Source organism: Callithrix jacchus, chromosome 21, assembly GCF_049354715.1.
Source record: "Callithrix jacchus isolate 240 chromosome 21, calJac240_pri, whole genome shotgun sequence".
Lineage (NCBI taxonomy): Eukaryota > Metazoa > Chordata > Mammalia > Primates > Cebidae > Callithrix > Callithrix jacchus.
Window position 1 is genome coordinate 39028262 of NC_133522.1, and position 72089 is coordinate 39100350.

The 72089-nt window shown below is 47.2% G+C and overlaps 1 protein-coding gene across 2 annotated transcripts; it reads left to right on the top strand.

Moving 5' to 3' along the window:
* The first annotated feature begins 50768 nt into the window (after positions 1–50768).
* On the top strand, positions 50769–54045 carry OLIG2 (oligodendrocyte transcription factor 2). Of its 2 annotated transcripts, none has more exons than XM_035283055.3 (2): positions 50769–51093; positions 51668–54045. In XM_035283055.3, the coding sequence occupies exon 2, from the start codon at positions 51730–51732 to the stop codon at positions 52699–52701; it is 972 nt and encodes a 323-aa protein (XP_035138946.1). In that variant the 5' UTR covers positions 50769–51093; positions 51668–51729; the 3' UTR covers positions 52702–54045. The 2 variants fall into 2 exon arrangements, with proteins under 2 accessions (XP_035138946.1, XP_003735437.3); XM_003735389.6 differs by having other exon boundaries at positions 50769–50860.
* The last annotated feature ends 18044 nt before the right edge of the window (positions 54046–72089 follow it).

The following is a 72089-nucleotide window of genomic DNA, read 5'->3' on the forward strand; positions in this document are numbered from 1 at the left end:
AACTAAAAATCTCTCCTCTCCTACATATTCCAGAAAGCAGCTCTATGGGCAGAGGCTTCAGGAGGCCTCGGCCACATCTGAATGGCTTTCTCTGGACTCTGATTTATTGATGAAGCTGAAGAGACTAGCTGGAGAAAGGTCTGGGGGCTTCTTTGTCTCCGAGATGAAGTACAATAGGCCACAGGGCGGAGATCTCTTGGGATGCTCTCGGGTCCTGCCTTTCTCTTGCCCTCTCCTCCGTGCAAATACCAGCAGCTGTAACAAATGATTGGTGGCGTGCCTGGGAGAGCCGGTGACAAGGCTGGACCACTTGAGGTCCCCTTAAGAGGGTATTATGGTCAGGGCGACGTTTGTGCTGTGAAGATGGCACACTCCATTTTGTTAATGGCTCTCATCGGTGCAGATCATCACCCCCCTGCCTGGCTGTTCAGAGACGCAACCAGCCAATTCATGGCGCCCTTGGAGAAAGTATCCTTTCCCTGGCGACCAAGATGGAGACATTGTGTTCACCTCCTTGAGCAGAGGGGAAGGTGACCACCAGGGCAGCTTGCCTTGTAAATTACCATGAACACAACAACATACAGCCCCTTCTCGGCCTGGGACCCTCACCAATAAATTATGGCCAGGCTGGGGAGCAGAGCTCAGGAGAGACTGGGTGCTGGAGAGTTCCTCCCCCAAACCCCGCGAACAACAGAGAGCCCTCTGGGCCTGGGAATGGGCTGCAGAGGTAGCTGGCATCCTGAGTAGATGGGAACCTCGAGTATCCCAGAGGGTCCCTGCTGTGTTTTCAGGGAGAGTCCAGAGCCAGACCCTCTTGCCTCACAAATTCACCAGGAGATTTTACCCAGGTCTTCTGTGGCTTAATACCCACCTCTTCCTGCACTTTTCTGTCTGCCAGCCTCCAGCCTTAGACACCATCAGTGAGAAAACAGAAAAGAGGAGAAATGAAAAGGATGGAGGTAGGGAGGGAAGGAGAGAGAGAAAGGAGGAAAGAAGGAGCAAGGAAGATGAGGAGAGGGAGCAAGGGGAAGGAAGAAGTAAAAGAAAGAGGAAAAAAGGAAGAAAGAATGGAAGAGAGAGAAAGGGAAAGAAGGAAGGAAGGAAAAGGAAAGAAACATAAAGATGGATGAGGGAGGGAGGGAAAGAGAGAGAAGGAAAGAGGGAAGGAAGGAGAGAGAGAAAGAAAGGGAAGGAAAGAAAGGAAGGAAGGAACCAAGGGAGGGAGGGAGAGAGAAAGGGAAAAGAAGGAGGAAAGGAGGCAAGGAAGGAAAGAAGGAAGGAAACCGCTATGATTCATGGCTAAGAATGAGGGAGGGGTGAGAGTGACTTTACTAAAAATGAGTTTCCCATCTTTGATTTAAAGTCTGAAGAAGCTCACTTTATATATAACATATATAATACCCAATATAATAACACCTCACTGCTGCTGGCCTCCATCCAGGAAGGACATCTCTTTATACCTGTCAGGTACCTTGTAACCTGGAGTATCAAGTTATTTACTTAACTTATTGTTCCAAGTAATAAATACCTTTCCCACTCTTTTAAAGCCACAAGTTTTGAAAAATATCCCTCGTTAATGCTCCAAGTAATAAATATAATATCTTTCCCACTCCTTTAAAGTCACAAGTTTTCAAAAATATCAGTCATGCTTCCTCGAATGCATCACACACATCCTCTATTTTAAACAGAAGATACCAAATTGAATTGCCTTTTTTTTTTTTTTGAGATGGAGTTTCGCTCTTGTTACCCAGGCTGGAGTGCAATGGCGTGATCTCGGCTCACCACAACCTCCACCTCCTGGGTTTAGGCAATTCTCCTGCCTCAGCCTCCCGAGTAGCTGGGATTACAGGCACGTGCCACCATGCCCAGCTAATTTTTTGTATTTTTAGTAGAGACAGGGTTTCACCATGGTGACCAGGATGGTCCCGATCTCTTGACCTCGTGATCCACCCGCCTTGGCCTCCCAAAGTGGTGGGATTACAGGCTTGAGCCACCACGCCCGGCCCGAATTGCATTTTTTTAAATTGACTCAGGTTCAAATAAAACATAATGTGTGAAAGTGCTCTGTAAACCCTAAAGCACAATGCGCCGGCGGGCTATTCTTCTTCCTCTCAATGACTGCACTCTCCCGCCTCTCGACTCTGAGGATGATGGTCCGGGAGGTTTGGTGCCTGCTTTTATAGCTTCTCTGTGTCCTTCAGCTGTCACTTTGCTTGTGAGGGCACCTTGTCTTCATTCTATTCCATTGTTTCTATTGGCTCGTGAAGCCTGTTAACAAGGTGTAACAAGAACAAGTGTCAAAACTCTGGCTTTGTGATTCTGGGCAAATTACTTAACCTCTGTGTGCCTGTAAATGGAAATGGAAATAATACTTACCCCAGGATATTACCGAGAAGGTTAAATGAAATAATACGCATCGAGCATCCAGTGGGTATTGGAGTAAATATGCAATAAATATGAGTGATTATTAAAATGATAGTATTGTTAGGAATGAAATGTTTTTCCTGTGACAGGTGTGAATTTCAGTGCTTGCACTCGGTAATATAGGCAGATCTTTAACTTTCGTTTGCTTCTTTCTGGTTTCTTGGCTTGATCCTGTATCAGAAGGTGGCTAGACAGTGGGCTTCTAGAAACTGAAGGGTCACGTGATTATGAAGCCAGTTCAGAAGGGAGCAGACATTTGCCAAAGAAAACTGAAGTTCTCACCAAACCCTCGCCAATGCATCTCATTATCGTTCTTTGCCATCTTTGGCAGTCTGAAATGAAAAATAAAAGAGAAATCTCATTTTGATTGGCATGCAGTTGATTAAAAGTTCTGAGTCTAATCCACGCAGGGATTGGAGTAAGTTTATCAGCTGAGAACATTTCTGGAAGTGGACAAACCACAGGTCTGTAGCCCTCCTGTGGTCCATCTGTTCTCATCCTCACATCTGCATTTCATCGAGAAGTAAGAATCACAATGACGACACAATAGCTCTCACTCCTGGAGCACCTGTCACGCAACAGGCCTGATGCTCAGAGCTTTATTTACATGCTGCTTTTTGTAGCCTCACCAGTGAGGTGTCTTTTTTTTTCTTTCTGAAGGTCCATAATATTCTGGAGGCTCATTCATTTTCCTATAAGGGGCTGACTCCCAGGGAGGTAAAAGGATGTGCCTGGCGTCACCCAGCTGGCTAAAAGGGTCCACGCTGCTGAACTCCGAATTCGGTGCTTTTGCCACTACCCTGTGTCATATTCTTCTTGGTCCAGCCTCCTGGATTCACCATTAGTCTCACCGGACACCTGTCGTTTCTGCATCTTGGTGAAGGAAAAGTTGGCACATGGGGGTGGGGGCCAGGGTCAGACCTGCCTCTGTTACAGCACCCAAAAGATAAGCCTTAGGTGAGGAGAGGGCAGGGGGCCGAGCAATTCTCACACTTACCCAGGTTGCACTTTATTTTCCCATTGGCCGCATAATTTTGTTTTATGGATAATACATGATTGGTGTAAACGAATCTCCACTTCTTGAAAGAACCACTGTTGAAACTTCATCCTGTATATTTTTATCAAAATAAACACACACAGATATGAATGAGATCATAAACTTGAAAACATTTGTCTGTCTGTTTTTTCATGAGCAGGAGAGTGCAGTGTTTAATGATTTGGAGCGTTGTATGTTCCTACCCCACAGGCCTGCTGAGGAGCACATGAGTTAATATCTGTGATATATTTACAACAGCAGCTGGCACATGAATAGTATTAGACAGGTGGAGTAAAAAATAAAACAAAATATGGTTTTACATAGCAATACACACAACTTTATGTATTAACACAAAAAATCAACCTTGCTTTCTCAAAGACTATATTATATTCCATTTTATCATTGTTGACTGAATTAATTTTCTAATAATGGGCATTTAGTTTTTTCTAACTTTTGGTATGTAAACAATGATGCAACAAACATCCTTATGTATATTATTAATAATATATGCTGCATTTTATCATGCGTAAATACATATCTATATCTTAACATGGATCCTTATATGTATGATTAATAATGTACATATTTTAATGTCTGTCTTCTTATTTCCTGTGAATAAATTCCTAAGAAACAGAGGTACTGGATTAAAAGATGGTATAACTAGTCTGTGCTCCAGGAAGGTGAGATGAAATGGTGTTCTCACCAAACCCTCGCCAAGGCATCTCGTTAATCGTTCTTTGCCATCTTTGGCAGTCTGAAAAGAAAAATAAAAGACAGGCCTCATTTGGATTTGTATACAGTTGACTAAAAGCGAGGCTGAGCATCTTTCTGTGTGCTTTATTCACATCCTCTTCCCCTTAGTCTCCCAAGGCCATTATTAAAATTATTATCACTTTGTCTGTCCCGATGCTGAAAATATTTGTGCCAGTTTGTGGTTTGTCTTTTAACCTTGTTTCTGGCACCTTGTGACATGTAAAGCAAGGGCGGAGGGAACAACTTGGAGAAAGCACCATTTCAGCAGAGACAGGGAAGCTGAGTCTTTTTTATATTTGTTTATTTAAAATTTTTTATTTATTTGTTTGTTTTTGTAGAGATGGGGGTCTCACTCTATTTCCCAGGCTGGTCTTGAACTCCTGGCCTCAAGCAATCCTCCCTCCTCAGTCTCCCAAAGTGCTGGGATTACAGGTGTCTTAATTCATGGCTAGGGGTCCACCAGGATCCCTAGCATAGGAGCATACAGGGAGAGATGTCATTTCAAGTAAACAGACAACCTGAGTGCATCCAAAGGCCTATAAAATACCTAAAGCCATCAACTTCCTTCTGTCAATGAAAGCGAGATGGAATGTATCAAGTCCTATACAAGGATATAAGTCCCATCTGTTCCTCCCCTTCCCTCCCCTCTTCTCCTCTTCTCTTCCCTCCTAGCATGAAGGCAGCTGTAACAGTATGTCTGGTGTCCAGGATACAGGGTATGGAGATAGGGGACAAAGAAAGTAACTCTTTGGAGGCTGGTTACAGTAAACAAGCCAATCGCAAATAAGCAAATGTACCAAGGCTGTTGAGAGGCAGGTTGCTCACTGTCAGAGAACGGATTTACAAAGACGTTAAGAGAGAAGGCTGGAAAGAACCCCAAAGTGTTGGATGAGAATTAGAACTATTATCAAATAATAATTTAAAAATACATATTTGAGTATTTTGTGTGTATATATAAAACAGACATACAACATACATATAGCAATTTCTATATATGTATATGTAATGCACATACACACAGGTAGATATAGAAATTGTTATAGATGGGTACATGTATCTGTAAAGGGACAATTACACATTCACATATGTATTTGCTCTGTCCCTGAGACCAAGACTCCTCAGCAACAATGAACCAACTAAGCACTGAAACCTTGGTTTCTAAATACCCACACCAAAAGCATAACACGCTCTATGGAGAAGGAGTGATTCAGGGTTGGAGAGAATGAGTGATACCGGTGTCTTGGTCCATTTGCATTGCTATAAAGGAATGCTGGGTAATTTATAAAGAACATAGCTCTATTTGGCTCAAGGTTCTGCAGGCTGTACAGGAAGCATGGTGCCGTCATCTGCTTCTCATGGGGACTTCAGGGAGCTTCTACTCACAGTGGAAGGCAAAGGGTGCCGGCATCACATGGTGAGAGAGAAGAGAGGAGAGGGGAGGAGACACTAGGATCTTTATAACTGTCAGATTCACAGCAACTAAGAATGGGAACTCACTCTGTCCTGTGACAGTGGCACCAAGCCATTCATGAGGGATCTGCCCCCATGACCCAAACACCTCCCATAGGACCTCACCTCCAACACGGGGTATCAAAGTTCAACGTGAGACTTACAGTTCAACAGGGCCAGTCAAACCATATTCAAACCATAGTAGCAGGGTGCATATAAAACTAGCCTGGGACACATAATTGTGCCACAGAGGAATGAAAGGCTCAAAGAACAATAGAGACATGCCCACAGGATGCAGAAACCAGCTTGAACAAGCACCCACTGGCCAGAGCTAGGATAACTTGGGAAACAAATTAAATAATCATATCAGATTACAATACATCGACTAAAGTTGGAGTCCAAGTGTCTGTTCTGATATAAATGAATGAATAAATAAATGGGGAAGAAAAAAAAATTTGTTGCTAATAGTAGAATGCATTAACAAATGTAAAAGGAACCTACCATGCCTGGCTAATTTTTGCCTTTTTTTTTAGTAGAGACAATGTTTTGCCATGTTGGCCAGGATGGTCTTGAACTCCTGACCACAAATAATCGTCCCAGCCTCCCAAAGTGCTAGGATCACAGGCATGAGCCACCATGCCCAGCTCAATTTCTGTTGTTTTAAGTGACACAGTTTGTAGTACTTTATTACAGTAGCCCTAGGCAACAAATCCAATGTTTTTCTAAAATATGCAAATGGCCAGTAAGCACACGAAGATGCCCAGCATCATCAGCCATCAGGGTGAATCAAACCAAAGCCACCGTGAGTGAGCACTCACCCCGCCATGACTGCTAAAACCAAGCAGGCAGGGAATAACAAGTGCCAGTGAGAATGTGGAGCAACTGGAACCCTTGTGCGTTGCTGTGGGAATGAAAATGGTGCCACTTGGGAAATAGTGGCTAAACACAGAGTCACCATATGACCCACCAATTCCGCTCCTGGGTGTACACCCAAGGGGAATGAACATACGTGTCCACACAATGACTTGTACATGAATGTTCATAGCAGCATTCTCCATAGCAGTCAGAAAACAAAAGCAATCCAAATGTCCATCACTTGATGAATGAATAAATAAAATTGGTACACCCATACAACGGGATGTTATTTGGCAATAAATTAACTAGTAACGTGAACTCTAAACTATGATGTGGATGAACCTTGAAAACATCATGCTAAGTGAAAGAAGCCACTCACAAAGGATCACATATTATATGATTCCATGTATATGAAACATCCAGAATGGGCAAATACGTAGAGACAGAAAGTAGGTTAATACCTAAGGCTGCATCGGTTGAAGATACTGGGGGTGACAGATAAGGGGTGTGGGGTTTCTTTGGGAGGCAATAAAAATGTTCTAAAATTGTAGTGATGGAGGCATGATGCTGTGAATATAAAAAACTATTGAATTGTATACTTAAATGAGTGAATTATATGGTATGTGAACTATATCTCAGTAAAGCTGTTGACGGTGTAGATGGAATTATGAACATAGATCATCACCATTTGGCAGTCATCATAGCTGCAATTAATAGGAGAGGAAGTAGAATAAGACAATGGTATAATCTCATACCATCTTCCCACAAAATGCGAATTACATGCATGTACAAAGGTGAAAATAATGCCTTCACAGTAAAGCTGGTAGATGTAGGTTGGCCAGGTCATCAAGGGTCACAGTGTGGGGAGAGGTGGGCATCAGGAGCCTCCTGCTGTGGCACAAGGAACGATGGCCTGATTCTGGTCACAAGGAAACACTACCAGACCTAGGTTAAGGGTCACCCTATAGAATAAAAGATCTGTACTCCTCAGAATTAATCAGGACATGAGAGGCAGGGCAAGACAGGCTGAAAGAGACTCATGAAACCTGAAGACTCTATGCAGCACGGGCCCCTGGATGGGATTCTGAACCAGAAAGGAATGAGAGATGTTGTGGGGATAGTTTGGCTAAATTGAAGTGGGGTCTGTGGGGTGGAGGATGAGGTTGTATCATTGATGACTTCTTACATGGGAAAGCTGTATGGCAGAAAAGGATTCTTGTTTGGGAAAGGTACACGCTGGAGAATTCAGGAGTGTTTGGTGTATGGCTTGCTTTCATATTGTTCAGAAAAAGACTAATGGCAGCATGTGTGTGTGTGTGAGTGTGTGTGTGTGTGCATGTGCACGCGTACCTGGGAAGAGAAAGGTGACAAGATAAAGAAAGTAGAATGCTAACAGCAGAGAATTGTGCATGAAATAGATACACGTCCTCTTTGTACTGTTCTTCTAACTTTTCTGTATGTTGTAATTATGACCAAATAAATAGTTTTAAAGGGCTATCAGGTTATAGAATGAACTACCTCAGCACCAATATATATCTAGAAAGATTATTTAAATGAATTTTTTGCACCACCTCTACAAAAAATTATTACAGATGTGTGTGTGTGAGAGAGAGAGGGGGAGAGAGAGAGAGAAGAAAATGGACAAAAAATAAAAAAAGAGCAGCAGTGACCATGAAAAAAGGAGGTCTGCTTTGAAATCCTCTCAAAACACAATGTTTATCCAAAAAAAATGTTGGGGCCTCGAGAATAAGAGCAGAGCCCCTCAAGCTCTCAAATACTCCTTAGGTGTCACCTACAGCTGTGTTCACTAGTCGTGCTGCACACTCACTTCATGGTTAGAGATGAGACTCAGACACAGACTCCCTTCACCCCAAATGAGGGAAGGATCGTGTTCCCAGCATCCATAGGCTCACCACGCACTCCAATCCCGTTTGGAATCTGTAGAGTTCTTAGGCTGCAGGGATGTGATTTTCATAAAGTGGTTGAGTTTGTGGCACTGATAAGACATAAGCTTGGTTTTTAAGTCCTCTCCACCAATGTCGTATGATGGAGTGGAACCTTCCTGGAACAGATGGACAATTGGAAGAGCCTCCTGGGATGCGGAGGTGGTTTGGCAGGAAAGTAGAAGGGGTAATTCCAGGCCTGAGGGTGCAGTACAGAGCAGGGAAGAGAAGAGGTGCTACAAGAGCAAAGCAAAGAGGGAGGCCTGCTGCGGAGGCTGGTGAACTACGAGGGAATGGGGGAAGGAGACTCTGAAGCTTCCAAGAGTAAAGGCACGGTTTTGGGGATACAGCCAGTGTTGGCAAAGTATAGGTACTGGAAAGCCTTCTTGGGGCAACATGCAAGAGAGGAGGTGGGAACATAAAGAAAGTGTCCTGGCAGAGAGGTCATGGTCAGTAAAGCACACACTGGAGGATCCTGGGTGTTTAAATTCATTATGATGCTGTTACAAAGGACTGCTTGAGACTGGATAGTTTATAAAGGAAAGAGGTTTAATTGACTCACAGTTCCGCATGGCTGGGGAGACCTCAGGAAACTTACAATAATGGAGGAAGGGGAAACAAACATGTCCTTCACATGATGACGGGAAGGAGAAGTGCTGAGCAAAAGGGGGAAAAGTCCCTTATAAAACCATCAGATCTCATGAGAACTCACTATTATGAGAACAGCATGAGGGTAACTACCCCCATGATTCAATTACCTCCCACTGGGTCTGTCTCATGACACATGGGGATTAACAGAACTACAATTCAGGATGATATTTAGGTGGGGCTGCAGCTAAGTCTTATCACCGGGTTTCTAAATGAGCCGCCAAATGTAATTCTCAGAGTCTTCCCTTCAAAGACGAGGTCATTAAGACATGTGCTTTTGACACCTCATTCCTGCCTCTGGTTCATGACATACAATTGGTTTTAGCTCCATTTACTCATTTCTCCCTGTCTAATCCTCCCTATCGTAGCTCAGGCTACTATAACAAAGTACCGTAGACTAGTGACTTAGAAACAATAGACACTTATTTCTCACAGTTGTGGAGGCTGGAAGGCTGACACCATGGTGCCAGCATGATCGAGTTATGGGGAGGACCCACTGCCAAGTTGCAGACCATTAACTTCTTGTATCCTCACATAGTGGAAAGTGGGTGAGAGAGCTCTCAGGGTCCCTTTTAAAAGGGCACTAATCTCATTCAAGAGGGATCCAACCTCATGACCTCATCACCTCCCAAAGGCCCCGCCTCCTAATATCATCCCATTGGGCATTAGATTTCAACATATGAATTTTTGGAGGACACAAGCATTCAGTATATAGCACTCCTCCAATGTGAATAATAATATTGGAGATACTGGTTCACTGTTTCCTGACACACATTGCTGCAAATGTGACGTCTGTTCTCAGTCTAAGTTTCATTTGTATTTGTCTTCTTTCTAAAATCTCGTAAGACTGTTCTGTTTATCTCTGCATTTAATTACATTATGAATAAGCGAAGATTCATTTGTCGTGGTGCAGCATTTATTTTATACATGGTAACAGAACTGACTTTAATTCTGTGTCTTTCTTTAATTCTAAAAGTTATCACCTGGGTTTTCCACCTATTTCCACCTGAAACACTTAGGAGTGTATGTTGGAGCCTCTCAGCCAGTGTTCTAAGTCACCTAACTGCTCCCGCATATTTTATTCTCTTTATCTCTCTGAGATGTATCCTGGGTGAATTCTTTTTTTTTTTTGAGATGGAGTTTTGCTCTTGTTACCCAGGCTGGAGTGCAATGGCACCATCTCGGCTCACCGCAACTTCCGCCTCCTGGGTTCAGGCAATTCTCCTGCCTCAGCCTCCTGAGTAGCTGGGATTACAGGCACGTGCCACCATGCCCAGCTAATTTTTTGTATTTTTAGTAGAGACGGGGTTTCACCATGTGGACCAGAATGGTCTCGATCTCTTGACCTTGTGATCCACCCACCTCAGCCTCCCAAAGTGCTGGGATTACAGGCGTGAGCCACCATGCCCCGTCCCCTGGGTGAATTCTTAAGCATTGTTAACCAATTCCCTTCTCAGCTGCATCAAGTATGGAGCTTGATTTTATGTCTTCAGTCTTGTATTTCAATAACCATATTTTTCATTCCAAGGATTTTTTATTTTGTTTATGTTCACCTGTAGTTCTTTTATTTATTAGAAAGTCATTTTCCTATTTTGCTGTTATTTTCATTTCTTTAGGAATTCATTCTCCAGGTTGTTGATTTTTTAAAACTTGTTGCTCTTTCTTAACATTTGCTTTCTTCATTCCTTTTGAAATCTTCATTTGCAGAGTCCCCCTCCTTGCTTTTTACCCCCCATGCCTATGGTCTCCTCATGGTCCCTAGACCAGAACCAGAGGTTACATGGCAGCTGGGGCTATGGGGATATTTAAGTTCCAGCTGATAGCTTGGCCTAGGGCATGTTTATGAGGCCCCTCTGCCTCCTCCCACCTCCCCTGGTACACAGTTACCTAGCAGCTATAGTCTCAGATGGTGCTGCATTCTTCAGTCTCAAGCGTTCTAAAGTCTCAGTCTTTAGTTTCAAGCCTGTCTCTGGTTACCTGCCACACCTGGGGCACCTGTAGTGCTTTTTATCCCACAGGAGTTGAGCTTGTAACTGCTTTTTCTGTATCCAGACCCAGCGGCCAGCACACCTGTGGATTCGGCCTCACCTCCAGGTTGAGTTTCTCTCGTTTCTTGCCCAAGGACATGCTACTTACCCAATTTTGATATCAACTATGCATTTTAAGTATCATTCCTTCAGTCTTTTTCCTGTCCTACCGCTTTTTTTTTTTTTTTTTTGAGACAGAGTCTCACTCTTTTGCCAGGTGCCAGGCTGGAGTGCAGTGGCATGATCTCGGCTCACTGCAACTTCCGCCTCCTGGCTTCAAGCAATGCTCCTTCCTCAGACTCCCAAGTAGCTGGCACTACAGGCGTGTGCCACCACGTCCAGCTACTTTTTTTGCATTTTAGTAGAGACAGGGTTTCACTATGTTGGCCAGGATGGTCTCGATCTCTTGACCTCATGATCCACCCGCCTCAGCCTCCCAAAGTGCTGGAATTACAGGCATGAATCACCACGCCCCGCCTCTCACTTCTATATATTAGAATGAAATGGAGTTGAAGGGTCTTCAGTGCATGAACTTACAGTGCTATAATCCTGGGACCTGCCATTCACTTTCACCTTTAATTTCTTTATATTTAACTTTAATTGTCTTGTACTTGCTGTATTGTTTTAAACTATCTTAATCCTTCCAATAACTAGGAATAGGATATATACTGTGTCAGTCTCCTATGGCTGCCGTAAATGAGGTACTGGAAACGAGGTGGCTTAGAACAACAGAAATCTCATCCCGAAGTTCTAGAGGCCAGAGTGTGAGACGGAGGTGTCAGCAGGGCCACACTTCCTCTGAAACTGGCAGGAGAGAATGCTTCCAGGTGGACTGGTTAATTATCTCTCCTTAGAGAAAAGTAGACAGAGGCCCCAGAGGTGTGATCTTCCTAAGGTGACACAGAAGTCAACTGCAAAACAGAGATAGGATAATGTTAAGTGAAATGAATAAAATTATCAGGTGAAAAAAAGTCTATTGACTGGGCACCATGGCTCAAGCCTGTAGTTCCAGCACTGTGGGAAGCCGAGGCAGGTGGCCCACTTGAGCCCAGGAGTTCGAGACCAGCTTGGACAATACAACAAGGCCCTGTCTCCACAAGAAATACAAAAATTCACCCGGCATGGTGATTTGCACCTATAGTCCCAGATACTTGGGAGACTGAGGTGGGAGGATCACTTGAGCCCAGGAGGTCAAGGTTGCAGTGAGCCAAGGTTGTGCCACTGCCTTCCAGCCTGGGTAACAGAGTGAAACTGTCTCAAAAAAAAAAAAAAAAAAGTCTATCACTTGTAAAAGGGGGACCCATTTTGTTTAAACAATGGGGAGAAGTTAGCTCAATTTTATACAAATATATTTAATTACTTAAGGCAAACTGTCTATGTACCTACATCTATAAATATTTGTAGAAGTTTTATGCGTATTATATAGTATGATCTATGTCTATATCCATCTAGATGTATATATATTTGGATAGAGAGTATGGCCAATGTCAAACCTAAGATGAATTCATAGCTATTCAAAATAGCAGCCTTGTTTAAAATAGGGGAGAAATAAAACCACCCACAAAGTTTAGTTATTGAATTTCCTTACCAGTCTGGCTTATCTAGCAAGAAGTTCAAAACCCCTATTTCCCTGCAATCCTTCATTTTCACCTGGTGGGGCAGAAGGCAGATCTAGTCAATGACAGCCGCGAACATGTTACACAATTCACTGGGAGGCTCCTCCAGCACCTTGACCTGCAAATTTCCAAAGGAGCTGCTCTGCTGTTAGCTCTCACCTAGAGGATGCCCCAGGGGGCAGAGCACAGCACCACATCTTTGCCCTCTGGGGTTCATTTGTCCAGGGCTTGGAGCCTGCAGAGAAAAAGCCTGCGTATCCGGCAAACCCATCTCTCCCAAACTAGCATTTCAATCCCGCAGCCCTGCATGTCTGCCTCGTGACAAAGCTATTTCTATGAGCTTGTATCTCTCAAGGCACAATTTTGATTTTCAGCTTTAGAGCCCTGAGTGATGGGTTGTATCAGCTGGTCCTCAAATCCTTTTCCTTTGTTTTGTTTGCTTGTTTTAGTTTTTGTAGCTCTAGGAACCCTCTATGATTCTATTCTGTCAAAGACGCTACCAAGTCACCTCCCTTCAGTTGGGTAAAATCCAAGGACCCATTGGTACCTGATCCATCTTGGGAAGCATGAGCCCGAGGGAGACATTCGCACAGCTGTGGGGAGCACTCTCTGGGGCAGTTCACCATTTGTAGGATGGTGAGGAGAGAGGAAAGGGACAGGGTGAAGTCTTAACTCATGCTCACATCCAAACAGACTTTTTAAATCACAAGTAACATCCATTCAGTTTCTCTAATCAGCTTCGAAGGCCTCGTAAGGCTCCCATTATCCTTGTGTGACTGGTAATTCCGTGTCACAACTAATTACCGCCTAATCGCTGTCACGGATGTGGAGTCTCCAGTCTAAAAGCCAAGTCGATATCTTTCTGCATTCAGACCTCATCTGCCCCTGAATGGTGCAGATTACATGAGGTAATACGGCAGTTATTTCTACCTGCTGCAGTTCATCAGCTCCATCTCCAGCTGAGGTAGTCGCCCCTCCCCCTTGGACAAAGATTATTTGTCATTAAAATGCTCAGGCTCGCTCACACTCTCTTTTTTCAATCTGGATGTTGCCTACACTTTGAGAAAGGTTTTTGAAGAAAGATTAGCAGGATTAGGAAAGGTTCACATATGTTCAGCCTCACTCTTGGTATTCAAGACGTCACAACCCTGCACCACCCAGGAAGCACAAGAAAATGGAGTGCAGGCAGAGGCTGGCAGGGACTGGGGGTGAGAGGGAAGCTGTGTGGCTCCCCCACCAATAATACAAACCTGGAGTTAAATTCTAGCAGTTTCCTAGAATTTATTTAGTTAATTTTTTTATTTCCATAGGTTTTGGGGGAACAGGTGGTAATTGGTTACATGAGCAGGTTCGTTAGTGGTGATATGTGAGACTTTGGTGCACCCATCACCCGAGCAGTACACACTGCGCCCATGTTGTGGCCTTTTATCCCTCACCCCCTTCCCATCCTTTCCCCTGGAGTCCCCAAAGTCCACTGTGTCTTTCTTAGGCCTTTGCATCCTATTAGCTTAGCTCCCCCTTATGAGTGAGAATATACGATGTTTGGTTTTCCATTCTTGAGTTATTTTACTTAGAATAATAGCCTCCGATCTCATCCAGGTCACTGTGAATGCCATTAATTCATTTCTTTTTATGCCTGACTGGTTTTCCATCATATATATATATTTTTAACAGATGAGGAAGCTGCTGACTGTTGTCATGTGCCATGCTCAAAATCTACGTGGGTTGTTGAGCGTTGATGTAAGATTCAAATCTGCTTTTCCCAACTTGATAGTATGCACTTTTAACAGTTATGCCACCACAATTGCCGACAAAAATGAATCACATACAACGCACTTCATTTCCATTTGTTTTTTGGACAGATTTGACTATATATATTTATAAAAGTTTCTTCATTCACATGTTGACTGGTGGACATTTGTGTTGGTTCCACGATTTTGCAGTTGCGAATTGTGCTGCTATAAATATGCGTGTACAAGTATATTTTTTGTATAATGACTTCTTTTCCTCTGGGTAGATATCCAGTCGTGGGATTGCTGGATCAAATGGTAGGTCTACTTTTAGTTCTTTAAGGAATCTCCACACCGTTTTCCACAGTGGTTGTACTAGTTTACATTCCCACCGGCAGTGTAGCAGTGTTCCCTTTTCACCGCATCCATGCCAACATCTCTTGCTTTTTGGTTTTTTGATTACGGCTCTTCTTGCGGGAGTAAGGTGGTATCGTATTGCGGTTTTGATTTGCATTTCCCTGATCATCGGTGATATTGAGCATTTTTTCATATGTTTATTGGCCATTTGTATATCTTCTTTTAGAAATTGTCTGTTCACATCTTGAGCCCACTTTTTCATGGGATTGTTTGTTGTTTTCTTGCTACTTGTTTGAGTTGGTTGTAGATTGTGCATATTAGTTATTTGTTAGAGATATAGATTGTGAAGATTTTCTCCCACTCTGGGGTTGTCTGTTTACTCTGCTGACTCTTCCTTTTGCTGCAAAAGCTCTTTAGTCTAATGAAACCCCAGCTATTTACCTTTGCTTCTATTGCATTTGCTTTGGGGCTCTTGCTCACGAGACCCTTGTCTAAACCAATGACTAAAAGGATTTTTCCAATGTTATCTTCCAGAAATTTTACAGTTTCAGGTCTTAGATTTAAGTCCTTGATCCATCTTGAGTTGACTTTTGTTTAAGGTGACAGATGGAACTTCGTTTTTAGCACTGTTTTATCTTTTGTTCCTGTGTGATTATTTGTCTCCTTTTGAGAGCCTGGGCAGCAAAGGAGAAGGGAGGTGTCAGGCAGGACTCAACAACCTGGCCCGGAGGCAGGTTCTAAGAGCTATGCCCAACCCAACAGCTGACCCTTGGCATTCCTTCTGTTTACTTTTTCTTGCCTTAGTCACCTTCTCAAAAGCACCAAATGAAGGAAGGATCATGGCTCCCAGGGCCTGTGAGAAAAACTTGTTCCCAAGTTGGAATATTTCATTGAGTTAAACTTCTAACCAATCTGCACTGATCACTGGGTGTCTTGGTCCATTTGGGCTGCTCTAACCAAATACCTTAATTAGGTAATTTATAAATAATAGAAATTTATTTCTCCCAGTTCTGGAGGCTGGAAAGTAGAGGATCAAGGTGCCAGCAGATTTTATGTCTGGTGAAACCTCCATCTCGGCTCCACAGAAGGCATCTGTTGCTGTGTCCTCAGATTGCAGAAGGGCAAAAAGGAACTAACAGACTTTCAAACCTTTTTATAAGAACACTGATCCCATCCGTGAGGGTGGAGCCCTCATGACATACACCACCTCTTAAAGGCCCCATCTCTTAATACATCTCTTTTTTTTTTTTTTTTTTTTTTTGAGACGGAGTTTCGCTCTTGTTACCCAGTCTGGAGTGCAATGGCGCCATCTCGGCTCACCGCAGTCTCCGCCTCCTGGGTTCAGGCAATTCTCCTGCCTCAGCCTCCTGAGCAGCTGGGATTACAGGCACTTGCCACCATGCCCAGCTAATTTTTTGTAATTTTAGTAGAGACGGGGTTTCACCATGTTGACCAAGATGGTCTCGATCTGTTGACCTCGTGATCCACCCGCCTCGGCCTCCCAAAGTGCTGGGATTACAGGCTTGAGCCACCGCGCCCGGCCTTAATACATCTCTTAAGCGGGGATTAAGTTTCAACATGAATTTAAGGAGGGACACAAATACTCAAACTATAACACTGAGTACCAAGAAGAAGTATAAAAAGGAAAAGAAATGGCTAGGTAGTTTTAGAATCTTCCCAAATCTCCCCATAGATAGAAAGAGCAACTAGAATAGCAAAGCCCAAAGAGCCATCGCCAATATCTACAACAGAACTGGTGGTGAGGTCATCCCCCCAGACACCAAATACTAACAGGTCTGAGCAAAGCATCTAGAGTTCAAGAGCTGCATGGTGGCAGCATTAGTGCTGGAAGAAGATAAGTGATGAAAACTGTGATTCTGAAGATACTGAGAGCTTGGAAATCACACAGTCACCTGCAGGTATTCACCAGAGGGCACAGCAAGACCATCTGAGTAAAGCAGCCACAACCAGGAGCGCAAGCTAAAAACCCAATACATGGCTAATGCAAGTGGACTGTGACACAATAAGGTCTGATGATGTCTGGGTGATTTGAGCTCCATATGCTCTCAGAGTGAACAGAGTCCCTTCCAACATAAAGTCTTGTGCTGAGGAGTATCTAGGCAGAATAAAAAAGGCAAGGAAAAAAAAAATCCAGATATGTGGGGTGGGGGGTGGGCAGAGCAGAAGTGGCAGCTCTCAAAACATTTGGAGATTGTTGTTTTATTTCCTTGTGAAAGGAACAGAAGAGGGAGCTCTAGAGCCTTTGAACTAGAAAGGCCCCTCCAGCATACCCTTCACTCCTAAAAGGATAGGAAAATTCATTTCCTTTAGAAAAGAAACAACAGAAAAGCGTTGTGGTAAAAACTTATAAAATTTCAGAAGGAAAAAAAAAGAAAAGAAAGAGCAGAATAAAATTCCTACAAACAAGACAACTGTGTCTGAAAGGAACGCCCACAAAACATTTCAAATATTATGAAACAAGTTAAAGAAAATTAAGAAAATGACAGAAGCTATGAAAGAACAACATACCTCAGAATTAGAAAAAAGCCCGGAAATAAGGCGACTGGAGAAAAGAATGTTTGAAAAGAGTGATGGCACAGTTTAGAAAATAACTAGAAATAAATTTAAAAAGAAGGATTGGGGCCGGGCGCGGTGACTCAAGCCTGTAATCCCAGCACTTTGGGAGGCCGAGGCGGGTGGATCACGAGGTCAAGAGATCGAGACCATCCTGGTCAACATGGTGAAATCCAGTCTCTACTAAAAACACAAAAAATTAGCTGGGCACGGTGGCGCGTGCCTGTAATCCCAGCTACTCGGGAGGCTGAGGCAGGAGAATTGCCTGAACCCAGGAGGCGGAGGTTGCAGTGAGCCGAGATAGCGCCATTGCACTCCAGCCTGGGTAACAAGAGCGAAACTCCGTCTCAAAAAAAAGAAGGACTAGAAGAAGACATGATGTAGAAAATTGTAGAACTATAAAGAACAGAGGAACATGTTAAATGACACCATGGGATGCAATGAAATCCAGACTGCAAAAAATTCTAAGTCAAATGACTCAGTTTTTTCAACAGCAAAAATGGAGGGATTAAAAAGAAAGAAGAGGAAGCCTATAAAGAAAAGAGATTTATAAGTCATTTCAAGCAAATGCAAAGTAGGGATCTTACTTCAGTTCTGGTTCAAACAATCAGGTTTTAAAAATATAAGGCAACCAGGAAAATACAAATATGACAATATTTAATAATATTCAAGAATTAATATTTTTAAATGTAATAAAAATGTTGTATGATTTTCTTATTTTTTATTTTTGAGATGTAGTCTTGCTCTGTCACCCAGGCTGAAGTGCATGATCTCGGTTCACTGCAGCCTCTGCCTTCCGGGTTCAAGTGACTCTCCTGCTTCAGCCTCCTGAGTAGCTGGGATTACAGGCACCTGCCACCACACCCAGCTAATTTTTTTTTTTTTTTTTTTTTTTAGTGGAGATGGGGTTTTACCATGTTAGCCAGGATAGTCTCTATCTGACTTCATGATCTACCCACCTCTGCCTCTCAAAGTGCTGGGATTACAGGCATGAGCCACCAGTTTTTTTGTTTTTATTTTTTTTAATGATGATTATCTATTAGAGGTACATACTGAAATGTTTATAAATAACAGTACTTAATGTCTGGGCTCATTAGAAAATTATCCAGGAGCAATGGGACTAGAGATAGATATAGAAGAGCAAGATTATCCTGTATTGATATATATCAAAGCTGGTTGATGAATACTTCATAGTTTTTTGTATTATACTCTCTACTTTTGACTAACTGAATATCAATGTAATTCAAAGCTTAATGAACAACAAATAATAAGGGAAGTCTTAGAGCCTGGCATCCAGCAGGAAGGAATACCTTATGCTTCTTTCCTGAGAGCGCTGAGCTACCTGGGGAGGGTTTCAACAGATGCAGACGTACCTTGTAACCTATATCCTTCAGACCTTCTTCCCATTCAAGTGCTGCGGTGTATTTGTCCCTAAACTGAACTGATGGGTTACTCCATCACTTGCCAGAATATGAGATCTGTGGAGTCAAGGATTTGTCAATTGTGTTACCATTGTATCCCCAGAAACTAGAATAGTTTCTGGCACGTAATAGGCCTCTTACAAATATTTGTTGATTAATTGAGTGAATTGTCATGACTGATCCCAGCACATAATTCCAGGCTATAACCACCACTGTGTGTCTTTTCTTGGAGAGAGGAGGGAGAATTCTTTACTTTGTAATGACCTAAGCTTAGGTTAGCTGCAGAATTGGCCTCTAAAAATGTGAGATAAACAATGTCTGACCTTGTGGTAGCAATGGAGGAACTTTAGGCAGCTGCTGAGCTGCTGAAGGTGGCACCGAGTGTGAAAGGACTGAGGAATGTGACTAACGGTTGCTTCCCTTTGCAGGGTATCCAGTATCCAGTATTCAGCCAATGAACATCACTTTAGATCTAGTGTTAAATATATTGGTAATTGATGGGAATAAATAAATGTAAATTGTATATACTGTTTATTCACACATGTGATATTACAAAATATATATTTGGCCTTCCTTCTTGTATCCTGGCATATGACACTTAAAATCCTTGGACTCTTCAAAGTGGTGTGTCCTGTTAAAGCTAATGAGTTGACTGGTGGCTGGGGGCCTGTAAGTAGCTTCAGGAAGGGGGCTGGTCTCTAAAAAGACCAATGCAGGATTACAGTTGGGACTTTCAGCCCAAGCTCCAACCCCTGAGAAGGAGAGAGGGGTTGAAGGTTAAGTTGATTACCAATGGCCAGTGATTTAACCAATCATGCCTAGATACTGAATCTTCCATAAAAACCCCAAAGGACTGAGTTTGGAGAGCTTCCCAACAGCTGAACAGGTTGCAGTTCCTCAAGGGTGGAGCACCTCGGGAGGGCATGAAGCACCATGTCCCTTCCCTCTTACGGATAGGGTTTGTCTGTGTCCCCACCTGAATCTCATCTTGAATCGTAGCTCCCACACTTCCCATGTGTCATGGGAGGGACCCAGTGGGAGGTAATTGAATCTTTCCCATGTTGTTTTCGTGATAGTGAATAAGTTTCATGAGATCTGATGATTTTATAAAGAGGAGTTCCCCTGCACAAGTCCTCTTTCATTGCCTGCCACCATCCACATAAACTAACTTGCTCCTCCTTGCCTTCTGCCATGAGTGTGAGGCCTCCTAGCTATGTGGAACTGTGAGTCCCTTAAACCTCTTTCCTTTATAAATTACCCAGTCTTGGGTGTGTCTTTATTAGCAGTCTGAGAACGGACTAATACACTGTCTTGGGTGCATTAACCTGTTCTCAGACTGCTAATAAGGACATACCCGAGACTGGGTAATTTATAAAGGAAGACATACCAAGACTGAGAACAGGCTAATGCACACTTGCCCCATGCATCTCTTCATCTGTATCCTTTGTAATTCTTGTGTAATATCCTTTAATAATAAACCAATAAAGGAAGTGGTTCCCTAAGTTCTGTGAGCCACTCTAGCAAATTAATCAAATTCAAGAAAGGGTTGTGGGAACCCCCAATTTACAGCCAGTTGTGAGAGACACAGGTAAACAACTTGAGGCTTGCAACTGACATTGGAAGTAGGGAGCAGTCATATGGGGCTGAGTGCTCATCCTGTAGGATCTGACACTATTTCCAGATAGATGGTATCAGAATTGAACTGAGTTCCAGGATGACACTCAGCTGATGTCTCCTGCAGAACTGTTTGCTTGCTTGGTGTGTGAGGAGAAAGTCCCACATATTTGGTTACACAGTCTTCTGTATTGATTGTTGTGGTATGAAGTCAGAGGAAAAATAGCTTATTTTTCTCTACAGAACATTATTTGGTCTGTTAGTTTACTTCATCAGTGAGCATACTTAAAAACTAAGTGTAGCCCTTGTACCATTTTAGTTGAGAAAGAGTATGTTACAATGGAAAATGGAAAATTTTTCAAAACAAACAGACACTAGTTCAAATCCTGGCCCTGAAGTTAGCTGTTAATGTTGTAGAATGTTTATTAATCATTATGTGTCCCAATTTTCTTAATAATAAAGATTGTGATTGTTAATATTCTCTACAGACCAATATCTGTCCTGAATATAGACATAAAAATTTAAACTAAATCCAGTAACATGTAGAAAAGATAATACATTGTAACCAAGTGGGGGTTATGCCAGGAATGCAAGGTTGGTTTAAATTTTGAAAAGAAATAGGTGTAATTCATCATATTAACAGATTAGAAAGGAAAAAACATATGATCATCTTAATAAATGTTAAAAAGGCACTTGACAACATTCAACATGCATTCCTGATAGAAACCCACAAACCCTAGTAATAGAGGGGACATTCCTCAATCTGACAAAGGAAATTTATGAAAAAAAATCCCTGATCATTAACATCATATTTAATAATGAAAAATGAATACTTTCTCCCTAAGATTGGGAATCAAGCAAGCACGTCTGTTTTCACCACTCCTAATCAATATTGTGGTACAGATTCTACCCAGAGAAAAAGGCAAGAAAAAGAAATAAAAGACATTCATATAGGAAAGGAAGAAATAAATATGCTGTTTTTGTTTATTTCCTTAAAGATTATCATTAATGTAGAAAATCCTAAAGGATCTAATAAATAAGAATATTAGATCTAACAAGTGAACCTAGCAAGGTTGCAGGATAGGAGGTCAATATTTTAAAAATCAATTGTATTTCTATATACAACAAATAGTTGGGAATTGAAATAAAATACCTTCTATGATATCACAAAAATGTTTAGGTATAAATCTGATGAAAGATGTGTCAGGTCTATAGACTGAAAACTATAAAACACTTCTGAGGGAAACTAAAGAAGCCTTAAATAAATGGAGAAGTATACCATATTTATGGATCAGAAGACTCAGGGTCATTAAGATGTAAGTTCTTCCCAAATTGATCTGTAGATTCCACAAAATCCCAGCAGTTTTTCAAAAATAAAAATTGACAAGCTGATTCTCTCTCATTCTCTCTCTCTCTCTCACACACACACACACACATACACTGAGAGACACACACACCACACACCACACACATATAACCATTTTCTGTCCATCTATTGGGCCATATGCACAAAGAAAGACTTGGACTGTTCTATAGCAAATATGAACTCTGGTTATGGTGATAGCAGCATTTCATATAATTTGCTGTTTCCCTCTTACATTTCTCTCTTGCTGAAATTTTGTAAGTGATTATTTCTGATGTTAATGAATAATCACTATTCTAAGAAATGTTCATTTCACAGCTTGCCTTCTTTATCTTTGCCATAAATAATTGCTAAATCAGTCTTGAAAGGGCAGATAAGTAAATACTGAAGTGTCTCAAAGGAATCTTGCATGATATACTCTCAAAGTACTGTACAGGAGTCATTCCAACCTTAATCTCTTTCCTTACATGAAGTCATATGGGATAGGATCATCCAAGGAGTTCTCTTATTGAAGGATTAGACCACGTTGTTAATAAAGTAGCCATCTAGAAATAAAAACTAAATAAATATTATTTTGTCAGTTCCTACATAAGTGATTTCTAGTCATCTGAGAGTAGAAAATGCTCATCAATAGTTTTGCCACTCTATTTAAGCTGCCTTAAGAGTTAGGTTTATTATGTTGGACCCAGAAAACCTTACTAGTGTGGTTGAGACCTCTAAGGGGTTTATTGTCCTCACACAGCAAGAAAGCAGGAGGTAAGCAGTGTAGGGCTAGAGTGGTTGCTCGGCCAGCAGTGTCCACTAGGACTTGGACTGGCTTGCTCTTCCTGCTCTGCCGATCTTAACTTGAGGCTTTTCTCCTCTTAGTTATAAAATGGCTGACACTGCTCCATTTATGATTGCAGGCAGGAGAAGAGAAAAGAACCACAGGCTTTTCCTCTCAATCTTTTGCATTTTTGTCTCAGAATAGATGCTACTCTTTGAATTTCTACCAATAGTGCATTCTTTGAATTTCTACCAATAGTGCATTGGCTAGAATGAGTCACATGGCCACCCTTAACTGCAAGGGAGTCTGGACGATTTAATATGGCCACAATGGCACCATAAAAGATAGTAATAATAGGGCCGGGCGCGGTGGCTCAAGCCTGTAATCCCAGCACTTTGGGAGGCCGAGGCAGGTGGATCACGAGGTCAACAGATTGAGACCATCCTGGTCAACATGGTGAAACCCCGTTTCTACTAAAAATACAAAAAATTAGCTGGGCACGGTGGCGCATGCCTGTAATCCCAGCTACTCAGGAGGCTGAGGCAGGAGAATTGCCTGAACCCAGGAGGCGGAGGTTGTGGTGAGTCGAGATTGCGCCATTGCACTCCAGCCTGGGTAACAAGAGGGAAACTCCGTCTCAAAAAAAAAAAAAAAAAAAAGATAGTAATAATAATAATAAGTCTTTGTCAGAAAGGAAAAAGAAGAAATGGAATTTGGTAGGCAATCAGGAGATCTGCTACGCTGTCTAAAATGTTGCCTGTATTTTATTTTTGGTTTAAAAGTACAAACAAAAATGCCCCAAAAGAGATGTTATATGTGTGTCCTTGGGAGAACGGCATCAGGCGTGCCACACTGAAGTTAGAGCATAAGGCCATTTCCTATCAGTCCCTGGGCCAAATCTGAGCTTTATTTTCTTTACTTGATATGGGATTGATAATGCGTAACCAGTGTAAAACTCACATAATTATAAATTCCACTGGATACATGAATAGTATTATTGTCGAATATTCCTAACGCTTCCCATGAGTCATGGAATAAAAAATGGGAAAACTAAAACGTAATTGTGCTTGTTTTTTTTTTTTAATGAATCGGTTTTGTTCCTCAGCTCATTTCCTAGACAATTTGAGGCAGCCCACAATGGCAATCCATAGAGTATAGTATAGATTTTTAAGTGGAATTAAAGAATAAGTAAGATAAAATAAGAATATAAGAATTTTTAGTCTAAGCTTTCTGGCCAACAAAGTATGAAGGGAATGTAGAACAACTTAATAATAGTTGTTATCAGAGGAAAACATATCTCATCAGTAGACGCAAGTTTTCTTCATTGTGAAACAAATGCTTATGTACTTGGAAGCCTGTCTTTCAAAGGCAATCCTGGCATTTAGTTCCGTGCCTGATGAAAAGAACGCCCTGGGTAAATTATTTACTGGATGAGTAGATCCAAGATCTCTCTTCCAGCTCCTTTGAAATATACAATTTAGTGTTGCTAACTCTTGTCACCCTACTCTGCTATTGAACATTGGAATTTATCCCTTCTATCTAACTGCGTGTTTTTACCCATTGCCCAACCCATGGATGGCTGGATAGATGGAAATGTAATGAAACCTTGCAACATACATTATCTGATTTCTCCTTATTAAAAATTACTATTTTTTTTTTGCCAAACAGGAACAGCTTTCTATAGAATGCTATAAATCTCTCTCCAGAAAAAATGAATATATACACAGAAGTCTATATATCACATAAGTGGCCTCAGAGATTCCCTGAACTCATCCACAGATCACCTTGGGGGCCAGTAGGTTTCAGTTGTGCAACTGTTTTTCATCAGCACTGCAGGAAACAGGAGAGTGTAGCAAATAAAATACCTTCTGAGGCATCGCATAAACCTGCCTGAATCCATTTGCTGGCTGGGTGAGCAAAAGAAAAGTTATATAACCGCTCTGAGCTTTAGTTTTCACATCCGTAAAATGTAGATAAAATGCCTACCTCATAGACTTGTTGGGAAAATTAAAAGGCATAATGCATTTTTAGCACTTAGCATAGCACTTACATACAAAGCACTCACTAAATTAATACCAAAAATCCCATTTTACTGAGTACTGTTACAGGGCAGCAGCTTGATGTCATTCCATCTTTATGTCAGCCCTGCAAATCTGGTCATGACATCATCTCTCCAGTTTCATAGAGGAAGCTGAATCAGGGAAGTTCAGAAACTTGCTGAAGTTCACACAGCCAGTAAATTACAGAAACAGAAGATAAGCCAGCTCTTTCGGCACCAAGAATGCTAATATCAGGTTCTGTCTGTCTTTCAAGCCATTTTCCTCCACTTGTATTCTGGTAGTTTATATCTATGATCCACAAAGGACAGGAAAGAAGAGAAACATCACACAGGCCGGAAAAATGTAATACCAACTTTGAGACCTCTAGTAACTGGTCTAGACTTACGGCCAAGGAGTGGCTAACATACTGAGATACACATCTTGTATCCTTCTTAGCTGTCATTGGTTTAGTGGGGAGACTGTCAGTCGATAAACACAGGGAAAGTTGCAGTTACCTCTCCTATTAAAATAATTTGAATTCCTTTTTTTTTTTTTTTTTGAGATGGAGTTTCACTCTTGTTGCCCAGGCTGGAGTACAATGGCATGATCTTGGCTCACTGCAACCTTTACCTCCCAGGTTCAAGCGATTCTCCTGCCTCAGCCTCCCAAGTAGCTGGGGTTACAGACATGTGCCACCACACTCAGCTGATTTTGTATTTTTAGTAGAGATGGGATTTCTCCATGTTGGCCAGGGTGGTCTTGAACTCCTGACCTCATGATCCACCCACCTCAGCCTCACGCTGTGTACAGGCATGAGCCACCATGCCCAGCGTAAAATAATTTGAATGCTTTATACCAGGTTAGCAACCCATATGCTACATTGTATTGACAACTGCATCTTGCAGCCTGCCCAACAGCCATTTCCCCTTCTAGTTGCCTGCATCTCATTTTCTTTTAAATGTATTGCCTTCCCAGGAACAGCCCAAGTGCATTTGAAAAAGTGAGCTCCACCCTCCAGTCCTGAGTGGGCCCTGATTGGTGAATCCAATCAGCACATCCTATCCTCCTGGCCACAGTGACAGGCTCAATGAAAAATAACCTGAATGCAGCCAATGGGAGGTGAGGAGAGGTTTACTGGGAACTTAACAGGAATAAAAGTGCTTGCTCTCCTCATAAAACTGTCAGGAGCAGCTGTGCACAGTGGCTCACGCCTCTAATCCCAGTGCTTTGGGAGGCTGAGGCAGGAGGATTGCTTGAGCCCAGAAGTTGGAGGCTGCAGTGAGCTATGATTGTGCCACTGCACTCCAGCCTGGGTGACAGAGCGAGACCCCATCTCTTAAAAGTAAATAAACAAATACATAAAATTTCTATTATAGTATTTTTAAATCATAGCACATAGTGTACGTGTATCTATCGCAACAGTTACTGTATTTGTTCTTCTGACAATGTCCCTAAGTAGACTACTCTCTACGTCTTAACCATTTTTCTTTGCTCAGGGCCTAACACTAGTAGCATTTAACAGCTAGTGAAGAGATGGATGAACACATCCACATCCCTGCCCACACTTGTTAGTTTCTGGGGTTTTTATTAGAGTGGCCGTCCTGCTGGGTAGGGGATGATATCTCATGGCAGGTTTGCTTTACATGTCTCTGATGAGTAGTCATGTGAGGCATCTTTTTAGATGCTTGTGGGCCCTTCATATATCATCTTTGGAGAAACGTCTATTCAAGTCCTCTGTCCATTTTAAACTGCATATCCTTTATTTTTTAACTCATCTGAGTTGGGTTCTTTTTCCTCATTACTAAGAGATTCCAAATTGTCATGTTATGACGTTTTCTGTGGCAAGTAATAGAACCTTCCACTGAGGAGTCTGACTCCAAGTTGTGATTTTTCAGGCCCAGCTGTGGGCGGCTTACAAGGCTTTACCTGGCAGGCCTCATGGGGAGGCTCCCACCCCACCCCACAGCTGGCATAGCCAGGGCACTGGCAGTCCCAGGAGGGAGCTGCGATCAAGATCTCAGACCCCTGGCCAGCCATGCTGTTACACGCACCTGTGTTCCCAGCCCTGCACCTTCATTCCCAGGTCTCTGCATCCAAGGCCTTCTTCAGGCACCTCTGCCAAGGCCTCCTTATGGGGGAATGATATGGTTTGGCTGTGTCCCCACCCAAACTTCATCTTGAATTGTAGCTCCCACAATTCCTATGTGTTGTGGGAGGGACCAGGTGGAAGGTAATTGAATCATGAAGGCGGGTCTTTCCTGTGCTGTTCTCATGATAGTGAATAAGTCTCATGAGATCTGATGGTTTTATAAAGGGAAGTTTCCCTGCAGTTTCTCTTCTCTTGTCTGCTGCCATGTGAGATGTGTCTTTCACCTTCTGCCATGATTGTGAGGCCTCCCTAGCCATGTGGAACTATGAGTCCACTAAACCTTTCTTTCATGAATTGCCGAGTCTGGGGTATGTCTTTATCAGCACTGTGAAAACGGACTCACACAGGGAAGGAGGGAGAAATCTTGAAGATGCTTCCCTGTGACTCTGACTCAGCACTCAATGCTTTTTCCCTCTGAGCACTCCCTTACTCCTTACCCCCCTGGTCCATACAACTCCTGGAGCCTTCTGTTTGGGTCTCTGTCAACAGTGAGGTGACCATATCTGCATGGATCCACCTGACCCTCCACAGGTTCCTGTCCCATGGGGGAAGATGGACAGAGGAGTTGGCACTTCCTCTGGTTTTAGCCTCTTGCTTGTACCGCTGCAGTAAGCGATTAGAGGCTTAATTCTCATTTTGGGCCTGTTACTTTAATTGGCTACTCTGACACCTGACAGCTCAGCTCTTTTCCCCAGATCAGTGGAGCCCCTGACACCACTCAGCTGACTTAAACAACAAGAGGAGTCACTGGGACATGAAGTCCCTAGGCAGGGTGGACTCCAGGCATGGTACGTTAGTGCTGGGTTCGCTTTCTCCAACGTTCTCTGTGGACTCACCCCACTCTGTGAGCTGGCTTCCTGCTCAGGCAGTTAGCAGGATGACTGGCCCAGTCCTAGACCCAGTGACATCCAGAAAAAGACCTGGAACTGTCTCCTGTTCTTGGCTCTTTTTAAGAGCAAGGAAACCTTCTTCAGTGGTCCCTGGAGGTTTCTCCATGAACATGGTCCATTGACCACATGAATCACATTAACACACAAGAGAAATGGGGTGGCTATGGTTGGCTGAGATGATGCAGAATTTACCCAGTGGTGACTCATGTCACCTGAACATAGCTGAGGCTCAATTAACAAGGATGACAGAGGGAGTGGATTCGGGGTAACCGAACAGCACCAACTGCTATGACCCAAATGTTTGTGTCCCCCTAAAACATCATATGTTGAAATGCTAATCCCCAAGGGGTAGTATTAAGACATGGGACTTTGTGAAGTGTTTAGACCATGAGGGCAGGGCCCTCCTGAATGGGATTAGTGCCCTTATAAGAAGAGGCCGAGGGAGCTTGCTTGTTCCTTCCATCATGTGAGGATGTAGGATGAAGGTGCTGTTTGTGTTATGAAGAATGGGCCCTCACCAGATACGGAATATGCCAGCACTTTCATGTTGAATTTCCCAGCCTCCAGAACTGTGAGAACTAAACGTTTTTTTATGAGATGAAGTCCCGCTCTGTTGCCCAGGCTGGAGTTCAGTGGCACTATCTTAGCTCACTGCAACCTCCACCTCCCAGTCTCTAGTGATCCCCCCACATCAGCCTCCCAAGTAGCTGGGATTACAGGCACACCACCATGCCCAGCTAATTTCTTGTATTTTTAGTAGAGACAGGATTTCACCATGTTGGGCTGGCTGGTCTTGATCCTGACCTCAAGTGACCTCAGCCTCCCAAAGTGCTGGGATTACAGGTGTGAGGCACCATGCCTGGCCAGTCCTAACTCCTTAACTGGGGGGGCAGGGGTGGGAGCAATCGCCCCTCCGCCACCCTTAGTGCATTTGGGTCCAGTAAGGCTGGACTTCTATCCACCCATCCCAGGGGTTGATGTGCAGTCTGGGCCTGGCCAACCAGGCCCTCATGACTGGTCTGTGGTCTGGAACCAACGTGTGTCCTGCCATGGACCAAGAGGAGTCAACCCTGGGACCCTATGGAAGGGAAAATTCTCTTTTGCTGAGAGGCCTGGGCTGGTGGCGTGACAGCCTTATGCTGCCGGCAGAAGAAAAGCAGTATCTGGGAAAGCAGAGACAAGTCAAAGAAACAGAATCCCAGCAGCAGCCAGCGGGCATCCAGGGCTAACCAGCACTGATTCGCCCACAAACCCCTCCTTTTCCTTAAGCCGATTCAATTGGGCATCTGTCATTTACAAGAGAAGGAATTCTCTTTAATTTATGCAAGAAAGATTCATTGGGTACCAATTACGTGCCAGGAACTAGGAATATAGCAATTAACACGATGGTTGCAGCCTCTGCATCCAAAGAGCTTATGGTTATTTACTAGGAATTCTGATTAAAGCAAGCACTTTGTACATGTCAGGGGTTGAGTTTGAAAATGCATCAAGTTTTATATTATTCAGACGTTCTTAACCTCCAGAAAGACAGGGACCATGAAGCCTGTTTTGCCTGCCCTAGCAACTAGCTCAATACATGGCTGAGTAGGTGCTACACAAATATTTTTAAGTAAACAAATGGGATAAGTCCTCTGAGGTGCTTAGGTGGGATGTGAACCCAGGGCGTTTGACCCCAGAGCCATGCTCCAAAATTTCATGGGGTACTGCTTCATAGTTGTGTTGGCTGCACAGTTAAGGCATCTTCCTGTAGTCAGTTCATGAGGTTTAAATCCACTGCCCTGAGCTCACTAAGGGCACTATCACCGCTGGGCCAAAATGATTGCTGATGATAAGCCAGCCACGATTGTAGGTGGGACCTGCCATCACTGTGAAGTGGGACCTGCACTGGGACTCTGCAGGTCCATCACCTGGGATCTTTCAGTTCACTGTGTCCATTTGTCTGAGCCAGACAAACCTGCACTTGACTCCTGGTTCCTTTGCCCACTAGCTATGCTACTTTGGCCAGCTTTTTTTTTTTTTTTTTTTTTTTTTTAATAATTTTGTGCCTTGGTTTCCTCATCTGTAAAATACAGGTAATACTACTGCCCACCTTAAAGTCATATTCATTTATTCACTCAAGAAGCATTTATTGAATTCCTACCATGCCCCAGGTTATGACTGGAAGATGAGAGGCAAGGAGGTCCAGTATTTGCAAAGTGTGCAAGTCACTTGGGTGGGTTCTATACATCTGAATTTGAAAACCTCTGTGTCAGAGGCTCCAGTAGGAGGAGGGTGCAGTGAGGTTGCCCAGGCACATCTCAGGGGTCAGGGCAGTAGTGTGCTGGAAAATGTGTGACAACTGGCTCCCCAAGGGAAAAGCGTCCTGCCAGTTTCCATGGTGGAGATGCACCCATCCTGGCCAATTTCAAGTTGCTGAATGTGGAGTTGGGAAGGGATGCTTTCCACTGCTTCTCCAAGGCAGAGCCAGCCTCCTTTGGCACCAAGAGGTCCGAGAGACCTCTGAGAAGGGGGTGGCATTTTTATTGCTGGAGAGTGAACCAAAGATTCCTTCAAGAGAATAATAAATGAGGAAGAGTACAGGCTTTGCCAGGAGGTTCTGCTTAACTTGGTGCAGGCTGAGATGCTGGGACAGCTGGAAGACGTAAACTCGACGCTCCGTGGGGGCTGTTTGGCTTGGGCCTCAGTTTCTCTAGAGGGATCATCTCCACGTGGCTGCTTTATCAGAATCATGAGAAAGAAGACGTTGTTTTTGTTTTAAGCCACTAAGTCTCGGGGTAGTTTATCCCACAGCAACGTGTAACTACGATAAGGGAGTTTCCCCCGGAACTTACATTGTAACATCACAAGCACAGGTGGGCTTGTGCAAGATCAGGATGGTCTCTTACTATGTCCCAATGCTTAGACCTGTTTGCAAGACCACACTATTTGCAGAACGTGTGGCTTATTCTCAAGCACATGGTTATGATACTGCTTTCTAGAAGAAAAAAAAAGAACTGTAGTTTTTTCTAGCAACTGGCCAAATAATTGTGCAAAATTGAAAGATAGTAAATTTCTATATGTGTCTGTGTTCACACAAACTTACAACTAAGCATAAAATAAATGAAATTAGATAATAAATGTCTCAAATTTATCACAATCATACATGACGGCCTGGGCTGTATATTGGACCATCCAGTTATTTCAGAAGAGTTAGTTGAAATGTATGGGCACCATATGTTGGTGCTCAGAAGAAAGACATAATTACTATTTTCAGGTTGCCTGGTTCCCTATCCTTATAATGAGTAAGATATTTAGAGTCCCGGACTGTTTATGTGACATTTCAATAAGTAATGCAGAGATTTGACAACATTTCCATATTCCTCTTTTAAAGTCTGAATGCCTCTGCCTTAATCCAGGCTCCTTGGCATTTATTACTGTTTGTTACACTAACAAGTAAGATTATGAGAATTCTAATGAAGGCTTCCAGTGAAAAACTCTGTGATTAAAATGCCATAATAACAGTTGCATGCATTTATGTGCCTGATTACCATAATCTATTTAGCACAAGTAAACATACAAACAGAAGGAGAAAAGCAAGCCCACTGGCACTCCAGCTAGAGGAGAATTTGAAATGTGGAGGAGACAATGTAAATATGTAAATGTCTTTGTGTATTCTTTTTATCTCTCTCCTTTCTCATCCTTGCCTTTTTTTTTTTTTTTTCTGTTTGCTAATGAGAAGACTATGTCATCCCATGTGGTCTCCGCTTTACCAGGCTGAGGTGCATTTGGGGCCATCTGCTGGGCCAGCACCCTAAACAATACCACCCAGAAAGCCCTGGATATATTTGCAGCCACCTTTGACATCCTGGAGTAGAAAAAATGGTATCTCAAAGACTATAATCTTTGATGTGTTCACTCTGAACACTTAGTTCAGCTGTTACCGCATTAATGCAAGGCCTGGTTGAGCCTGGTCACGCTGTACCCTGTCCTCCCCCGACCATCTCCCTTCCCCCACAAACACCACATTGTCAACAAATTAAATGCAATCATGCCAGGTTTCTAAATTAGTCTCTCTCTATATCTCTACCGGCTTCATTATTTTTAATTCTTAATAAAATGTCAGGTAGGAGACTGGCATCGTCCACTTGGTATGAGATTTTAAAGAACTTTTTAAAATGTGGAACTGAAGACGGGAGTTTTAAAGTAGGATAATGGTGACCACTCATATGGGAAGTAACTTAAAGAAATTGCTGGAATCCCAACCGTGTTGTAGTAAGGACACAGCATAGGCACGTTCTTTTTCAAAGAGGAAATAATTTCTCCAAACAGAAGGAGGCAGGTAGCTGATCTAGCCTTAATGCCTAGAGATGGACTGAGGAAATGTACATGAAACAAGCATGGGAAAGTTTACAGGATATTAGAGAAATACTAAGCCCTTGGTTAAATCCAAGGCCTGAAGATAGACATTTTGGTTCTTGTTTATTATGCTTTTTTTTTATTTTCCAAAAATAATCTTGAGGCATGTAAAAGAAAATCCTGAAGTACTCATATATAGGGAGCCCTTATAGCGAAATTCACTGAGCTTTTACTATGTATCAGTCACTGTTCTACATGCTTTCCCCATATTATTAAATTTGACACTCAACAATAAATTGTGACAAAGCTGCTGTTACAGATGAGGAAACTGAGATACAGATGTTAAGTAGGTCACAGAAAACGGCATTAGTTTAATAAGTGAGGAAATCAGAATTCTAACTCAGGCAACCTCAATCCAGAGCCTGCACTCTTAAACAGAAAACTAATTTTCAATTTTGTATTCTCCAGAGTTTAAGAATCGTATGTCTTCATGGAAAATACGTATCCTAAGAGAAACGATACAGCATAGTGCCTGATACACAGTAATCCTGCAAGAGATGCTGGTATTAACATGATAATAACAAAAATCACATTATTATTCACATCATTAGGAGAGACTATTGTTTCCATTCCCATGCATTTCTAACACACATGGATATGCATTTTTCCAATTAAAATACTTTTAAAGAAAGGAGGCCAGAGGGGTACAAAAAAGTAAGAACGTGTATTGCTGAAAGCGAACTAGCCCATTGTTTGACCACCCAGCTCCGCGCTTACCTGCACATATGGTGGCTCCTGGAAGCCAGCATGCGAAGCACCATGTGTACCAAATAATCACAGGAGTAGGTTAAAGAGACAGCCTTCTCCCTAATTTGACCAATTTAGCATTTGGGGAGTAGTCTGTCTGTGCCTATCTTGGGAATTTTTAAACAATGAGTTGAAAGAGGAATTAGGGGAGGCAGACAATATTTTGGAATCGACCTAATAAATGTGAACAGCTGCGATGTGATCATCAGCACAATACATGATGGGCCCTTCCTCTGAGAAAATACATGTATGCCTCCATGGGGGTCTGTCCTCTGCCAGCGGCTCTGTGCCTGGGCCACCTTGCCCTCCTCTACTCACAGTATGGTTTCCACTCACACTGATGTGCCCTTGTGCCTCCCTCCAACCCTTGGCTTGAAGCCCTGGACTAGGCCAACCAGACACCAGACATCCCCACCGGCTGCCCCATCCTGCATCTCCCCTTCAATGCATCCAAACAGCAACTCTTCCTCGTGGATTCTCCATCGCAGTTGATGAGATGGAGTGACCTCATCCATCCAGCAGCTCAGGCTTAGAAAACTAACAAAATCCTCCACTACTCTGCAGCTCCACTTGTCCATATGGAGCCAGTCATCAAAGCTTGCCAATTTCACCCGCTAAAAATGTCTTCCATCCCTTCTCTTTTTCTTCATGTGTCTCCCCCTGCCCAAGGTTGGGGTCTGGGTTCCTTTGCTAGGGCTGCCACGATAAGGTAGCACAGACTGGGTGGCTTAAACGGCAGAAAGGTATTGTCTCACAATTCTGGAGGCTGGAAGTCTGAGACAAAGGTGTCAGCAGTGTTGGTTTCTTCTGAGGCCTCTCTCCTTGACTTGTGGATGGCCGTCTTCTCCATATGTCTTCACATGGCCTCCCCTTTCTGTGTATCTGTGTCCTAATCTCTTCCTCTTATAAGGACACCAGTCATATTAAATTAAGGGCCCACCCCATTGACCTCATTTTAACTTAATTACATCTTTAAAGACCTTATATCCAAATACTGTCACATTATTAGGTACTGGGGGTTAGGACTTAAACATACAAATTTGGGGCAGGGAAACACAGCTCAACCCACAGCAGGGTCCTTGTCATCATATACCTTCACTCCCATGAAACCTTGCATCTACTAAGCTTTCTACAATGATCAGATCCTGTATTTTTCAAATTTTCTACCAAGGACCATGTATGACTTCTATTACCAGAAGAAAAGCTCATCAATAAATGATTTTGAAGAAAATGGTGGTGGTCTCCATCCAAATCAGAGACGTCTCCTTAGACACCGTCTGTTCTGCTTTAAGCTTCTTCTCCTTTGTCGTGTTTCTCCATTTTTCATCCTCTACTCAAATCTGGGTTCTCCTCTTCTGTTTCCTTTTCCCAGGCTGGTGAGTCAGCTGGACAGTCATCTGGGTCTGGAGTCGGGGCCACACTCTTCGGCATCACATTCCAGACAGCAGAAACATTGATGAGCACAGGGCATCTGAATGGGGCTGTGAGTCAGTTTGTGGGTCATCAGGCGATACAGTTTGGATGTTTGCTCCCACCAAATCTCATGTTGAAATTTGATCCTCAATGTTGGAGGTGGAGCCTGGTGGAAGGTGTTCAGGTCATGCGTCATGAGGGCAGATCCCTCATTGAATGGTAATGAATGAAGTTCAGGAACTCTACTGGTTCCTATGATAACTGATTATTTAAAAAGAGCCTGGCACCTCTCTCCTCCTCTCCTCTTCCTTCCTCTCTCACTATGTGATGCCTGCCCCCCTTCACCTTCTGCCATGATTGGAAGCTTCTGAAACCCTCACCAGAAGCAGATGCTGGCACCACACTTCTTGTATAGCCTGCAGAACCATGAGCCAAATAAACCTCTTTTCTTCTTAAATCACCCAGCCTCAGGTGTTTCTTTATAGCAACACAAACAAGCAAAGACAGCAGGGAAGAGTGAAACTCATTTTGAAATTGAAACATGGCTTATGTTCTTCAGTGCACATAATATATTTCATGGAATTTTATCCTAATTTTGCAACTTGGAACACTTTTGTCCACTCCCCATTTGGGGGTAGGGGGTAATGGGGACATGGAGCCCTCTCTGTGTCCATCCATATTTCAGCCCTTTAGGGGGCTTTGCCAGACAAGTTGTACCTCACTCTGGATGAGCCTCTGGACATCAGGAGACATCAATGGTGCCAAAGCACCATACTAGACTTCAAGAGAGGCAGCATGCATGGTCCTTCAGAGATGAAGGCTGGATCCTGGTGTCTGACATAGAGACTCTAAAGCCCTCTTTCATCTCACTGTTCAGAATATGTGGGTCTCCCCCTTGCAGAGTTCTGGCCCTCAGGAAACTTATGCCTACCATCTAAACTTCTACACTTCTACCCTGACTCCCACCCTCCATAAAACCAGGGAGATGGAGCCCCAGCTGTGGTGTCTCAGTCAGGGTCCCAGCAGGAAATAGCACACCTATGTTCAGATACTTGGGGAGGGGCTAATTTACAAAGGGATTCATTACCACAATGGGGCCAGACTGTAGAGAAGCCACAAGAGATAGTAGAGGGGCCAGGAGCTAGCAGCGCCAGAGCTGTCCCCAAAGAACAAGGGGAGGGAGAATTTTCCAGAACCCAGAGGAAACAGAGTTGTGCAGAAAAGGCTGCCTTGGAAGGAACCATGACCTACTACTAGGGACATGGTGAAGCTGCAGGAGACATCACAGGGAGGAAGCCAAGGAGACAAATGGCTCCATCTCCTACCTGTACCAGGTTGACGGTGCCCAGCTGGAGAAACCTTGCATTTACTAGGCAGAGCATGGGGTGGAGGTGGAGGAGAGTGAACCCACCAGAGGTGAGGCCAAAGGCAGTCACCTCGCCATCACCACTGAGCCTGCTGCACTGTCTCACCTCCAACCAGTGGCTGAGTCTTTACTCTAGAGGCGCTTCCTAGCATTGCCATAACAAACTGCTACCAACTTCATAGTTTAAAACAGCAGATATTTATTCTCTCATAGCTCTGGAGGCCAGAAGTTCAAAAGCAAGGTGTTGGTCGGAGTGCATTTCCTCTGAAGGCTTTTATGGGGAATCCTTCCTCACCTCTTCCAGACTCTGGTGGCCCCAGGTGTTCCCCAGCCTGCCACTGCATCACCTCCATCTTTGCCCCCATCCAGTCTTCTCCTCCTGGCTGCATCTTCTCCCCTCTGCCTGTCTCAAATCTGCCTCTGGCTTTCTCTTATAAAGACACTTGTCATTGGATTTAGGGCCTGCTTGGTAATCCAGGATCATCTTATCTCAAGATCCTTAACTTAATAACATCTGCAAATATCCTTTGTCCAAGCAAGGGCACATTCGCAAGTTCTAGGGATCTTCACGTAGTTGTGTTTTTTTGGGGTGGGGTGGGGGGGCCGGTGCACCATTCAATCCACTACAAGGGGCAAGTCTCTTAATTCTTGGAAAACAATCCTGGAAGGAAGCCCTCCACCATCAGAAGACCTGTTGACTCCTGCTCAAACCCACATCCAGGACCTCTGAGCACTCTGCCCCCACTGCAAGGAGACTCAGGTGGCAGGTCCTGCCTGAATTAGTTTCAGTATAAGGGGCCTAGGGCAGTTTATGGACTATGTCAGCCCCTAGGGGAAGATCTACCCAATGCTGAAAGTGGGTGTTAAAGTCTCCAGCTATTACTGTACTGGGGTCTATCTCTCTCTTTATCGCTAATAATATTTACTTTCTATCTCTGCTTGCTCTAGTGCTGGGTGCATATATATTTACAATTGTTATATACTTTTGCTGAACTGACCCCTTTACATTATGCTGCCTGCTGTCCTATGCCACCCACTTTGAATCAGCTTTCTGCTAAGAGCTCTGCCCGCACTGTCCTTCGCTGAGACATGTTAACCTCAGCTGCCAGCTCTAGGCCCAATATCCAAAAACTATGCTGGAGGTGATGATGACCTCCCAGATCTTTTCCAGAAACATCTGCTGGTGCTTCAGGGCATTCACAGCTGCCATAAAATTGGTCATAGCAGCTAAAGGTATACTTCCAAAGTGAATCAATCATCAGAAGCAGTAGGAAAATGTAGTTCCTAGCATTTAACACAGTGATTCTTAGGCATGACAGAGATTGCTGGGTTTTAACCCTAATATTCATTCTCCTCTATTTTTACCATTCTATTCCCTGATGGGTTCCAACTGGTGGCTCCTGGCCATTCATCTAAAGACTACATTTCCCAGCCTTCCTTGGCTTTAGCTGTAGACATATGACTAAGCACTGGCCAATGGGATGTGGGCAGAAGTGATTCAGGCACCCTCTGGGCCCTACCTTAAAAGAAGGTGGTGTGCCCTCTACTTCCCCTTCTTCCCGCTGTTGACCGGAATGCATACATGATGATGGGAGCCACAGCAGCCATCAGCACAAGAGAGGAGAGTCAACACAGGAAGGATACCAATGCAACAAGATTAAAAGACACTGTGGAACCACAGTCTTGGCTGAGGGATACTCCATACAGGCTGTTACATGACAGAGAAATGTTGGCACAGCTGTTATGCTGAGATGAAGGTTCATGGGTAAGTGATTTATCAATAAAAATACTTCCAGTGGAGGCTGCTAAGGGAGTGTCGGGGGAACTAAACCAGAGAGGAAGCCAAGAAAGACTGAAATCTCAGGCAAAAGTCCTGCTAAAGAGGCTGGGCTTCTGCCTGAATCCACAAGGGATCTCTGGAGTAAAAATTGTGCCTTGGCCCAGAGCGAGGACACCTTGCACCATCATTGCATTCAGCTCTCTCCATGATCAGCAAAGCATCCCCAGGAGTCCGAGTGCACCCCTGTGAAGATGAGTTAAAAATGTTGGCCATTTAAAGAGAAAGCACACCAAAGCCTAAAGGCATTCACGGAAAGGGTGAAAAAGAACTAGAGTGGATGCGTCTGGGCAGATGTCTTTGTTATGCTCAAAAGCATAAAATGAAAAGAAGGAGTGAAGGGGCAACCGGGACCTACAACATCTGCTACATAAGTTGGCCTAGGGTAGGAATTATCACCAGCACCACTTCCTGCCTGGCATCATGAGTGCCCAGAACATGCTCACTCACCCCTCCCTTAGGGCATCCTCTAAAATGAGGGGCAGCCTCCTAATACTGCAATATTGTGTGAACCCAGAGTTTTGTGATGATTCTACGCAGAGTAGCAGTCAGGATGCAAACTCAATTGATATAACAAAGACATCTGCAACAGAGAGCTAGCCTTCCCGACATTCAAGAGTCCCTACTCAGAGTTCAAAAGTCCGTTACCTTAGGTTAGTATTTGGCTTCGGTGTATTAGGAAAACCAACATGATGGCTTTAACAAAGCAGAAGGGTTAGTTCTCTCGTGTAGGAGACCAAAGCATTGATCCCCAGCAGATCTGGCACCCATAGTATAAGGGACCCAGGCTCTTTTATATGTGGCCCCATGGCCAACATAGGATCCTCAGTAGCTCTTCCAGTCTCCACCATCATGGAGGTTGGGATTCCACCTAGCTGGGGGATGAGAATGGAATGAGAAGAACATGCTCTCTCTCTCTCAAAGGATGCCTCTGGAAGTTGCCCACTTCTGTTTACTTCCTACTGGCCAGAACTTGGTCACAAAGGGGGTTGGGAAATGTAAGGAGGTTGGGATATGTAGTTTTTATTCCAGGCGGCCACATGCCCAACCAAAAAGTCTATTTCTACGTAGAAAGTGGAAGAGATTTGCAGGAGCGATCAGCAATGTTTGCCACACCGCCATATGCCTAGGGAGCTCCTGTGTTAATCGAATGCACTCTAACCACCTCTCAGGGCTCTGGAGGGAATCAAAGAAATTGTATTAATAATTATGACTGGGCCAGGCGCGGTGGCTCATGCCTGTAATCCCAGCACATTGGGAGGCAGTGGTGGGCAGATCACAAGATCAGGAGATCGAAACCATCCTGGCTAACAAAGTGAAACCCCATCTCTACTAAAAATACAAAAAATTAGCTGGGTATGGTGGTGCAGGCCTGTAGTCCCAGCTACTCAGGAGGCTGAGGAAGGAGAATTGCTTGAACCCAGGAGGCAGAGGTTTCGGTGAGCCGAGATCCCACCTGGGCGACAGAGCAATGCTCTGTCTTAGAATAATAACTATGATGGGCCGGGCGCGGTGGCTCATGCCTGTAATCCCAGCACTTTGGGAGGCCGAGGTGGGTGGATCACGAGGTCAACAGATTGAGACCATCCTGGTCAATATGGTGAAACCCCGTCTCTACTAAAAATACAAAAAATTAGCTGGGCATGGTGGCGCGTGCCTGTAATCCCAGCTACTCAGAAGGCTGAGGCAGGAGAATTGCCTGAACCCAGGAGGCGGAAGTTGCGGTGAGCCGAGATCGTGTCATTGCACTCCAGCCTGGGTAACAAGAGCGAAACTCCGTCTCAAAAAAAAAAAATAAATAAATAAAAATAACTATGATGATGATGATCATAATTACTTTGAGCACGAAGTTTGAGAGTAGAGATGCTGCAGGACCTCAGCACCTGTGACAGTTCATGGCACAGAAAAGGAGCTCAATAAACATCTGTTGAACTGTTTACTTTTACTTAAGACGTAAATATTCCTCAGCAGATAGAATGCGTTGACACACCTGGGCTGCTCAACCAGCTCCTTGGAAAAGTCACTGGTAAGTCTTTGGAAGGATTGGAAATGGTCCCAAATGTTGACATTGAGTGTAGTTTGTCGCATTGATGTTTTGAGAAGGGAAGTGACACTTTATTAGTCTCCCCTGTAGCACGCAGTGGCCAGTCTCGTCACCTATTCTCACATCCCAATTAGAAAACGTCTTTTCCCTGGACTCAGGAAAATAAAAGTTGAGCATTTAAATCAGCTGTCAGTCAGGCAGTCTCTCTTATACATTGCAACATAAATGGGGACAACAACAGTGAAGTGACAATTTGGTAACATCTACCAAAATTACAACGCGCAGATTATGTGGCCCAGTAATGATAATTCCAGGGATTTATCCTTATGGTATACTACACATCTACACACATGCAAATGAAGATTTGCCAGGTATTTCACGGGAGCATTTTTGCTTTGTAATACTAAAAAGCTGGAAACATTCTAAATGTCTTTTGATAGGCCACTAGCTGTCGATAATATACCTATAACATGTTGGGATTCCAGCTAGCTGGGAGATGAGAATGGAATGAGAAGGACATGTGCTCTCTCTAGAAGGATGCCGAGAATAAAGACAGAAGGAGCCTGGGTCCCTGGGTGCCAGACCTGCTGGGAAAAAATGGTCTGGTCTCTTAGATGAGAGAACAAACTCTTCTGCTTTGTTAAACATATGTTTATTTCTGACAGCGAGTGACCCATCGAAAGACATTATGGCATGCCCATATTACAAGAGGATGGAAATTTTTTTTATTGCATTTTAGGTTTTGGGGTACATGTGAAGAACATGCAAGATAGTTGCATAGGTACACACATGGCAGTGTGATTTGCTGCCTTCCGCCCCTTCACCTATATCTGGCATTTCTCCCCATGCTATCTCTCCCCAACTCCCCACCCCCCACTGTCCCTCCCCCATTCCCCCCAACAGACCCCAGTGTGTAGTGCTCCCCTCCCTGTGTCCATGTGTTCTCATTGTTCAACACCTGCCTATGAGTGAGAACATGTGGTATTTCATTTTCTTTTCTTGTGTCAGTTTGCTGAGAATGATGTTCTCTAGGTTCATCCATGTCCCTACAAAGGACACGAACTCATTGTTTTTGATGGCTGCATAATATTCCATCGTGTATATGTGCCACATTTTCCCTGTCCAGTCTATCATCAATGGGCATTTGGGTTGATTCCAGGTCTTTGCTATTGTAAACAGTGCTGCAATGAACATTCATGTGCATGTGTCCTTATAGTAGAACAATTTATAATCCTTTGAATATATACCCAGTAATGGGATTGCTGGGTCAAATGGAATTTCTATTTCTAGGTCCTTGAGGATGGGCACGGTGGCTCACACCTGTAATCCAAGCACTTTGGAGGCCAAGGCCGGCAGATCACCTGAGGTCGGGAGTTCAAGGATGGAAATATTTTTAAGGAAGAAGCTTTTAACATGTAGCTAAAAAGCCGTCTTCGAGATACTAACTGGAAAAAAGCAAGATGGAGAACAGTGTGTATAGTGTGTTACCATCTGTATAAAGAGGGGAACAGAGTGTATATATTTATATTTGCTTACATTTGCATAGAATATCTCTGGAAGGATAGACAAAAGAGTAACTGAGCAAGAGAACTGGGGGAACAAGTGTAGTAAGCACATTTTGCATTATATGTTTTTGAATTTTGAACTATGTGAATATATCACATATTCAAAAATAATCAAACATAGTAGCTCATTAGCTTCATCTAGTGGTCTTATATATATTCTTTAAAATATGTCTGTCTAGATTCCTTTGATTGTTTGCCCTACAAATAGGAGAGAAGAAATACTATTGCTTTTTCAATTACAGTAGGAAAAAGTGTACTCATCTGTACATTTCAGAAAGTGCCTAAAAGTACCAGATTCTGGGGCCAGCTTAGAGAACTTTATTCAGTGCAGGAAGTGTCTTGATCTCCCATCATCTGGGGCACTGAGTATCCTACTTTCTCTGTGACTGAAGCAAGAAAAAAAAATGTATCATAACGAGCCAGGCAGCTTTTTCTGGGTGTGTGGTGGAGTGGGGGTGGGTGGGAGGGTCCTCATTTTGATTGGGCAAATAATTTTTCCTGCACCTCTGACCAATCTGGTGAGGATGTTTGAGAAACAAATTTTTTGTTTTTGAGACATTCTCTCTCTGTCACCCAGGCTAGAGTGCAGTGGCATGACCTTGGCTCACTGCAACCTCTGCCTCTTGGGTTCAAGTGATCCTCATGCCTTAGCCTCCTTAGTAGCTGGGATTATAACTCCCGCCACCACACGCAGCTAGTTTTTGTATTTTTAGTAGAGTCAGGGTTTCACCATGTTGGCCAGGCTGTTCTCGAACTCCTGACCTTAGGTGATTCACCTGCCTTGGCCTCCCTAAGTGCTGGGATTACAGGTGTAAGCCATGGCACCCAGCCCCAAGGAACAAATGTATTCTAAATATGGGCTGCACCTGCGCATGTGCGTGTGTGTTTGTAGGTTTAGAAAGTGGGCATTCTCTATTTAGTGTAGAGAGCAAGGTACAGAAACAACGGTGGACAGAGTATGCTACCATTTGTGTGGAAAAAAAAAAGAAGAGAAAGAGAGATCCTTAAATATACTTTGTACTTGCAAGGAATATTTATAGAATACACAAGAAACTCTAACAGTAGTTGCCTCTGGGGACCCGGGAGAAGGAGATCAGTTGTACCAAGGAGGCTTACTTTTAATCAAATACCCTGTATGCTCCTGGAGTTTTACTTCAGACATGTGCTTCACCGCATCTATTCAAAAGATGTTTTTGTTGTTGTCGTTTTGAGACAGAGTCTCACTGTGTTGCCCAGGCTGGAGTGCAGTCGTGTGGTCTCGGCTCATTGCAACCTCTGCCTCCCGGATCCAAGCGATTCTCCTGCCTCAGCCTCCCGGGTAGCTGGAATTACAGGCGCCTGCCACCACGCCTGGCTAATTTTTTAGAGACAGGGTTTCACCACATTGGCCAGGCTGATCTGGAACTCCTGACTTCGTGATCCACCCACTTCAGCCTCTCGAAATGCTGGGATTACAGGCGTGAACCACCATGCCTGGCCTCAAGACAGGTTTTAAAGAGGAGGGAATGTCAATTTATATGATGTCATTCCTTCCCTCCCTCCCTCCTTCCCTCATTCCCTCCCTCTCTCCCTGCCTCCCTCTTCCTTCACTTCATCCCCCCTCCCTCCCCTTCTCCCTCCTTCCCTTCCTTCCTTCATTCCTTCCTTCTTTTCCCAATTCCTTCCTTCCTTCCCCCCTTCCTTCCTTCCTTCCCCCCTTCCTTCCTTCCTTCCTTCCTTCCTTCCTTCCTTCCTTCCACCCTCCCTCCATCCCTCAACCCCCCATTTCTTTTCTATTTCTTTCTTAGTGCAAACTGTAAACACCACTTAAATAGCATGGCCTCTTTGCTTAGACAAATGCCTTTGATTCAACCTAGAAGCAGATGACCGTTTGTTGTCATTATTGGAAGTGGGGAAAGAAACAAGAAATCAATGTCTAAAACGCCCACATTTTGCAAAGTCACAGAACTCAAGTTCTGCCTGGTCATGGTTGCAGTGGAGGAATGTCTTGCTCCCACCCTAAAGTCATTCTTCCGGGAGCCAACTAAGTCACTTCAAGACCAGTGAGCTCAGCTTTCCACACACAAATCTGCCTCTTCTTTGGGCAAACTGGGAACCAGTTCTTCCCTCTGTATCTGCAGGAAAAGACTCCTGAAAGGAGAATGAGCTCTGAGCACAGAGCCTCAAAGGGCTCAAGAGAAGAGCAAGAGTAACTGAGCAGGAGAACTGGGTGGCTGGGGGACCAAGTGCACTAAGCAGACTGCATTTTATGTTTGCCTTATGTGCACACAGTGGAAAACAGATTTCAGGATTCCCGTTCTGGCCAGTTTTTCAGGGCTGAACAGGCTCTGGGCAAAGGATAGGAGGGCCCAGAGGGCATTGAGTGGTGCAGTGCTACACTGTTGAAGGGGGCTGGGTGGGTCTTGTTTTTATATAGAAATATGTGTACGAGGTGCTGGAAATGAAAAAGAAAAGCAGGTTACGAAGTTTGTATACAACCAGGCTGAAAGGGCATTCGTCAAAATCTTGACAGTGGTTTATTGGGAGGGGCAGAGGTGTTAGTTAGAATGGTAATGGTGACATTTGCTTTCTGTACCATTTCCGTTTTGTTTGTTTACAATGCACACGCATCTTTTCAACAGCATGCTATTTAACAGGTGGTCTAGGGGGTGGGAGGCACGTCTATTCATACGGTCTGGGAGCGGTTCCTGAATCTCAAGGAAATACCCTTTCGAGCTTCAGAAGGTCTGTGCCTGGGGCTGGGAGATCCCAGGACCTTGGGGAGAAGAGCAAATCCTAGCATGAGCCCCAGAAGATGTAGAGCAGGGCTTATCAAACGCCACTGTGCCCGTGCACCACCTGGGGACCTTGGCTTATGTAGATTCAGTTTCAGTGAACCTGGGTGGGCTCGAGACCTTTTATTTCCAACGAACACCCACGTCCCGGGACCACAGGTCTGGAAGGAGGCGCGGGGAGCCTTCCTGAGATTCCTGGTTCTCAAGAGCCGGGCATAAGGAAGGAAAATCAAAGACAGAATTTAGATCTATGTATTAGAGGGAAATTTTGGAGAAAGGGGGAGCACGGAAGCTGGCCCAGCCTCCTCTCCTGTCTTTCCCGCCCGGCCGCTAGTCCAAACCCAAAACCCAGGCCAGGCGCGCCTGGCAGGGACCCCGACCTCTGCAGCGAAGCTGTGGGCTGAACCCATCCCGCACAAACTGCGGGCCGCTGACCCCTCACGGCGGCGAGTTTGCGGCGCTGGCCTGCAGCCTGGGGACCATGCGGAGGAAGCTTCCCCTGGCGGTGGCCCCGCGGCTCGGCGGGGCGGGGAAGATGCGGCTCCGGAGTCGTCAGCGCGGCTGCGGAATCCTCAGCCGCTGCGCGTTCTGGCAGCGCGGGGCTAGGACGCGGGGGTGCGGAGGGCAGCATCCGGGTGCCCCGCCGAGCCTGCGATCGCCGCCAGCGTCCCGCCATCCCGCGATGGCCTAGGGCGGCCCGAAGCCCAGGGGACACCTGCCGGCCCCTCTCCAGCTCCGCGGATCCCAGCTCAGGCGGGAGGGCAGCGGGTCCCTGCAGGGCCCGGGGAGCCCAGGAGCCGCCCTCTGGCATCAGTCAGTCCCGGGGCAAACTGGAGCGCGGTAGACACTGGAGAGGCAGCGTCTAAGAGGGGACCGGGCGTCGCACAGTACCGACGGCTAGCGGGGAGGAAGGAACGGGTTGCCACCCCTTCCCCAGAAGGCCGGCAGTAAGCAGCCCAGGGCCTCTTCAGGCATTTTTGAAACTGGATTAACTGGGGCGGGGCGGGGTGGGGGGTGGATTGTGGCACTGAAGTCATCGTGTCTATTGCGCTGTGTGGAAACTCCGGTAAAACTCTTTAAGCAACTATCTTAGCATCAGCTCTTCCATGTGTGCAGCCTTTCTGGGCCTGTCCCTGTCCTGGACCCCCCACCCCCACCTCCAGCTGGCAAAGCAGGTCCAGGCACTGTGAGGACCCTGGCAGTGAAGGAGGCCAGATCTTTACAACACAGCGAGAAGAACCCAGACCTGCGTGTGGGGGAGCTCTGGGTGCTCTAGGGACTCAAGGAGAGGTGGCGGGGCCTTCCAGGCAGATCCCTGGACTGCTAGGACTAGACGCTCAGATGGACAGGAGGAAGGCGTGTGGGGATGAGGGAGCTGGGGTGGGTGAGGGAAGGTGGGGAAAGCGCTAGCCCACCCAGTGTGGGAGGGGTAGAAGAGAAGCCCGCAGGGGCCTCATCCTGACTGGCGATGGGGAGACCTGTTGCTACTTATTTTGTGCACAGTAGGGAGATCTCTGAAGAAAATATCTTCCCTCCCAGCCCCACCCTTCAATAGTAAACTAGATGGTCCATCCGGTGCTCCCAGGGGAATGACCCAGTGCTCTCTGAGGAGAAGGGTGGGCTCCAGGGGGATGGAGAGAGGGCTGGGGGCCCAGGGAGAAAGGGAACATAGTCAAATTTCTGTAAAAAAGGGCCACCAGAGTCAGGCTGGGGTGTGGGATGGGACGGGGACTCTGCAGAGTCTAACAATCTAACCGGATGCCGCACCCAGCCACAGCTTTTGGGATGCGAGGATAACCCTGGTGACCCAGGATGGAGGCTGGAGTCTCCTCACTAGCTCTTCCTCTCTCTGGTTTCTCACCACCTGTTCCCATCTCACGGGTTTCATCAACACGTGGGCATTTGGGGCCCCAAATGTAAAGGATGCCCAGGCACAAAATCTTCCTCTGTACCCTGAGGTGAGAGGTTCCATACCCTCCATGCATGCAACAACCCCGGGCCCAGGGGATCGCTGCTGGGCCCCAGCCTCCTGTCCTTGGAAATCTGCAGCGCAAAAGGGTCACCTGTTCATAGCCTGGCTAAGCCTCTCCTGAAAGTGGAGGCCTGCTGCCTCCTCCCACTGAGGGTCTGCTGTAGCCCTCCAGTCCAGTCGGGGTTTCTGGTTCACATCGTAACCCAATGGACTTGCCAGCCAGCCAGAGACACCCCTGCAGGAACTCCCTGACCTGTTTACCTGATCCTCCACTCTCAGGATTCATCACAACTTGTGGAAGGGGGTGGCCTCCAGTAGGGTGGACCACTCCATCAAAGCCAGTGTATGTCTAGCACCTCCTAGGGTGGGGTGCAGGGAAGGGAGGTGTGCCCTAGAAGCCTCAGGCACTTGGGATCTGGTGGGCTGGAGGCCGAAGACCACCCCTGCCTTGGCCCCAATTGTCAGTATCTTCATCTGTAAAATGGGAACAACGTGCCTTCCTCCTAACCCCAAAGGGGCTGCTATGAAGATTGGCTGAGATAGCTGTTTGCAAGCTGAGCTCAGTGAAAGTTCACTGCGCCCCCTTCAGTCCTATCCCAGTATATACCCACTGCGAGGTGGAGGGCAGCTTAACTTCAAGGGCACTTCAAGGATAGTCAGGCGGCTGTCAACCCAGCTTTCCAGACGAGATCGGGATCCTGACAGAGAGGTTGATGGGAGGGGCGGTAGCTGGTTTGGGCTTTGTTAGGTTGCTTTTTTGTTTGTTGCTCTTTAGTTTCCGTGGGGCAGCCCCCTTCCCTGCAAGCTTCAGGCCTTCCTCTGTAATGCTCCTGGAGCCCAGCCTCTGCTGGCACCGAGCTTAAACCAAGCCAGCTCAGGGGATCCTGGATTCACACTGCCTCACTGTGAAGACAAAAATTACAAGGGGAGGGCGTCATTTGGTTCTTACACTCGAAATCTCCCAGCAGACACCTTGGAAGCCACAGGTAGCTTCTAGAAACCCATTTTATTAATGAGAACCTGAGGTGGAGAAAGGACAACTGGAGATCTCTACCTCTCTGAGGCCACACTCCCTGCCTGCGCCAGGCTCTCCCTGGACTCGGCCCTCTGCCGGCAGAATCTCGGCAAATGGCCGCAGCTCTCTGTGAGAGTCAGTTTCCCCGTCTGTAAAATTGGAGTCATGCCTTTCTCCTATGGCCAGTGAGACTAAATTAAATGATGTCTGTCAAGACACCCGAAACTCCTGGCACAATTTCGGTTGTCTTTAAGTGGTCACAGTTGTCATTAGATGGAAGTCGACAGCCCAGTCATTCTAAAGGCGCCCATATACTCCAAGATCCAGATTACAAACCTGATAGTTTATCATATACAGCGAGTAAACACATAACACACCTTTGCCTGCATTTACATGCATTTTACTGACCATGTTTTACACAAGTCCGCGTGCACATCTGCACGTTTGTGCATTCTGAAGTATTTACCAAACACCTGCCAAGGGCCAGGACCCATCCTCTGCACCCAGCGTGAACTGTCCTGGACCCGTCCCGGGAGCCGCGGTTCCCACCAGCCGCGCTGACCCTGGACGACTCTTGGAGCTGTGTTGTGAAAAAGACACACCATTTGCTTGCAGAGTTCTGACTTCTAAGGGGTCATGTCCCACACGTTTGGGAGCCAAACGCTGTTCTTCAGGAGCGATGGCTGCAATGCCTTTTTCTTTCCCTTCCTTTCCGGTGCCCGGAGCCTTGCCTCCCACCGCCACCCCTGGTTAGCTCTGCACTAGAACGTCGTTCTGTTTGGCAGCCAGGCCGAGACGCAGCCTGAATGTGAGCAGGAACTCGGAGAAGGGAAGGGAGAGAACCAGAAAGAAGGCCCGGGAGGGACCCGGGAAGCAGTGGGAGGTCTGCGTCCCGGAGCCCGGAGAGAGCCGGCCGGTTGGGCACCGGCTCCCCCCGCCCCGGCCGCCCAGAGGTCCAACAAAGGCCGGCTCCGACACGCACCCGGTCTTTTGTGGGGAGAGAAACACAAAGAAGAGGGAAAAACACGGAGGAGGCCCACAGCACCAGTACGCGGAGGCCAGCCAGGAACTCCCGCAGCCGGGGCCCATTAGCCTCGACAAGTGAGCACTCCATTCCCCAGGAAAGGACCCCAGTTTCGCGCGCCGGTGGGAACCGCGGTGCCTGGGACCCGTCCAAGACGTCTACCGCGGGGCTCGAGACGCAGGACCCGGACAAGTGCTGGGGACGCCTCCAGGACGCACCCGGGCAAGTTCGGGCAGCGGGATGTAATTTCTGGTTATTCCTGGGAGAGGGTGGGGAGGCACAGAAGATACAGCGAGAGGTACTGAGCATCCGATTGGCACCAGGGCTTAGGGAGCCCAAAGGGAACACAAACTTCCCCCACTTCCCAAGCTACTCTGGCGAAAGGAGGATGTTTGGACGAGGCCGCCGATTGAAGAAGGGGCTAGCAGCAGCACAGAGCAGCAGCCTGTGCTCCCTGCGTGGGGAGTGAGGACAGCGAGGTGCCACTGCACAGCCCCAGAACATCCACGGCCGCCTAGGCCAGGTGGTGAGGGACAGGCTAGGGCCTGGAGCGTCCTACGACCGTGCATCCACGCGGAAACCTGGCTAGCAAGCCAGCTCTCCTGCCTTCGGACTCTGCCTTCCAGGTCCTAGACTCGCGCCGTGCCAGGACGGGCCCCTCGACTTTCACCCCTGACTCCCAACTCCAGTCACTGGACCGAGTGTGCAAAGAACCTCAGACCGCGTGCTCTCACCGCCGCAGGCCAGACGCAGGACAGACACCAGTGGGCAGCAACGAAAAAGGAAACAGCGTTCCGGGACACGTGCCGGCGGCTGGACTAACCTCAGCGGCTGCAACCAAGGCGCGAGCACGCTGCGCCTGCTGCTGTTTATTAGCTACACTGGCAGGCGCACAACTCCACGCCCCAGCTGGTGGCCCCACAGCGCTCACCTCCACACAAATCCTCCCTGTGGTTGGCAGGGTAGGCCTGAAGGAGGCATCTTCAAATGCCGAGCCCTTTCTGATCCCCACCCCCGCTCCCTGCGTCGTCCGTGTGACAGATTCTACTAATTGAACGGTTATGGGTCATCCTTGTAACCGTTGGACGACATAACACCACGCTTCAGTTCTTCATGTTTTAAATACATATTTAACGGATGGCTGCAGAGCCAGCTGGGAAACACGCGGATTGAAAAATAATGCTCCAGAAGGCACGAGACTGGGGCGAAGGCAAGAGCCGGCTGGGCTGCTAGCGTAGACCTCAGAGGGAGACGTATCTAGAACTAGGGGCAAAAACGTGGGTTTCTTTCTGTATTTGTTTATTTTGTAAGTTTGCTACTTGAAGACCAATTATTTACTATGCTTATTTGTTTGCTTGTTTTAAAAATCGTACTTGCACATTAAAAGCTCCCCAGCGCGGAAGCAACCCGAAGATCCTCACACTCCCTAGGAGACTGTGTGACTGTATGCGCGAGCTCTCAGTGTCAAGCGCTAGCATTCGAAATCTGCAGAAACAAATTTCTGAATTCGAAATGTACGGGTGTGGGAAATTCAGCTCGGGGAACAAGTTATAGGTGGGGGAGACAGGCGGCTGGCTGCCTGTACTGTAAGGAACTGCCAACGCCAGCATCTGTAGGGCTGCTCTGTAAAGGCTTAGCAATTTTTTCTGTAGGCTTGCTGCAGTCAGTCTTGAGTTTTTCCATCTGTAAAATGGGTGAATGCATCCATACCTGTTACCTCAGTGAGGTGCTTCTCCAGTTGGGGCTTAATTCCTCATCGTTAAGAGTTTTCAGGTTTCAGAGCCAGCCTGCAATCAGGAAAACGTGTCCTAACACGGTCGCGAGGGGTTTGATCTCGCTCTCGGGCCCACAGCATGGAGAAGCCTTGCCCAGGCCTGAGGCTTCTCTTTGCAGTTCCAGAAAGCAGGTGACTGGGGCGGAAGGCTCTTTACTAAGCTTTTACAGCAGTCCCTGCTTGGACTACAGATGCCAGCATTGCCCCTGCCCCAAGGCGTGTGAGGATCACAAAGAGGATGCTGAAATTTACTATCATCCGGCTCCCCTGCTAATAAGTGGAGGGGTGTTTAAGTACAGTCACGACTCTGTCCTTGTGCTGGTGCAGTTACTGTACGGAAATAACCCGTCCCTGTACCCACACCATCCTCAACCTAAAGGAGAGTTGTGATTTCTTTTAAGACTTTTCTGGAGTCCGTCCCCTCCTGGCTTGCCCGCCCTCTGCCCCTCAAGGCCCTGCCCCCAGCTGGGGGCGCTACCGGCCGCCCGCGGAGCTGCAGCCACAGCAACCTCCTATAGGCGCAAGGAGAGCGCTAAGAAAGTGAGGACTTTGTGCCTGGACATGGTTCACATTTGGGGCCCCAAATGCCCGCGTGTTGATGAAACCCGTGAGATGGAAACAGGGGGTGAGAAACCAGAGAGAGGAAGAGCTAGTGAGGAGACTCCAGCCCCGGATCCTGGGTCGCCAGGGTTATCCGCGCGCATCCCAAAAGCTGCGGCTGCGTGCGGCATCAGGTTAGATTGTTAGACTCTGCAGGGTCCCCGTCCCATCCCATCCCCCAGCATGACTCCGTTGTGGCCGTATTTTTACAGAAATTTCACTATGTTCCCTTTCTCCCTGGGTCCCCAGCTTGCTCAGCCCTCTCTCCATCCCCCTGGAGCCCGCCCTTCTCCTCCCCCTAGCCTCTCACTGCCTCCTTGGGTCCCTCCTCCAGTCCCTCCCCAAGAATCTCCCGGCACAGGCACCCATTGGTTGTGCGCTGGGAGGAGGCGTGTGCCGGGCCTGGCAAGTTTCATTGAGCGGAATTAGCCCGGATGACGTCAGCTTCCCAGCCCCCCGGCGGGCCCAGCTCATTGGCGCTGCAGCCCCTCCAGGATTCTCACATTGTTCCCCGCCCCCGCCCCGGCCACCGCTGCCGCCGTCGCCGCTGCCACCGGGCTATAAAACCGGCAGAGCCTGGAAAGGTGCGGATGCTTATTATAGACCGACGCGACACCAGCGCCTAGTGCCAGGTTCTCCGCTGAGGCTTTTAGGAGCGAGCTCCTCAAAACGCATCCACAGTAAGTGTCCCCGCCCCCAGCAGCCCCAGCCTAAATCCCAGGGACCGACGCTCCTCAACTCGGCTGTGACCCAGAATGCTCCGATGCCGGGAGTCTGGGTCCCTCCACTGCGGGACAGTACTCCAGAACGACTTTGCTGTTCCGTCCTTCCCACACTCACCTCTGCATTCCCCTCGCCAAAAGCGAGAAGTCCGGGCGACCAAAGCTCCTGCTGCCCAAGCCCCAGTCAGCTGGTGAGCCCCCGTGGTCTCCGGACGCAGCGCGTGGAATCCGGGCCCCAGGCCGGGGCTGGGTGCCTGTGCGTATGCATGTGTTTGCTGCGCGGTGTCGACGGAGATGAGGTGGATCCGTTTAAGGAACCAAATCATTAGTTCCCTATTTAGCTCTTCACCCTCCCCAAAGAAAGGCCCTCACTTCCCACTAGTTTATTCCGGCCCGGGAGGCTCAGCTTTCCCATTCCTAACTGAAAGCATGAAGCCTCTAGAATGCCACCCGTACCGCGAGGGTCACCAACGCTCCCTGAAATAACCTGTTGCATGAGAGCGCAGGGGAGATGAAGAGAACTTAATTGTAGGTACGCGCGTGCCGCTAAAAGGAAGGCTAGAGAGGTAGTAGCGAGGGGGACCAGAAGCCACGCGCCACCTGTGTCTGGACCCCACGCTGCGGTACTGCGGTGCAGGCGGGAGCAGCTTTTCCGTCTCACTCACTGATCTCTCTCTCTCTCTCTCTCTCTCTCTCTCTCTCTCTCTCTCTCTCTCTCTCTCTCTCTCTCTCTCTGTCTCTCTCTCTCCTCCTCCTCTCCTGAAGTTTTCGGGTCCCAGGGAAGGAAACCCCCGTGAAAGCTGCGACGACTATCCTTCCCCGGGGCCATGGACTCGGACGCCAGCCTGGTGTCCAGCCGCCCGTCGTCGCCAGAGCCCGATGACCTTTTTCTGCCGGCCCGGAGTAAGGGCAGCAGCGGCAGCGCCTTCACTGGGGGCACGGTGTCCTCGTCCACGCCGAGCGACTGCCCGCCGGAGCTGAGCGCTGAGCTGCGCGGCGCTATGGGCTCCGCAGGCGTGCATCCTGGGGACAAGCTAGGAGGCAGTGGCTTCAAGTCATCCTCGTCCAGCACCTCGTCGTCCACGTCGTCGGCGGCCGCATCGTCCACCAAGAAGGACAAGAAGCAAATGACGGAGCCGGAGCTGCAGCAGCTTCGTCTCAAGATCAACAGCCGCGAGCGCAAGCGCATGCACGACCTCAATATCGCCATGGACGGCCTGCGCGAGGTCATGCCTTATGCGCACGGCCCTTCGGTGCGCAAGCTCTCCAAGATCGCCACGCTGCTGCTGGCGCGCAACTACATCCTCATGCTCACCAACTCGCTGGAGGAGATGAAGCGACTGGTGAGCGAGATCTACGGGGGCCATCACGCTGGCTTCCACCCGTCGGCCTGCGGCGGCCTGGCGCACTCCGCTCCCCTGCCCGCTGCCACCGCGCACCCAGCAGCCGCAGCGCATGCCGCACATCACCCCGCGGTGCACCACCCCATCCTGCCGCCCGCCGCCGCCGCGGCTGCTGCGGCCGCTGCCGCAGCGGCAGTGTCCAGCGCCTCTCTGCCCGGCTCAGGGCTGTCGTCGGTCGGCTCCATACGTCCACCGCACGGCCTGCTCAAGTCTCCGTCTGCCGCCGCAGCCGCCCCTCTGGGAGGCGGGGGCGGCGGCAGCGGGGGCAGCGGGGGCTTCCAGCACTGGGGCGGCATGCCTTGTCCTTGCAGCATGTGCCAGGTGCCACCTCCGCACCACCATGTGTCGGCCATGGGCGCCGGCAGCCTGCCGCGCCTCACCTCCGATGCCAAGTGAGCCGACCGGCGCCGGCGCGTTCTGGCGAGAGGGAAGCCCGGGGGGCGCGGGGAAGCGAGGACTGGCCGGTGCTGGGCTCGGGAGCTCTGTCACGGGGAGGGGCGCAGGGCCGTGGACTGGGGGTGGGAGATGGTGGGGACTCCAGCATCTGGGAACCCAAGCAATGGGGGCATGCACAGAGCAGTGGGGAGTGAGGGGGATGTTCGCTCCAGGACCTGATCAAGCCCTCTCTGGCTTTAATCTGCGCTGGTCCGGTAGACACCGTTTTATGAAAAGGTACCGCTATGTACATTCCTCACTCGAACTCCGCCCGACCTCCGGGAAAAAGATTCTAAAAACTGGTTTCCCTGAGAGCATGGCCGGATTTCCAGACTTGGCCCGGGCCTCACTTCTTGGGGGAGGAGAGCGTAAAGGGAGGGGGACATGTGGGAACTTGCTCCCCTTCCTACTTTCTTGGCCTGTGGGAGACTCCCGGTAGCCCCGTCGCAGAAGCAACCGCCTGGCCGCGCCCAGCAGGGTCGTCCCTGGCCCAAGGCCAGGGGCTGCAAGTTAGTTAGAAGCCGGCGTTTAGTACCAGAAGCACTTACGGTCATATCCAATCTCAATATCTGGGTCAACTCACACCCTCTAAGAACTGTGGCTGCTCCTTCCTGTCTCTCGTTGATTTGGGAGAATACGGTTTTCTAATAAATGTGTGGATGTTCTTTCTTCAACAGGATGAGCACGTTTACAGACATTCAGAGTAGAGCCACCTGTGGATTGGAATAACCCCGAACTGCCGATTTTAGGGGCGGGTGCATTTTAGTTATTTTAAAATAGAAACTACCCCACCGCCTCATTTTTCCTTCTCTAAGCACAAAGCGATTTGGTTATTTTGATACCTGAGGACTTAACAGAATTAAAAGGCAGTTGCTGTGAAAACAGCTTGGGTTATTTGCGGGTTCTGTTGGCTGTTTAAAAGTTTCTTTCTTGGATGTGTAAATATATCAGTGCTGAGGTAAGTGCGCGATGCTAAGCTGTTTGCTCATGTGACTGCCAGCCCCACCTGAATCTAAGCCGGCTTTCCTCTATTTTGGTTTATTTTTACCACGTTTAACACGAATGGTAAACTCCTCCACGTCTTCCTGCGTTTGCAAAGGGCCTCGGCGCTCCCTGCGTTGCACCCTGGGCTTCGTAGCGTCGCGGTGTAATATTCTTTCTCTGATCGCGCCGCCCCTCGCAGAGAGTGTATCATCTGTTTTATTTTTGTAAAAACAAAGTGCTAAATAATATTTATTACTTGTTTGGTTGCAAAAACGAAATAAATGACTGAGTGTTGAGATTTTAAATAAAATTTAAAGTGAAGTCGGGCGATTTCCATCCGTGTGCCACCCCGGAAACGGGTTGAGGACGCGATAGCTTGGGGCGGGATTTGGAGATCGTTCCCCCAGTCTGGCACTAGAGACACACATGCATTATCTTTCAAACATGTTCTGAACAAATCCTCCGGGCGTTTTCCACAACTTGCTTGTCATTTTTATTTTCCGACGCCAAACCCGGAACTGCCTTTCTCTCCGAGTACTGAGCTCGTTTATAAGCCGACATTTCCTTTCCAGAGCATCGGACTTTGGGACTTGGGGGTGAGGGCTGCGCCTTTGGCAGGGGGTCTGGGCTCCCAGGGTTCCTCTCCTGTTCTATTTTTATTTCCTTTCTGCTCAGAGGCGGTCTCCCGCCACACCCTCCCCCCGACCTTTGCATCAGCTGCGGCGTAGCCCTGGTGTTCCCAGCAAAGCGATTCCGGAGTATTTGGTGCAGAATCCCCCAACGCTTCCATCCCTTCCCAGCGATCTCCACCACCCTCCCCCATTCGCCACCTCCCACCCCGCCGCACCCCACCCCCACCCGTGCCCCTTGAACTGCAAAGGATCGGGTCCTCAGCCCCGCCTGGAGGAGCCCTGGCAGCTTGGCCTCTGTGCTCTTTCCTGGGGTCACCTCTGTCTTCCCTTGGCCATTGGGTTCTCACAATCCAAACCTGTGATGCAAATTTAGGATGTCGTTGTGAAGAGAGGTTCTGAGTGGAAATAAAAACCTTTGGCCTTCCTGGTCAAGGACCAGGCAGATCCTGTCGCAGTCTCTCCGCCCCAGGGCTGGCCTGAGAATGAGCCCCTGAAAGGACAGCAGGACAGCGGGTGCGGGCACAGTAAGAACGTCCTCTGGCCAGGGCCCTCTCTTTGACAATATTTTTGGTGTCCACTGGCCAAAGGCCCCTGGATCTGGGGGTGCAGATTTCCCTGGTCAGAACCCCATTTATTGGGTCACATTGCTGAGCCTCGCTCACCCAGGCAGGCACCCTTTGCTTAGACTTGAAGATGGCTCTGTCCCCTAGCAAGGGACAGGTGCTTCCTGGTCCTCCAGTAGACAGGACAGCAAGTGCCCAGGGATCAGGTGCTGTAGACCTAACTTTTCACCAATGGGCTTGGCTTTTTTTGAAGGCTGGGAGGGATTTGGAGAGGCTGAGTGGCTGGGGGCTGAGGAGGGGTGGAAAGCCTCCTGCCACCACCACCGCAATAGCGCCATGAGAATCCAGGAAGAAGGAAGGGCAAGGTCTAGTCGTTTTTATTCCAAAATCCCATTTGAAGTGAAACTCGCAAAGAATTCAGAACTGGGTCCAGCTGTAGCCAGGGACACACTCAAAGGGACTTCAGGAGGCTGGAACTTAGATCAGTGGGAGCTGAGAACCTGGCCAGTGGAGGTGGGGGTCTTGATGGCTGGGCAGATGTGCTGGTGTGGGCTCTGAGTGTGCTTGGTGTCTACACAGACAGTTGTTGAACGGCAATAAATCAAGTCTTTTCCTCCATCCCTGCACCCATGCTCTCAGCAGCATTTAGCCACCAGCCAGGCCAGGTGAGAGGAGGCTCTCTGAGGAAGGGGTTGTGTTCAGCCACATTTTGGGCCGTCCTCTGAACCAGGTGCTTAAACTGTGCACCCAGCTGGGGGCCTTGATCATGGTGGATGAGACTGGAGCATCTCCAGATGTGGAGGAGGAAGATATTGGCATACACAAGCACGCACAGTGCACATCCCATGAAGCAGGTGGCTACTCGCTCCACCCTGGACTGGTGGAGGCCAAGGTGGGGGACTCAGGCCAGTGGCTGGGCTTTGATTTAGGGCAGGATAAGACTGTGTGCAACCACTTTGACTTTGGTGGGCTCTTTATCAGTACCGGGATCCTCATCAAGAGAGAGGAGGAGGGAAAGAGGTAACAGTTTCTGGGATCTGGTGCAGTCTGCCCTGGAACATCCTGGGTCCCTCTGGGGAGCATTCGTTGGGAAATTTTCAACAGGCTGGACTGCAGCTCAGCCTCCTCCCCAGCTCTACTGCGTGGCTCTGCAGTGCCTCTGGGTTTAGGAACTCACCACCCTCCAAGTCTTTGAGACTCTCCCCAACCCTCCTTAAGAACCTGGGAACTCAGCTGACCAGAGCCAAGGGGCCAGTAGGCAGAACCCAAGCCTCATCCTCTGGTCTCAGCACCCCAGGGCACTGTCCCTGGGCTCCTCACTCTCTCAGGTGGGCAGGAGCCACAGAGAAATGACACTCCCCTAGACTCTGTTGAAGAACTCACCTTTAATGCCCATGGAGTTGGAATTTGCCACCCTGGGGGCAGGCAGTGAACAGAGGGCTGAAGAAAACCCACAGAGGTGTCACACTCCCAGTGAGGCCAGGGACTCTAATGTGGCTGGAGGAAGACTTGGGTACTAGGGACACCGTGGTGATTTAGGGCTCTGACAGCCATCCACCAGGGACCTGCCCTTCTCATTCCCTGACTGGGATCAGTGAGGAGCCCCTGGGCCAAGGCATTGACTTTTAAAGCCCCCTAGATGCTCTTAAGGACAAAATACCCTAGTGGGGAAAATGTCTGTCTCCCATTGGGGCAGAATCTACCTAGCAATCTGCCTGGACTTCTATTGAGTATTCACCTTGATGCTTCCTAGAAGCTCATCTGGGAGGGGGCAAAGGAGTCCCCCTCCACCTGCCATGTCATTTTAAGTCACTCTTTCATTGCAGATTTTGTGCCTAGTATCCCCTTCCCCACACAAGCGCCCCACAGTTCCAGAAGGGGTTATAGGTCATAATAGGGGTTATTGACAAGCGCCCGACACCAAAAGTGACCATTTATTTATTGTCTCTGTAAAACTGTAAGGGAATCAGGATTAAGCCTGGCTATTCACAGCAGTGTTTGCTGCACTGGTCCCATCCTGACTAGGGAGAGGGACTTGGGACAGCATGGGTGAGCACGGCCACTCCCTGGTTTGGAGGCTGCAGCAGCTCAGGGGCTATATCCTTGGGGCTAAACCCTAACTTCTTGTCAGCGAGGGGGCCATTCTAGGCAGGGCAGAGATGGGGATCACCCACAGCTACATCCTCACTCCCCATCTCTCCTCTAGGGCCCCAGGGATTGGCTGCTTGTCTGTGGAAGAGGGTCCCGGTGGAGGGCTGCAGGGAGGAACTGAAGAGGCAAAGCTGGGAGGAGGGAGGCAGGGCCGGGCTGAACCTCCAGGGAACTCAGAATATTAATAGGTGGAGGAGGCTGGGAGAGGAGGCAGCTAATATTGACTGAAGTTTAGCTGGGTTAAGGCAGAGCACAGAAAGCTTGAAGAGCCCCAGTTCATTCCTTTCTCTCTACAACCATTGGAGGAGGGTGCTATTATTGTCCTGTTTTACAAGTAAGGAAACTGAGGCACAGAGAGGGTAAGTGACTCGCTGAGGGGACACAGCCAGTAAATGAAGGCTGCAGGGTTGTAATCCCGGGCCCATCCCAAGGGCCAAGCGGCCCGCACTCCTGCAGTCCCCAGACTCTGGCTCAGCTGCTGCCTGGGGAATCCTCTGCTGCCACCCCCTGCTCCCCACCCCGGCCCCCTTAGGTGGCGCTCCTAGTGCTTCTCCCCACCCTGCCTCCCCATTCCTGGACCCCGTCTGTCCCCCACTCCCCCATATGGGCGGTGGGTGGGGCGCACAGGATTTAGCAATTAGCGGGCGCGGGTGAGCGCGCGGCGCGGATGGAGGAAGGGCCGGAGCAGGTGAACCGCGGCGGAGCCTCATTAGGGCGGCCCGCGCGCCCTGCAAGGGGCCGTCGTTAGTGCCAGGACAGCTGGCGCCCCTGCCGGCCTGAGGCCGCAGGTGGAATCCAGGGCCGCATTCCCAGCCCAGTCGTGCCTTCCACACCTCGGGCAGTCTCTAGGAAAAGGGTCGCCAGCTGAGCCTGCTGGGACCAGAACGATACCTGAGCCAGTCCCGCGGCTGCTGCGAGTGCGCGCTCTCCTGCGGGGGACTTCAGACCCTCCTTTACAGAACGCCGAAGGTCCTGTAGATGCGCGAGCGCGCCCTCAGTTTGCAAACCCTGAAAGCGGGCGCGGTCCACCAGGAAACGATCTGGCTAGGCTCTGGGTGAGGAGGCCGCGTCTTTATCTGGGGACACGTTGCAGCTCTAGGGGAAGACTGCTCAAGGAACTCGCTCTGATCTGCGCGCTGGTGTCCTCTCTCTCCCTCGCTTCCCGGACCCACACAGGCTAAAGGGAGGCGGGTGCTGAGGGGTGGCCGGGCTCCGCAGACCCGCTCCGCACCCGCCGAGATCGAAGCAGCTGGCTTGGACCGCGCGCGGTTTTCCTTTGGCGACAGTGCGGCGTCGGTGCGGCCATAATCCGTGCACTGGTTGTGGAAAGGGTTGGGAGTCTCCCAAAAAGGAGGCACGCAGAGCTCTCCAGAACCACTTACACGCGTGTGGGGTCCAAAGAGCCGCCCCAGGGAGCACTCAGGTCCACGCACTTGAGCCCACAATCACAGACCTGCTACCGGCTTTTGCACACCAGGCCACACACCTGAGTCCACGCTCAGGCTCAAGCATAGGGACTCACGCACTCGAGTTTGCGCTCACGGATCCACGCTTACCCGTGCTTGTACCCGCGAGGGCCTGCAAGCGCAAAGCAGCAGCTTTTCTGGAGGCCCTTCCTCCCTCCCGCCTGCCCGACTGAGCCCTGCTGAGCCCTGGAGGTCCTGAGACCCAGTGTCGTTGGGCGGGGAGCATCTTAGTTTACCACTTCTATCCTGGCTGACCTGAGAGCTGGGGATCTTTTAAGCCTTGCAGGCCTGGACTCGCTTTTTCCTCTGCCTCCCTTCCAGACAACCTGGCTCTCTGACACTTCTGATTTCTAGGCAAAAGTTCTGGAGTGCAGCTGCAAGGGCCACGGGTGCAATGCAGGGCAAACAGGACCACGAGCAATTTAGGATGCTCAGATTTGGCAGCAGAAGCTTGTTTTTCAGAGCAGGGCTGGAGGGGCCTCTCTGAAGCTCTGAACCTGTTTCCTCAACTGTAGAATAGAGCCATAATGGGTGATTTCAGAAGCTCTGCAGGCAGTTCAGGCTCTCCCCAATACCCAACCCCTCTGTGTGCCCTGGTCCATCTCAGAGCAGAGGTCCTGGGAGCCCCCGTGGGCAAGGAGGCTGTGATGTGTGAGAGCAGCTCTTCTTTGGGTGTCCTGTGTGCACTAATGGAATTCACTGGTCTCTGCTGAAGTGCAGTGTAGACAGTTCTAGAAAGGAGTTATCTTGGTTGTGAGGCTTCCCTAGTGTGAAAACTGTGGTTTGGACATCCTTGTATCTACCTGCTAGATATAATGGCTCAGAAAAAAATGAATAAATGAATGAATGAATGAATGAGCAAATGAATGAATGAACGAATGGCACACTGGGAGTCAGGAGGTTTGGAGGGAGTGGGGAACAAGGTGGGAGTGTAAAGGTCCTGCTGCATTGATGGGGGATACTGAGGCCTAGAGGCTGGTGAGCACATCGATTGTATCCAGGGCAGCTGGACACTACAGTGATCCAGGTTACAAGACCTTCCTGATCCTCTCTTCTTATGTAAATAGAGTACTAAGTAATAGCACCTGATAACTGTGCTGCTATGATGATTGAATGAAACATCCCAGGAGTCACCCTCTGCTTGGTCCCAGCAGTGAATGGAGGCCCTGGGTCCTAGGGCCTGCCCAGGGTGCCCCTGCTGCTGGGCATAGACTCCCACAGCTGAGCCTCCCCCAACCCAAGCAGCCAGGAATGTGTAGGCCATGGTGAAGCAGTCACTATGGAGACCGTGAAGGGGTGGCTGGGTGTGGGGTGAATGCTGCCTCGGCCAAGCCCTGCCAGTTGAGTGACCTTGGACCAGAGACATGAACTTTCTAAGCCACTCACCTTGGCCTCCCAAAGTTCTGAGATTATAGGCGTAAACCACACTTGGCTTCCTTATCTGTAAAGTAGGGGTGATGCTAGTACCATCTTCACAGGGCATTGGGCCTGAGAGAGAGAACCTGGCACACCAAGCATGCCCAGCTAAGCATAAGAAGGTGCCTGACTGCATAGGTGTCATCCCATGGAATCTTCTTGGAGGTCCCATGGGGTATGGTCTCTGTTACTCTGGATGACATGACCTGTCCTGCAGATCACAAAGGGCCTGTATGCCTCGGGACCCCAAGGAACAACTCAGCACTGTCCCTGAACTCTGTACAGGATCCACTTCCCCAAACCCCCAATGCAAGGCAAGGCCTCTGCTCTCACCTTTGCATGCCGAGGTGCCTGGTACTGGGCCTGATGCAGTTAGTTCTCAGGGAATATCATTTGCATTGCATGGTGGACAAGGAAGGCCCGTGCTCTACATGGAAAACAGACCTGGGTCCTTTTTCTTTTTTTAAGACAGAGTCTTGCTGTTACCCAGGCTAGAGTGCAGTGGTGTGATCCCAGCTCACTGCAACCCTGCCTCCTGGGTTCAAGCCATCTTCCTGCCTCAGCCTCCCAAGTAGCTGGGATTGCAGGTGCAGGCCACCATGCCCAGCTAATTTTCGTATTTTTAGTAGAGACTGAGTTTCACCATGTTGGTCAGGCTGGTCCTGAACTCCTGACCTCAGGTGATCCACTCACCTTGGCCTCCCAAAGTTCTGAGATTATAGGCGTAAACCACACTTGGCCCAGACCTCAGTTCTTTTAAAGGACAGAGCCAGGATCAGAAAGAAACTGATTGAAGGAAAAGTTGCCTGTGAAGTCCAAGCCCCACCTGATGGTTCCATCCCCCCATCCACCTGTTGAGGAGAGTCCACCCTCTCAGGGTCAGGCCTGCTGGTCCCTCTACCTGTGCTCCTCAGATGCCCAGTGTAAGGGGTGAGCTGAAGAGCTAAGAGAGCTGGGCATGGGACTCCCCATTGCCTCCAGCTCTGATCTCTCTGGACTGTTCAGGCCAAGGCAGCAGTGCTAATGAAGACACTGGTGGACAGTGTGGCTTAGCCAGCACAGGAAGGAAATGACTTAGCACAGGCCGGGTGCTGGCAGGCGACCACAGCAGGGGCAGGCAGCCCGTGAGACTAGCACAGCCAGGAGGCCGCCCTCTTCCCCACCTTACCCTGGGCTGGCCTTCTTTGCCCCACTCTTGCCCTTCACCACCCTCCACAGCCAATCTGCTTGTCATCACCCACCTGTTTGCATTTAACCCATCAGCTCTTCCTACCTCATTCACTACTTCTTTGTTTTAATTAAGGTCAAATGCACGTCACATAAAGTTAATCATTTTAACATGAACAGTTTCAGTGGCATTGACATGTTAGCTCACGGGCCTCGCTCTACATTTAATATTTTCCTATTAAGAGAAAGAAGCCACACCTTACGTTTTTATTTTCTTTTTTAAACTTTTATTCTGAAAAGAATTTTGGCACACAGAGACTCTGTGAATTGAGATCATCATTTCACCCCCTTCCTTTTTTTGTCGTATAGCCACTCCTTTGATCTTGGTCCAAAACATTTTCATCACTGCAAAGTGAAACCCGGACCCATTAAGCACTGCCACCTCACTTCCCCATCCCTGCCCCCGGCAGCCACCCATCTACTTTCTATCTCCATGGATTTACTGATCCTAGATACTTCATGTAAATGGAGTCATAGAATATGCAGCCTTCTGTGACTGGCTCCTTTCACTTAGCACAATGTTTTTGAGGTTCCGTCACATCGCATGCACCCCTACTTCATTCTTCTGATAGTGAAATCATTCCGTTGTGGGTATGTGCTACATTTTGTTTATCCATTCATCTGTTGGTGATTTTGTTCAATTCTGAGTAACTCCTCAGGTCCTGATATGCAATCTGCCATAGTGAAAGAGACCTGGTCCAGGAGTTTAAAAATCTAGGTCTCCGAGCAAGCTGAGCATCCTCCAGTGAGTTGCTGGACCTTTCTGGACCTCTAGCTACTCATCTACAAAGTGAAAAGCTTGACAAAGGACATTTCAAGTTATCATCCTCTGTGACGTTTTACAACCTGAAGTCCACCCTGCCCCTTACAGAATGTACCTCATGTCCTCCCTGCCACAGGTGTGTGTCAAGGACCTCATAATGAATGTCCAAGGACTTGCACCCTGCCCTCAGCATATCAGGATACCTGAAAAAACCTCTGCCTTTGGGTCTTAGGGAGCCAGAATCTCAGTGAGATGCCTGGCTGAAATAGGTAGTGTTTTGTGAGTGATTCCCTAATTCAACATCCAGCCAGACTTTCATCAGTTGTGACTAGGAAAGGAAATAACCAACTAACTTGTAACTTGTTCAGACCCTCATTATGATATAGTTAAGAGTCGCTTTTTTTTTGAGATGGAATCACACTGTGTCGCCCAGGCTGGAGTGCAATGGTGCAATCTTGGCTCACTGCAACCTCCACCTCCCAGGATCAAGCCACTCTCCTGCCTCAGCCTCCTGAGTAGCTGGGATTATAGGCACGCACCACCACACCTGGCTAATTTTTGTATTTTTAGGAGAGACAGGGTTTCACCATGTTGGTCAGCCTGGTCTCAAACTCCTGACCTCATGATCCACCTGCCTTGGCCTCCCAAAGTGCTGGGATTATAGGCATGAGCCACTCTGTACCCTGCCAAGAGCCACATTTTAAGAAGTGGGCATTAAACTACATCGCGAAGATCCCACGTAACTGTGGGGTTGGGGTAGTGGATAAACTGCTGTCCTCACTCCTGTAGTTCACCTTCTCAGTCTCTTGTGCAGCATAGGTTGACTGTGCCAGGGGTGTGTGGTGATAACAGCTGCATCAGGCGCATCCAAACTCCACGGCCACACAGTACCCCATCCCCTGCTTTCAGCAGGTTAGAAACATGCAGAGAAACTGCTTTAAAAACATACTTGTCCTCAGCATTTACGCTTTGAAACGGACCCTGATTGGAGCAGGGTGATGAAGGTTTTTCCATTTGAAATTGAACTTAAAGGGAAAAGCTATGTCGGGAAGGTACCAAGCTCACCATTTACCAAGCTTCCATGGTCCAAAAAGAATTTGTGGGTTTGTTTGAACCATGTTACAGAATTGAAAAGTATTTTCACACAATTGAAAGTCAGAAAATGGGAGACACTTGCTATGTTGTTCTAATGTGTTAGCTTGTGGGCCTCCCTCCTATATTTAATCTTTTTTGTTAAGAGAAAGAGGCCACACCTCGTGTTTTTATTTTTTTTTTAACTTTTATTCTGAAAAGAATTTTGGAATATGAAGCTCTGCAAATTGAGATCATAATTTCACCTCCTTCCTTCCGAGACGGAGTTTCCCCTTATTGCCCAGGCTGGAGTGCAATGGTGTGATCTTGGCTCACTGCAACCTTTGCCTCCTGGGATCAAGCGATTCTCCTGCCTCAGCCTCCCAAGTTGGGACTACAGGTACGCACCACCATGCCCAGCTAATTTTTGTATTTTTAGTAGAGATGGGATTTCAGCATGTTGGCCAGGTTGGTCCCGAACTCCTGAACTCAGGTGATCCACCAGCCTTGGCCTCCCAGTGGTGGGATTACAGGCGTGAGCCACTGCGCCCAGCCTCCTTCCTCTATAATATGTTAACTTTCCCCTGGCACTTTCAATTCTGTTGCCCTGCTCAACTTTCCCTTTCCCCATATGCTACTTATTATGGATCACTTTTGTGGTTTATTTTCTGTCTTCCACACTAGAATATAAGCTTCACCAGGCAGAGATCTTTGTCCATCTTGAACACTGACGTAGAATGGTGTCCAGCCCATAATAAGTGCCCTGTAAATATCTATTAAATGAATGCATGCAGATAATTTTGGCCACTGAACTACTTTGTAACTAGAATGCAAGTGACATAAAGCTTCATTAAGACTCCCACAAGAAAATACAAGCAAAAATCGGATCCTGGGAAAAGTGCAGCATCAAACTTCATTTGCCTTCCAGAAAATGCTTTGTAAAAATCTGCCAAGACTTGGAGGCTGACCTTTTATTGGACCTGGGGTGGGGGACAAACAAGGGATTTTCTGAAATAATTTATCAGTTACTGTCAACAAATTTGCTAAAGCTTGACATCTAACATTCGCCACTGTGAACAAAAGCTGCCTCCTTAAGTCCCTTGGGTAGACTTGGGCACACTAAAAATCCAGACCTTGAGGCGTAAGACTGACCTTATCATTAAATGAATTCATGGTTGGATACTTTGTTCTAATCCTTTGTGAAGCAAACTCTTCAGATTTTTAAAAAATGCTATTGGATGAATCTTTCCAATGAGGAGCATAAGAATATCTCCCTCAGCAGCACCTACAAAGCATCCGTGTCAATGTCATTTACAGAATGTGAATGATATTGCAGGGAGTGGGAGGTGGTTGCATCTTGCGATTCAGCCAGCCAGTGAAAACCTTAACATTAAGTATCCTTTAAAAAAAGAAAAAACCCTCAGTGGTTGTATTTATCCTGAATGCAAAACTGTCCCCTTTGTTGAGATGGGCTGAACTAACACAGCCTGGAGAACAATGTTGAGGCTGCTGGCGGGCCATGTGCTAATGTGCTCATGCATTACAGGCCGCAACAGATGGCTGTGAGAACACCCGGCCTGCCCTGCCTGGGTCAGGATGCAGAGCCCAACGCCGGCTTCCAGCGCTGTCCGGCTGTGAAAACACTGCTTCTCTCCGCTGGCCTGGGGGAGGTTGGCTATGTCTGTTCGACCCAATTCAAGGGCAAAGGTGCAAGGGAATAATGATCAGGGGTTTGTTTGAACCGTGTTACAGAATTGAAAAGTGTTTTCATACAATTGAAAGTCACAAAATGGGAGACACTTGCTATATTGTTCTGTTGTGTTAGCTCATGGGCCTCACTCATATAGTTAATCTTTGTTAAGAGAAAGAATTCACACCTCATGTTTTAATTTTTTTATTTTTCTCACTTTTATTTTAGGCTCAGATACAGGTGCAGGTTTGTCATACAGGTAAACTGCATGTCACGGGGGTTTGATGTACAGGTATTTTTGTCACCAGGTAATCAGCATAGTACCCGATCGGTAGGCTTTTGGTCCTCTCTCTCCTCCCACCCTCCACCCTCAAATAGGCCCCCGTGTCTGTTATTCCCTTCTTTGTGTTCGTATGTACTCAGTGTTTAGCTCCCACTTACACGTGAGAACATGCACTGTTTGGTTTTCTGTTCTTGTGTTGGTTTGCTTAGGATAATGCCCTCCAGCTCCACCCATGTTCCTGCCAAAGACATGATCTAATTTTTTATGTCTGCGTAGTATTCCATGGTGTATATGTACCACATTTTCTCTATCTAGTCCACTGTTGATGGGCATTTAGGTTGAGTCCCTGTCTTTGCTATTGTGAATAGTGCAGCAGTGAACACATACATTTGTCTTTATGGTAGTGAGATTTAATCTTCTGCTATGACCAGGACGTAGTGTTTTGAGTATAGTTCTAATTTTTCTTCCCTTCCTTCTGACAAGTCTCTCTTCAATCCTTCCCTACATCCTAGTAAACCTGTGAGGAAGCAAAAATAAACCCTCCTGTCCCCCACTCCAAAACCAAGCCAAAACAAACAAAAAATCCACCAGGATTTCTTACAACTATGAAGCGAGGTTACAGAGGAATTCCTTTAGAAACATGCTTGCAAAAGTCTGTTGTCCCTGTATCCCTACAAATGAGAAGAAAACCAACATTAGCCATCACCTTTGCTCTTCTCATCCCACCCTGAAGCAAAGGCTCAGGCAGGTGTGGCTGGTCCAGAAGCTCAAGGCCCAGTGTCCTGGAAGAAAATGTGGGGGTCCCTGGATCTCTTCGGTTGTGGACCCACAGAGCTTCCCCGGCAGCCCTGCCTGCTTCTCCAGCTCATACCCCAGAGCCGGGCACTGGAACTCACTCACTCAGAGCAAGGTCCCCTGGGATGAGGGCGGCACCTTAGAGATGTCCACCAGATACGTGCAGAGGCAGACAAGCTGCACAGGCACACAGTGCCATATGAACTATCAACCCCTACGCTCAATGCTCTGAAACAGATAAGAAGACGCATGGCTGACTTGTGGTCTTCAAAGTTGGCATAAGTTTCCTGGCGTTCATATGGGAGCACTGGGAAGCTGGCAGGTGGATTAGTGATGTAGAATGGTGTCCAGCCTACAGTAAGCTGTAAGCTCCCCACCAGCCTGTCTGTTACACTCAGCATTCCTTCTGTTCGTGCCACTGCATGGATAAGGACGGTGTCTCCAGGAAGCCCTGTCAAAACACACATTGCCTGGGAAGGAATACACAGAAAGCCACTGGCACTGGTTAGTCTGTAAGGTACTGCTGATACCATGAAGTAGGGCACTGACAGCCTGGAAAGGCAAATTTTACCTGGAAGGGAAGCGGGGAAAGTAGGACAGAAGGAGAACTTGACATTAACAGGGCTGGTGCCATGAGGTTCAGACGCAGGCTATGGGGAAGGGCACTTGAAGGCTTTAGCGGTGAGGATGCAGGTTAGCTGCCATAACCAAGAAAGTTCCAAGACAGCATCTTAAATAAAGTTACAGTCTAGGGAGGTGGCCCAGGGCTGGTTTGAAAGCTTCATGATATGAACAACCCAATTCCCTCCCTCTTATTTTTCTGCCTCCTCAATGCAGTCTCCATCTTGCTACTCCAAGCCTGCCATCATGCCCATACTCTGGGAAGCAGCATGGAGCAGGAAGAGTTCTCCTTCCTTTTAAAGTACAAACCAAGAATGGCATACCTCACTTCTGCTTGTATTCCCTGGGACAGAACCTAGACACTGGGTCATATCAAACTATAACATAGGTCGGAAAATGTGGGCTTCATCTGGGAGGCCATGTGCTAGCTAAAACCTTTACTAAAAAGGGAGGGCAGACACTGGGGACAAGAAGTAGTCTGTGTCACATTAGGCTGAGGAAGGGAGGTCCCCCTCAAAGAGCTCTGCCTCCACAGCATCTGACTCCCAGTCTATATACAACACATATTGGTTGTGGACCAAACCCAGGCTGAAACCAGTGTCCGGTGTTCTCAGGAAAAGGGAATGAATTTCTTTTCTTCCTTCTTTCTTTCTTTTTCTTTTTCTTTTCTTTTCTTTTCTTTTTTTTTTTTTTTGAGACAGTTTTGCTTTTGTCACCCAGGCTGGAGTGCAATGGCGTAGTCTCAGCTCACTGCAAACTCCACCTCCCAGGTTCAAGTGAGTCTCCTGCCTCAGTCTCCTGAGTAGCTGGGACTACAGGCGCCCACCACCATGCCCCACTAAGTTTGTAAAGATGAGATTTCACCATATTGGCCAGACTGGTCTCAAACTCCTGACCTCAGGTGATCTGCCCACCTCAGCCTCCCAAAGTGCTAGGATTACAGGTGTGAGCCACCACGCCCAGCCAAAGGAATGAATTTCTATAGGAGTTGTGAGGAAAAGAGAAATTTTAAACAAAAATAGTCCATTTCTCTAGCACTTGCTAGTCTGTAGGGCCTTTTACATTTTATGTGTGTTACCTCCTTCAAAATGAGAAGCAGGTGCAATGTGCACAACTCCCATTTCACAGGTGAGGAGGTGGCAGCAGAGGCTTGCCCAGGCCCCCTCAGTGGAAAGGAGTAGGGCCTAGGGGTCTGTGAATGGCTCTTGGACCATCGGGCAGCCCGGACAAGCTCCCAATCCCACTGATGCAGGCATCTGTAAGCTAACATGGAATAAAATCCTCATAACACAATGTGATGCTCTTGTTCATGCCCAGACTTTGGGAGCTGCCCTCCTAACCTCTGTGCCCTCCCTGAAGGGGGTACAGACAGTCATATTTTGTGTAGCTTCATAAACTGATGCTTAATGACACAGAATCAGCTGCTCATTACAGAAGGCATCTTTCTCATTCCACCTCCCCCCATAACCGATCACTGAAGTGAGCCTCGTTTTGAAAGGCATATCTTCACTCTTGGTGTGTTAGGAAGAAAAAGAAAAAAAAATGCCTGTAATCCACATAAGGCACACAGAATCAAGTGGAACCCAATTTCTCCAAGTTCAAGACGAAGAAAGCTAGATGCAGAGGCTGAATTATGATGACAGACAGGTCAGTTCATCCCGAGTCTAAGATCTAAGACCACGGCCAGGACCAAGCCATGTTTGACGGGGCTATTGCCAATCACCATGAAATTCCAACATGCCTGAATCACTATGACTTGGAACCTTTGGATTTCTGCCAAATCAAACTTTTAAACTTGTTTCCTTCTTTCCTGATTCATACTTGCCCTAGCCCTTTCATTGCCTTTTTTTTTTTTTAGACAGAGTCTCACTTTGTCACACAGGCTGGAGTGCAATGGTGCAGACTTGGCTCACTGCAACCTCCACCTCCCGGGTTCAAACAATTCTCCTGCCTCAGCCTCCTGAGTAGCTGGGACTTCAGGTGCCCACTACCACACCTGGCTAATTTTTATATTTTTAGTAGAGACAGAGTTTCACTATGATGGTCAGGCTGGTCTCAAACTCCTGATCTCATGATCCACCCACCTTGGCCTCCCAAAGTGCTGGGACTACAGGTGTGAGCTTTCATTGCTATTTTAAGGATTATCTTGAAAAGTCTTTTTCAGCCTGAGAACTATCTTCCCCACCAGCCATTTTCTTCTGCTTCTTAAACTTCCAGGTCAGGGATTCTCTGGTATATTAAAAGGGGCTCAGCTGATGGCCCTTGGCTCCATTGTGCCCTGTTAGCCAAGGGCCTGTCCTGGTGCAGTGACCCAGACATGCAAGAGAAAGGCTGTGGGCGTGGGCAGCACTGTCTGGTAGAACTCCCATGATGATGGAAATATTCTGTATCTGTGCTGGCCAATATGGTGGCCACAGGTCACTATCAAGCACTCAAAATGTGGCCAGTGTCACTGTGGAACTGAACTTTCCATTTATTTCATTTGAATTAACTTTAACTTCAGTAGCCACACGTGGCTGTTGTTTGCTCTATTGGATAGTGACGCTGTACAAGGAGAGGCTACAGGATCGATGGACCTCACCAGGTGCTTCATCCATCTTGGATTTCCCCTGCTAAAACCCATATCATCTGGCCAGGCTCAAAATGCAGAGGGTCTTCTCAAAGTCAGAAGTATGGCTTTTGCCATAAAACATTATTTGTAAGAAAACAAATTCCATTTGCAAGAAAAACCATCATTCAGGGCCAGCTGAGGTCATCTGATTTCTGAAGAATCACAGAGTTGGAACTCTTGGCCAATTGCCTGTAGACATCTGTGACAATAAGCTTACACCACTGCCCTTGCCTCTCCCTAAGCCACTCCCAACACCTCCAACTCTTGTTTCTATCTTTCCTCTTCATAAAACTCATTTTCCATTTTCCCCTCCAACCTAAGTCATGAGCGCTAACACCTTAGCAGCAGTTAAGAAAAGTACATCATGCTTCCTTTAATTACTTCTCATTAAGTTGCCCACAGTTCTCCCCTACTCAAATAGTTGAAGTTGGAGTTTCGAAGGCTTTGTCTTAGAAGGTACGCCTACCATCCAGAAAAACTTTCCCAGGGTCTTTGATGACCATCTGGAAAGTTATTTAATTTTCCCAAGATCTGTTGTAGATAAATTCTTTGGGTAGGAAGGATAGACTTGGCGCAAGCTCAAGGGCAAAAGTATTACTAGGTTAATTCAGTAGTTGTTGACTCTTCTTCAGGGATTCTCAATAATGGCCCTATTACATTTGGGGCCGAATACTTCTTTGTGGTAGGGGCTGTCCCATGCAGTGTAGGGTGTTTAGTATCCCTGGCCCCCACTTGCCGACAGGAGTACCCTGTCTCCAGCTGGGAAAACTAAAAATGTCATCAGACATCGCCAAGCATCCCGTGGGAGACAAAATCTCCCCCAGCTGAAAATCCCTGCTCCACTTCCATTTACCATCCACACTGAGCTGAGACAAGAGAGCAGAAGAGGAAAGAGCCACACAAAGCCATCCATTTCTATTTGAATCCTCTTTCTTGTTTAGCTTTTTTTTTTTTCCTCTTTTTTTGAGATGGAGTTTTGCTCTTGTCACCCAGGCTGCAGTGTAATGGCGCGATCTCAGCTCACTGCAACCTCCGCCTCCTGGGTTCAGGCAATTCTCCTGCCTCAGCCTCCTGAGTAGCTGGGATTACAGGCACGCGCCACCATGCCCAGCTAATTTTTTGTATTTTTAGTAGAGACGGGGTTTCACCATGTCAACCAGGATGGTCTCGACCTCTTGACCTCGTGATCCACCCGCCTCAGCCTCTCAAAGTGCTGGGATTACAGGAAAAATCATTAATTTTAAGAAGAAAATTTGGAGGGGCCATGCAGACTTTTTTGGTCTGCTCATACAGCACAATCCTTACATGCCCGGGATCTTGAATCCCATCTCTGCAGCTCACTAACCGTGTGATCCCTCTGCTTCCGATTCCTCGTGTGTAAAGTAGGAATAAAAATAGTCATTGAATCAGTACACCTGCAACAATGCTTAGCATATGGTAACGGCACAATCAGTATGAGCTTTTCTTACTAACATTTATTGAATTCAGTGTACATTGGCGAGTCATATCAGAGTCCGTTGTCTCTTAATTGTAAACAATTACCATGTAGGAAACCAAATGAATCAAGCGCCTGACAGATGAGCAAAACTCCATCTCAAAAAAAAAAAGTAATGATTTTTAAATTAACTTTTCACTATGGAATAATTCTAGATTCACAGAAAAGTTGCAATAATGGTACAGAAATATTCTTCACCCAGCTTCCTCTACTATTCATGTCTCTCCTAACCTTGGTGCATTTGTCACAACTAAGAAGTTAACATGGATGGCCGGGTGCAGTGGCTCACGCTTGTCATCACAGTACTTTGGGAGGCTGAGGCAGGCAGATTGCTTGAGTCCAGGACTTCAAAACCAGCCTGGCAATATGGCAAAACCCCATCTCTGCAGAAAATTCCAAAATTAGCCAGGTGTGGCAGTGCACACCTTTCATCCTAGCTATTTGGGAGGCTGAGGTGGTGAAGATCAATTGAACCCAGGAGGCTGAGCCCACAGTGAGCTGTGATCATGCCACTACACGTCAGCCTGGGTGACAGAATGAGACCCTGTCTAAAAAAGAAAGAAAGAAATTAACATGGTTATGATGACATTAACTAAACCACAGATTCCATTCAGATTTCACCAGTTTTTTTTATGTGTCTTTTGTCTGTTTCAGAGAAGAATAGAGGTATCCAATACAGGACAGCACACTGCATTTAGCTGGGGTTTATCTTTAATAGTGTTGACCAGACTTACCCCTCACAACCCCTTCTATCTCAAAGCAGTTACAGATGCTGCTTCTAGAGAAGACGTTATACAAAAATTCCACTGTTGTGTGAAATGGATGGAGAGAAAGCTAATCACCACTGTATTAAGGTTTGGCAGAAGGAGATTTATGGGATTAGGGGGGAAATCAGGTGAGCCTGGCACACTGGGAGGAAGTATTAACATCCCTGGGAGGGGAACAGGGCTGGAACACCCCAAGGGATGCACAATTAAAGGACAACAGATGACAACTCCCCTGGAAAGGGATGGGACGAGAAAGAGAAGTATCACAGAGAACTGCTCAGAGAAGCGAAGGGTCCATTTCACGAAGTGGCAAGAGAAAAGAGAATCCGCCTAGTAAATCCTCTTAGTGGGAGATTAACTGCAGGTGTGACTTAGACTGCTGAGTGGTTAAGACTTTACAAGGGAAAAGAGAGAGAGAAGAGACAGGAGTGTATGCAAGATGTATATCTGCATATAGAAGAGACATGTCTGTTTCAGACCTGCCCACAACCTGAACAAGCCTCATTTCTGCAGTTACAAAGAGCTCACTTGATTCTAAGTCTGCACTCTATGCATTCAGAATCCATCTCATCAGTGTCAACAGACAAGGAACCTGTACTTAAAGACACTGCCAATGTGCCTTTCTGAATGGCTTAGAAAACAAGAGCCATTCTTAGAAAACAAGGGTTAGGCCCCAGATTGGGACACATGCAAGATAACATACAACAAATTCCTCTCTCCCAAATTTCTCATGCATTCTCCTGCCCGCATTGTGCCTAAGAGGTAACTGGGATTTGCTATGATTTTTTTAATAAGGACTATAAAACAATGCAAG

Bases quoted from the DNA above. Each gene is read 5' to 3' on its own strand.
- OLIG2 (XM_035283055.3), top strand. From the start codon at position 51,730: ATGGACTCGGACGCCAGCCTGGTGTCCAGCCGCCCGTCGTCGCCAGAG.